This window comes from Papaver somniferum, unplaced genomic scaffold (assembly GCF_003573695.1).
Source record: "Papaver somniferum cultivar HN1 unplaced genomic scaffold, ASM357369v1 unplaced-scaffold_125, whole genome shotgun sequence".
Taxonomy (NCBI): Eukaryota; Viridiplantae; Streptophyta; class Magnoliopsida; order Ranunculales; family Papaveraceae; genus Papaver; species Papaver somniferum.
This window is the reverse complement of record NW_020621603.1, coordinates 17,467,445-17,539,533: the sequence shown is the minus strand read 5'-3', so window position 1 is coordinate 17,539,533 and position 72,089 is coordinate 17,467,445. Positions and strand designations below refer to the sequence as shown.

General features: G+C 36.9%; 2 protein-coding genes and 3 long non-coding RNA genes across 8 annotated transcripts; 3 read left to right on the top strand and 2 right to left on the bottom strand.

Moving 5' to 3' along the window:
• Positions 1-8,518: 8,518 nt before the first annotated feature.
• Positions 8,519-9,667, bottom strand: LOC113331176. Of its 2 annotated transcripts, none has more exons than XR_003350755.1 (6): positions 9,596-9,667; positions 9,352-9,387; positions 9,170-9,197; positions 8,900-8,976; positions 8,673-8,718; positions 8,519-8,566 (listed from the first exon to the last, which is right to left on the bottom strand). It is a non-coding gene; the product is annotated as an uncharacterized LOC113331176 (long non-coding RNA). The 2 variants fall into 2 exon arrangements; XR_003350756.1 differs by having other exon boundaries at positions 9,635-9,645.
• A 10,708-nt stretch (positions 9,668-20,375) lies between these two features.
• On the bottom strand, positions 20,376-21,110 carry LOC113331378. Its single transcript, XM_026578089.1, has one exon. The coding sequence runs from the start codon at positions 21,108-21,110 to the stop codon at positions 20,376-20,378; it is 735 nt and encodes a 244-aa protein (XP_026433874.1).
• A 22,608-nt stretch (positions 21,111-43,718) lies between these two features.
• LOC113331512 lies at positions 43,719-46,254 on the top strand. 2 transcript variants are annotated; one of them, XR_003350995.1, is made up of 3 exons: positions 43,719-43,887; positions 44,961-45,686; positions 45,988-46,254. XR_003350995.1 is itself a non-coding variant. In XM_026578223.1 (2 exons), the coding sequence occupies exons 1-2, from the start codon at positions 44,804-44,806 to the stop codon at positions 45,281-45,283; spliced, it is 390 nt and encodes a 129-aa protein (XP_026434008.1). In that variant the 5' UTR covers positions 43,915-44,803; the 3' UTR covers positions 45,284-46,254. The 2 variants fall into 2 exon arrangements, 1 of the variants encoding a protein (XP_026434008.1); XM_026578223.1 differs by lacking the exon at positions 43,719-43,887 and adding an exon at positions 43,915-44,870 and having other exon boundaries at positions 44,961-46,254.
• A 907-nt stretch (positions 46,255-47,161) lies between these two features.
• Positions 47,162-48,963, top strand: LOC113331214. The gene is made up of 6 exons (XR_003350805.1): positions 47,162-47,264; positions 47,378-47,466; positions 47,556-47,625; positions 47,709-47,844; positions 48,054-48,113; positions 48,668-48,963. It is a non-coding gene; the product is annotated as an uncharacterized LOC113331214 (long non-coding RNA).
• Positions 48,964-51,531: 2,568 nt separating this feature from the next.
• On the top strand, positions 51,532-57,365 carry LOC113331510. Of its 2 annotated transcripts, none has more exons than XR_003350993.1 (6): positions 51,532-51,784; positions 52,825-52,905; positions 53,461-54,301; positions 54,384-54,497; positions 55,097-55,357; positions 56,616-57,365. It is a non-coding gene; the product is annotated as an uncharacterized LOC113331510 (long non-coding RNA). The 2 variants fall into 2 exon arrangements; XR_003350992.1 differs by having other exon boundaries at positions 56,162-57,365.
• Positions 57,366-72,089: the final 14,724 nt, after the last annotated feature.

Genomic DNA, 72,089 nt, shown 5'->3' with positions numbered 1-72,089 from the left:
TTATGGGATAAAGTTGATTTCACAACATGATATTGCTTCAATGAATTAGTTTTGTCTCAATAATTTATTGTTTATGATTCATGGTTTATATTGTCATATGATTTGATTGTTTGTTTGGTTGAGTCCGGAATCAATCCGATTTGCATTCATTTCTAAAGCTATATTAGGGTTTTCAATACGAATAAGTTGTTTATCTCTCAGTCTAATAAGTAGCATAATTGTGGGTAGTGCTTGTAGTGATATATCCTACTAGTGACAAATGAATCATAACCTTGGTTAAATTGAATTAGTGATTTTACATGTTTGATTGCCTTGATTAGTCTTATTCCATAGAACTTAGTGCTTTTAGGGAGTTAAACTTAATTGTGCTTTTACACTTTAGGTTGTTTTCTAGGAAGAATTCACATATGCATCTTTTAATGTGGTTGTGATGAAATCAGGGAATTAGCGGGATATTTTGCGATCAAGGTATCCTAGGACTTTTAATAAATGAGAGATTAAAATATCAATTCTAGTCATTGATGAAAATACATGTTTATGAATGATACTTTCCCGTGACCAATATCTTCTTCTTAATGATTACTTTCATATTTTATTGCTTTCAATTTTTTTTATAACTTTGCTAAAACAAAAATCCCCCCGTGGTTACTTAAGAATCTTAAAATTGTATAACAAAAATTGCCTCTCTGTGCAAACGAACTCTTTCTTATCACATACTTCATTTATTTTAGTTAAGTAAGAAAGTGAAATTATTTTTGACACGTACGACTGCGATCAAACACCTTACTTTAGGAAAGACCCAACTGATTTCCTAAATCAGTTTGCAAGTTACTTTAGGAATTTGATTTCTTTTAGGATTTAGTTCTCTATTTAGGACTTCTATTTCTAGGTGGATTCTAGATTATTCATAGCTTTATAAATAGAGGCGTAACTCTTTGGTTATTGTATCTCAGCCTGAAATGTTAGAGGTGTGTGAAGAAATAATTTGTCTATTCTCTAAGTTTCAATAAGAATTATATTTGCCGCAGTGGAGTAGGAACATTGCCGAACCACTATAATTCTTTGTGTTCTTGTTTAAATTCCGCACTAGTTTTTTGTTTTCTGTGTGAAGATATTGGGGTGTTTAGGAAGTATGTAAGCATAAGCACAACAAGTATGCCCTATTAAGTATACGGTGAGGGAAGCACGGGAATTGGGGCGCACATGCATATTATGTTAAGTATGATATTGAATTTTTGGTAAAGCCGTATGATTCATGATAAGATCCTTATAAAAGGTATGTCTATAAACTTGAGAAAGATTTGTGTTTTTATCATTTGCTTAGAGTACTTACAACGATCCATGTACCTTGCTTATCGTTCATTTCTACCTAACTTGATTTGTGTTTAAGGTTCTTAAATGTTGAGGTTTGAAAATAGTAGTTCAGATGTTTGGACTTCATGGTACACATATCAAATATGCATACCATCATTTAAAATCAAAATCCAGGTATTTTAGTTCACAACCCCGTTTGCATACTTCTCTAGGTCACGAAATTTCGTTTGCAAACTGGCCCGTAGATATCGATTTTCGGTAAACTTGTTTTGGCCGTAACTTCTTCGTCCGAACTCGGAATGAACTCATTCTTTTTTCATTCTCTTCCTATTTGATTTATCTTAAAAATGGAGATGAAAATTACTGAATTTGGATGAGTTAAGATTGGTATTTGGAAAGACTCTTGTTTTTGAGTGTTTCGGTCCGTTTCTTCGCACTTGTTTCACTTCTCTTGGACTTGGGCACTTGGATTCTTGGAGTACTTATATTCTAAGCTCATTTGTAGTTTTTGGAAGATGATGTTTTTAGTATTAATCTTTATTGGTTTTATATATGCAAAAATTGTTATGGGATATGTGTGTTTACATTAGCGAACTATGATTGTCCCATATATGTCAAAAGTTAAGCCTATTGTGTCATTATGAAAATATTGATGGAAGATAGGATAAACTTTTGATTGCAAAGATTAAGTCTATTATATGTCTCTATGCAAATATTGATGAAAAATATAATGAATCTTTGAATATTCCGCAGTATGGATCTTTCTCTGATCCACTTCTATGTGAAAGTACTGTGTGTCTCCGTAAGTTCTTTTATGTTGAGCATTTCCGATTGAATTAATCATGGGTTATCTTGTGGTTAATTTAATTGAGTTTTCTGGATACAAATTCATGTTTCATGCAATTTTTTAATGTCCAAAGAAATCCTTCTTTTCTTGTAAAAGTAAGGTCGCTCTTGTTGTTCTTTCGAGAATGTCATTTTATGGTGGAGAGTTATTAATTGAACTTGTGCTTAATTGCAAAATCTTTGTGGGGAGTGCGGCTGTAGAATATTGTATGAGTTTTCTTGTATCTTTATTAAATCCTTGATGAATGCATTTATTTTCGATTTTTTGATTGCATCTAAACAAAGTTGATATCTTCTCTTTTAGTCATGAAGTATCTCTATGAGAATTTTATTATGATCCCACTAGTTTTCGTACCTTTGCCAATTTATATTGACAAAAAGGGGGAGACTTAATATGTAGTTCACACTACAAATACATATGGTTTACGGATCATTACGTAAAGGGGGAGTGATACATATCACCATAGTAATGTTGTCAAAGTTTTGATACAATTGGACTTTGATGTTGTGTAATAATACTATGACACTATATAACAATGATTGAGAGCTACTGTTTTCTCATTGTTATAGCTATGAGTCTTCAACAACTATGATGCTGAGTTGAACACGTTCAGAATCACTGGAGTACTTGGAAGTGATGAAGGTTTCGAGTAATGTTGAAGAACCAAGGAAATCAAGCATTTGGATGAGAAGCTACAAAGTTTATTTATATTTTGTAATCCATATGAATTGATAGTTTTGTCACTAAAATTGACAAACGGGAAAATAGTTAGAGCATTGCTCGGTCGAACTCGCAAGCGTTGCTATCTCAAGCTTGTTGTCAAGTTTAGTTGCCAAAACTATAATCCTTGATTTATAGTCTACTTTTAGCTAAGTCTCGGATTAGGATAGAAAGTGTAGTTGAGCAATAGACTTCACGATGTTCATCGATTGAATACGAAGAGCTACTAAGGGGAGCTTGTGGAACTTCATCAACAAAAAGGTATGTGGAGACTTGAACTCATCTATCACTCAAAAGTCTATCTATTCTATCTCCTATTTGAGACAAAAGGCGTATAACTATATAGACTTCGATTATACACATTTGATATTTCGAGCTGAGTTTAACTCGCTTACATATTTCTCGAAATATGTGTTGTTAAGCTTTCGTTTTAGCCAAGTTCATCTTATATTCTTGACGAAAGTCAAAAGATGATCATGTGAAAATCTTCTTGTAACATCTTACAAGATTTGTGTGAGACAGTCATTTGATGTAGACTCGGAATGTTTCGTATTAATCATTCGATCACTTGAAAATTGCTTTGAAGCTAATAGTTTGTGTGAGACATCTATTGTCGTCTTCTAAGAATATTCCAATGAATGAAATGAGAGTCTAGAACAAATAACCATGATTGGATATATCACAGTATGCGTATTTGTATGCTAATTGTTTCAAGTTATTCCATGTCCGGGAACCATAGTATGCATACCTGTATGCATACTGGTTGGTTAATGAAAGTCTTGGAACTTAGTATGCATATCGGTATACGTACTGGCGTGAGTTTCACTTTCCGGAATTCAACTGAGTTTTGGAAGGTATGCATACCCGTTCGCATACTGGCAAACCCAAACTTAGTCCGACCACTTAGGTATGCGTACCCGTTTGCTCACTTGAGTAGGTTATGTTCTAAAATCGTATTGTTCATGAACTAATACATTTATATATTAAGAAATGCAATCTTTTGAAAACCGTGGATATAATATTCATGAATTGATTCGAGTGAATCAAAATCGATTTTGCTTCAATTGTGTCTTGTATACTTCTATGAGAATATAAACAATTGAACAACTCTAGAACTAGTTTCATTTGAGTCATTTGAACTAGTTATGGTTAAGATGAATACGGTTGATATGAAAGTGTGCATATGGCTAACTTCGGTTAACTATCGTTGATCCAACAAGGTGTACACGTTTAGGTATGATTACTCGTATCCTAATGAAGTCACTTTCATTTTTGTGTAACAAGCTAAGTTCGATCTAATGGTTGGAAGATATTATACTGAGTCTAATCAGGTTTTCATGTAACGGTGAATATTGAATGCTTTGTTACCAAGGTAACATTGATTGCAAACCCAGATTTAAAAACTATATAAGGGAGGACTCTAGCAACTGGGAAACTTGATCCCCACAGCTCCTGTGTGATAGTAGTTGCGACTAGAGTCGATTCTCCTTTAACCTTAGGTTTTTTTTCCAAAACCATGTAGGTTAACGACTTGAAGACTTCATTGGGTTTGTGAAGCCAGACCCAACTATTTTCTCTGTAGTTGCGTGTTCTGATCTTGCTGTTTTATATCTTGATTGAGTATTATCTTCTATAAAATTTGCTCGAGATTTAATCTCCGATAGGCAAGATAAAAAGTAGTCACAAACATCTTCGTCTCATCGTTTGTGATTCCACAATATCTTGTTTCGCTACCATAGATTAAGATTATTGTGAGTTGATTGATATTTCTAGGTTGTTCTTCGGGAATATAAGTCTGGTATATTAATTGGTTCCTGTTCACCTTGATTTATCAAAAGACGGAACAAAAACTCATAGGTATATATGTGGGGGACAGATTTATCTATTCAATAGACTTTTCTGTGTGAGACAGATTGGTTTATCAAGTCTTCGACTTTGGGTCGTAGAAACTCTTAGTTATGGGTGAGATCAGCTAAGGGAATCAAGTGCGTAGATTCCTACTGGGATTCAGAGACGTAAGGAACGAGACTGTACCTTGATCAATGTGACATTTGTTAGGGCTCAACAACATTCCAGTCCAAAGTTAAGTTGGAGTAGGCTAGTGTCTGTAGCGGCTTAATACAGTGTGTTGTTCAAATGTGGGCTAGGTCCCGGGATTTTTCTACATTTGCGGTTACCTCGTTAACAAAATTTCTGGTCGTTGATTAAATTAATTGACACTTGGATATTAGTTTTTGATACCGTCCAAGTTATTTCTTATATTCAATTGGTCTCGCAAATTCCTATTTATGTTTGATTGCAGATTGAATTGAGAATAAAGATATAACTCTTTGATATACTTTTCTTAAGATTGAGTCTGACTATTTAGTTGATTCTCTTGAAAGTATATTGGAGTTAGTCCATACAGATTCCTAAGCGAAATATTGGGTGTGGGTTAGACCCCCACTTTTTCAATTGGTATCAGAGAAGACAAACACGTTCAAGACCTTATAAGTATGTGTTTGTAGTAGTTTGACTATATGGATGAGTTTATCTCTAAAAACGTACTAGTTCAGGAACTACCAGATGATTTTCAAAGCATGGATTCACCTGAGAGAACTGTCACATATCTATGTCAATATCTAAATATTCTCTTGATGTAGAAATTGTTGATAACTGGGAAACACGCCTAGAAGAACAGTTGGATGAACTTTTCTGATGAATGTGATTCAGATATTGATAGAGATATTGATGAGGAAGTCTCAGAGTATGGTAAGGTTTTGAATTCATTGTAAAAGATGAAGATGACAACTTCTCATGTCACACCTCTCCTGACTCCTCTATGTCGAGAAAACAAGAAATTGAAAAGGATTTACGGAGGTCATTATGTTTGGAATCGCTCTTGCAAATCGACCCTCAAAGACTCTGAAGAAAACTTGAGTACAAAATCAATTAAATGTGATAATCTTTATCAAAAATACTTCTTGTTGGAAGAGAAACTTGCAGAAACTGAAGCAACGATTAACTCTCAGTAAGCAAGTTTTGATGACAGAGAAAGCGCTTATCTCACTCGAGAAAACCGCCTCGAGGCTGATATAGCTGTTGCTGTTGATAAAATCAAGATGTTGGAAGATGACTTGAAAAGTTCAACACTAGTTCAAGCAAATTAACCACTATGCTAGGAGCAACTAAAAATCATCATGATACACGAGGATTAGGCTATAAGGGAATAAATGCTCCAAGTATTAGCAAAGATGTAAATTTTGTCAAGGCTAGTGATTCTTCTCAACAAAAAGTTTCCACTGATCGCAAAAGTGAATTACCTTCACCGGAAGTTAAGTTTCAAAAGAGCAAAGTATATCAACCTCCAAAACCAACACGCATGAATCCGGGTAATAACATTCATTATGTTTGCCACTATTTTGAAAATAAATGTCACCTGGAAAGGAGATGTCGTTTTCGTATAAGGAATGAGAAACTTCATGACGTTCTTGTTTGGGCATCACAAGAAGTTGTGAAACCAAGATCATATTAAGATTAATCCGGTTAACATTACAGGTTGTAACTGTCCAACCTTTAGGCAAAGGAATAAGTGATGTGATAAACCTAGATTTGCCTATAAAGGTCATAAGAATCCTTTTCACAATCGTAATGATTATCAAAAGGATAACTTTGTAAAGACAAAGACAAGATCTGATGCTCCCAATTGGACAAAGACTATATTGCAAAAGAACAGTCAATCCAATTCCCTTCCGAGAAATCTAGAATAGAGTAATAGGAAGAAGGTTCATATTGTTTCTAAACGCACTCAGAAGTGGGTACCAAAGAAATCCAATGATGCTTTGAGTGTGAAAAAGAATGATCTCCCAGAAAATTCCATGACTATGGAGAAGGCAGTATCCATGATGTTGGAATTTAAATGGTTCTTTGAAAAAATGGAGTTGGATGTGCAAGGTTCTATAAGTGATCTCTTTCATGATAATCCAAAAGTGAAACAGAATAAGCCAAAAACTATAGATGGTGAAAATCCATTGTTACGGAAAAGTCTGTTTCAGTCACTTGTGGTGAGGAATACATTGTTCACCTAACACAACGTGATTGTATTGTAAGTGCATCCTCACCAAGGAATGTCTTGTTAAGTATACGGTGAGGGAAGCACGAGAGGGGCACACATATTGTGTTAGGTATGATATTGAATTTTGGTAAAGCCGTATGACTCATGATAGGATCCTTCTAAAAGGTATGTCTATAAACTTGAGAAAGATTTGTGTTTTTATCATTTGCTTAGAGTACTTACAACGATCCATGTACCTTGATTATCGTTCATTTCTACCTAACTTTATTTGTGTTTAAGGTTCTTAAATGTTTAGGTTTGAAAATAGTAGTTCGGATGTTTGGACTTCATGGTACACATATCAGGTATGCATACCATCATTTAAAATCAAAATCCATAGATTTTAGTTCGCAAACCCGTTTGCATACTGCTCCAGGCCACGAAATTTCGTTTGCAAACCGGTAATTCACCTCTTGTAAGGGATTTTGGTTCCCAAGAGGGTTGGTCCATCTCTATGGCTGGAGAAAACCTCTGTTGGGTTACAAGCTTCTTAAGTTCTGAACAGAAAGTATTTAGGCCTTGCCACTAATGTGATTTACGTTCTGCACCGTGACTTGTTTAACATGCTACACTCATTTTGCAATGCAAAGACGAGTAGGAAGTTGTTGCCTGTTATTGACTATGAACTGGGGCACTGGAAACTCAATCTTAATACATTTATTGTTGTCTAGGTGTGCTTTGGTTTGAATCTTGAACTTAAGAAACATTTCCCAACTTAACTTTTGATGCATTAAATTAGTGTGTTGGAGAAGTGTCCTCGAATTCATATGCCAGGGTAAAGGAGGTACGTTTCTGAAGGTCTTGGCGAGCCAACGTTAAACCCCCATCCATTTACCTATGAAAATAGGGTCGTGATAGGCTTGGCGAGCCATCAATAGACTAATATAGGGCGAGAGCAGTAGTGCAGTACTAAGATGCACTAGTGGAAAACAGACATTCCGCGACCCTCAGAACAGGTCATATATAAGAGTTAAACGACCTATTCTAGGGTTCTCTGAATGGGTCTTTGATAAAGCGTTTTTTAATTGCACGACCCCTTACGCGTGGGTCTCTGAACAGAGACCGTTCTTACGGTAACTAGATGTTGACCCCGCACGCGTGGGTCGTGGATTTGAATTATAATATAAAAATATACAGACTCAGATCAGCTGAAATGCCTGAATCTGAATTAATCTGACTGACATTGAAGTCAAACTAAAGTCAAGTCAAACTAAAGTCAAACTGAAATTCAAATGCAACTTCAAACTAACTGAAATTCAAATACAACTTCAAATTTGACTGAAATTTATAATCAAACTGAGAATTTTAACATTCATTCATTTTATCCACTGGGTTTAAAATTACACAAAAAAGGAGGAAATTTTGAGTTCAGAACAATATATGTCCAAGCTAGCTAGTAAGTTCAAACAACAACATGCTAAACTAATTGATAAACCAATAGACGATGTTTCGACAACGTGTGACAGGCAAGAATTGAAATGTTAAAATGCAGAGCTGATGCCAAACCAAAACAAACATATAAAAAATGCTTTGAGACTATCATGCCTCTCACTAAGGTGTAAGCTCCAAAGTAATCAGGATATCAAGAGAACCTACATATCAAAACACAACAATTCAGAATCTGTTAAGGATACGTAACAGTCATGAATATTACAAGCTGCAAAGATGAACAACTTACTCTACAGTTAAGGAAACAACCTAACAACCCTTGTTACCACTTTCCATGACGAATCTTAGTACACCACTGCAGTCCCTAAGCACAGAAACTTCATTAGCGATGCATAAAGAGATGGGTCAGTTATTGCTATTTTTGGATTGATTGGCAAGACAAACTAAATGTAGATGGTTCCAGGGAAAATAAATCCAAATTTCGCACAAGAGATAAAGGTCAAGGAGAAACAAATGCGTCTATTTCTGAAACTTACATGCAGTAGAAGGGGAGGTGTTGCACTATAGATTTGGCCATTTGTCCAAAAGCAACCAAAAATAGTCATCTCGGCAGCTGTTACAAACACAACACAAATTTACGAACGCCCATACCTATAAGTACCGATACTTTCAAGGTTTGGATGGAACAATTAAGAATTGACAAAGGATTTATTGAAAGTTAAGATACACAATGAAATTACTGTGTATACTTCTTTACAGTAAGGGAAATTCGATACGAAAAAGGCTTCTAGGCCATTGAAACTAACCTTTATCAAGATCTGTAACTTCAAAAACCTATAATTGGAATTTTACCACCAATTTCCATAGAGAAAGGATGCTACACAGTCACATACCAAATGAGAAGTCTCAAAAAATATAAAAAAACTTAACATAATTCCAAGGTAAAGCTATAACATAACTTAACCAATTGAGATGCAGAGGCCATCACCTTAGAACCAGTTGCAGAACTTCTGATGAATGCAACCTGGTTAAGGGACGGATTATCTTAGTGATTATTCAATATGAAATCAATAATACCATAGATGCAGAGATAAAACATCAAATACTGATGAAGAACAAAACCTTCTTTTATTGTAGGACTCTAAAACAGGACAAAACCGAAAACAGGGAACTGAGACAAACTGATCCAAGCAGACATGGAATTTACCAAATGTTACACGCCCAAGACTTACCAAATGTTAAACGCTACAGGACAAGGACAAGATATTCACCTCTACCAATAATCATTATTGCAACCAATCTAACTACAGGTGTTATCTAAGAGGGATGAAGAACCTGTGATTCAATCACGAAGAACTAAGTAAGTAAGTTGCAATTAGATTATATACCAGCACAATATTTAGAAACGAATTTAATGTGTGCAGCGAAGAAAACCCCCATACTTGACTAAATCCCAGTATGATCTGCAAGCTTGCAGCTACAATCAGGACTCCTTGAGTTTCCATAATACTGTGTAAAAATCTCTGCAAGTAGAGAGTACATGTGCATAAAACTAGCTGAATCGTCAAAGTTAAGAAACATAAATGGAAAGAGGTGGACAAAGGGACTATTGATTCTTACAAAGGTACCACAAATCTTGACAAGCATCCAATGCTTAAGCGCATTGAGCCTTTTCAAATGCTTTTTTAACCCTCTTGCCTGTTACCACACCAAAATTAGTACACATGGATGAATGTCAAACTCAGGGAATCCAAAGATAGAGTCCTGGAATTTCATAAATATTCTATCCCTGGAAAGGAAACTCAAAAAAACAATATGAGCAAATCTCATAAGAAATTATCGCGGAACTTTTCCAAGGAGACTACATTAACTCAAGGTAATATATAGATAGCAATAATGTATGTAGTAGGTGTAAGTATAAACACTTATAATTTGGAGATTCATCAATTACAAAAAAATAAACCAGACCCAAGGATCAGAATACCGTTGAAAGTTGTCGAGTTCATCACTATGGAAGAAGTAAAGTATACGTACCTAGAAAGCTACACCCTACAGTGTCACTCTCTGGAGCGGCTTTAGCTGAACTCATGCCCCCACCTTGACATGGAATCAACTAACTACCCCAGCTAGGGGAGGGAAGTCATGGAACTCAGTGAGTCCTTTTTACAAACAATATATGAAAACTAATGGTAAAAACATGAAACCAAGGTGAAATATGTACATCAATTCAAAACTAAAATCCATATTTGAAAGACGGAACTCATTGGGTGATTTTAACAAGCATGTAATAGGCTATCTCAAAGTTCAATTCATTCATTTGTTTATGATGGAAAACTAAATTTGGATGGCTGCATTCAATCTTCACACAAAAACATTTATATATCCAAAAACCAAGTCTGATAAAAGCAAAGTAAGTGGTTGACATACTAACCATCCAGTAACACCTAAAAGTATATCAATGTCTCATCCAAAATGGCTTCAATGGACAGTCTCCTTTCATCTGCATCAACAAGTATTCGATAAAGCATCAATAGTCACCAGCAAATTCATCCAGCAGCATATGGAAACAGATTCTTAAGCGAAAGAAATATTTTTACTATGTAATGTAATTCAGACCTGGTAAAATACAACAGAGTTTAGCATAAGTCTCAAACTCATTCCTGTGATATTAGCAACAATTGAGAACCTAAGAAGCTCCCACAAAGGCACATGCTTGGATGTTGATAAGCCAGTTGATTTAAAAACCATACCATACCCACTAACGTAGTCACAATGAGGTGGAATCCGGTTAAAGTTGTTGCTAAAAAAGTAAACATATAAGAATTTAGCTCAAATGATCTTCAAAAATAAGAACAACAAAGAGATTTAAAAAAGAAACAAACAAACAAAACTAAACGCACCAACACGACATCACGATTTATGACATTTTGACTGAAATCAACTTCAAAGTTGGAAAGGGGAGTTTAGCATTAAATGAGTTAACTTTCTATAACAATCCATAGGGAAAACGAAGATAATAATAATGTAATAGGTAGAACTCAATACCTTAAAGCCTCTGTAGCTAAGATAACAGCAACCAAAAGATCTGCATAAAATTGATATCCACAGGTAGAAGTAAATACAATCCCTCTGCAAATCAAAAAAAAAAATCCACCATTAACTAAACAACAAAATCCTAATTCACAAAATCAAACTCTAACTTAAATAGTGAGATTAGGGAAAAATAAAATTCTAAAGCCTAATTACATCACCTGATATAGTTTGAAGAAATCAAATCCTAATTAAATGGCTTCGTTTGCAAAAAACCAGACACGACCCAGAATTTTTTTATACCAAATCAAAAGAAAACCCAATGAAAATTTCTACAAACACAATTTAGTGAAACCCTAACAAAACCCCCAAATCAAATCCTTAATTTTATTCCAAATCTGAGCAGAATTTCAGATCTACTGGTTTCCTTTGCAAATAAGCAAATAAGATAACTTATCAAATGAAATTAGAGTTTTGATTTTTTGGATTTAGATACGAATGATTGTTCCTGAAGTTTGGTAAACAAAACTAGAAAACGAACAAGAACAAGAAGAAGATCGGTGTTGTTAAATTTTGTTTACCAAACTGCAGGTTCTTGCAAAGGTACCTAGTTCTTGTTCGTTTATAAAAACCCTAACAAAAACATGAAAAGTTATATTTGTATAGATTGAAGAAATCGAAAAACATCTTAGAAGTTGTTAGAGATTTCGACAAAACCCCTAAAAATGAAAACAAAAAAACATGGATTCAATCGATAATGAATTGAAATTAAATTGAGATGGAGCAATGATGTAAATATATTTCCAGCAGGTTTGAGATCTAATTAGCGACATCTGGGGTTATTGATCAGAAGAAGAATCAAGAGAAGGGATTTCCATGGTGCTGGTTCTTTAGGTGAGAGATGGAGCCTGAGGGCAGAGGTGAGGTGAGAGGGAAATGATATGCGGTGAAAGAGAGGATTTTTTCTTTAGTAGTGAAACGATAAAAACGAGAGAGAGATTGTAATCATCCAGCCATTCTTTTAAGTTTAGCAAATCGTGACCACAAAAATTGTGGGGCCCAGAGTCATTCACCAGATCTGAATCGGAGTTTGAGGGTCGTTTAATCGGTAGTTCTATGATGGCAAAACGGTAAATAAAATTTCTAACTCAGAGACGGTTTATTAGGCTCACGGAATTTTTACATGTTTTTACAGAATCAGAGACCATTATCTTTGGTCAACGTATCGGCTACGGTGAATGAGGTTCTCTGATGTGGGTCATAAAAACCCCATTTTCCACTAGTGATGGGTGACCGTTTGGGAAGTCCTCATGTACTTTTAGGAAGGGCGGGAGTAGTACCAAGATGGTTGACTGCTTGGAAGTCCTTGTATCTTTCTAGCCTACCCCAAATTGTATGTTAACTTACAACACCATTATAATTATTAAAAAATATCCTACTATGGGTGTTTGAGGATGCATTAAAGTCTTCATTTGTTGTTCTTTTTAAATCTTTTCCTTTTGAGTTTAATTGGGATGACATTGTCACAAACTAAACAACTGCTACTTCAGTAACCTAGTTTCCTTATCAATTTATGTTTGTCAAAATGATCTTAAGATAGGTATCGTTTCTGTTAGTGCAAACATTCTGAATCATTCAAGAGGTGCATTAGCTTGGCCATCTTTATCTATGTGTACGTAACTTCAACTTGCCTGTATATATGATGCAGATTCTCACTTATTGCAATTTGGAGGTTATACTCTTTTAAATAACGCAAATGACCCATTTCAAAGCTCTGGGGTTTGACACACAGCCAATACTCATTGGTCTCATCCTCTTTCAGGTATTATTCTTTCAATGTCTGGTCATACAAGGGCAAACAGTAGTGTCTTTTACTGGTTATTGTAAAAAATCTTGTTAAACAAGGGTTTGTCCTCCTGCTATGATGTTAGAAGAACTCCCATTTTATGATATCATTCTTACGGCCTGCTCGCAAATGCAAGGGAATAATGCTAACTAGGTAGATCAAAACTCAGCTTATATAAAGACTACTCTCTTTATTATGTTTAGAAAATCACTCAAAACTAAACACAAAGCTATCAATCTTCCATATGATCATCCACAACATTGGAGATTCATATATAGAGCTTAGGATTTCCTTTTCCTAGCCACATTCCTTTTGTACATGTAATTCATTTTCTTAGAACAAGTTAGAACCTAATTCCCTTTAGGAATACATGCTAGACTTTCCTTAATCTGACCAAACTAGTTAGAGACTATCTCAGTCTCAATGTTGAAGTTAATCCAACATTCTCCCCCTTGAGCTTCAACTGTGCCTGTGAAAAATCTTGTACTCCTATTAATTTCCTCATCTCTTCAAACTTGATCCGAGCCAATGCCTTTGTTAATATATCTGCCTTATGCTCAGTTCCAGGTATGTGTTCTACGTTAATGACCTCCTTCTCGATGCATTCTCGTATGAAATGATACCTTTTGTGAATGTGTTTCGTCTTCCCATGAAACACTGGATTTTTAGTGAGTGCAATTGCAGACTTATTATCAATCTTGATGAGAACTTTTTCAGGTTCTCTTCCTTTGATTTCACCCAACAGTTCTTGAAGCCATATTGATTGTTTAGCTGATTCTGTTGCAGCCATAAACTCAGCTTCACAGGATGAGAGGGCTACAGTGTCTTGCTTCTGTGAGCACCATGTAATAGGTGCTTCTCCTAGATAAAATATATGACCAGTTGTACCTTTTCCATCATCTTGGTCAATATTATGACTGCTGTCACTATACCCAACAATTCCTTTTGATCCTCCTCGACCATACTTCAACCCACAGTTGATTGTTCCTCTTAGATATCTCAATATCTGCTTTATTACATCACCATGAGACTTGCATGGACTCTGCATATAACGGCTTGATACTCCCACAGAGAAAGCCAAATCTGGTCTTGTGTGTAATAAGTATCTAAGGCATCCAACATTTCTTCTATAACTCGTTGGATCAATCTCAGGCTCCTCTTGTGCTTTTGAAATTTTCAGTCCAAATTCCATTGGAATTCTTGTTGGATTACAAGTTTCAAGTCCTGCTTCCTGTAGAATTTTCTTTGCATAGCTTTCTTGTTTGATCTGAATTCCATTTATCCCTTGATGAACTTCTATGCCTAGATAATATGTGAGTTTCCCAAGATCAGACATCTCAAACTTAAATGACATATCTTTCTTGAACTCACAAATCACCTTGAGAGAATTTCCAGTCACAAATAGATCATCTACATAGACTGCAATTACTATTAGTGTCCCCTTTTCTTCTTTTCTGTATACAGAAGTTTCTTTAGAACACTTTATGAATCTCATTTCTCTTAAGATTTGATCTAACTTTGTATTCCAGGCTCGAGGAGCTTGTCTTAGACCATATAGAGCTTTTGATAACTTGTAAACCTTATGCTCTTTTCCTTTTACTTCAAAACCTTCTGGTTGTTCAACATACACATCTTCTCGCAATTCACCATGTAAGAATGTTGTCTTAACGTCTAAGTGGTGAATTTCCCATGAGTTTGATGCTGCCTCTGCAATTAATAAGTGTATTGTTTCAATTCTATCAACTGGTGCAAAAACTTCATCAAAATCTATGCCTGATTCTTGTACATATCCTTTAGCTACAAGCCTTGCTTTGTATTTATTGACAGTACCATCAGTATTCCGTTTTATTTTGAAGATCCACTTAAGACCAATCACTTTTACCCCACCTGGCTTATCAACTAGAAACCAAGTCTTGTTTCTGTTGATTGAAATAATTTCTTCTCTACATGCTTGTGTCCATTTAGTCGAGACCTTTGCTTCCTGAAAATTCCTTGGTTCATCATTAACCGAAAGTAGCATAATCTCACATTCTTCTGCAGCTTTAAGAACATAATCCTCCAGATACTGTGGCTTTTGTATCTGTCTTGTTGATTTTCCCAGTGGAATGGGTTGAGTTATTTCATCGATCTCCTCTTCTTCTTCTACTTCTTCGTTATTCTCAATGTTTTCATTATTCTCTTCTTCTTATTGATTAACATCATTGTTTCCATTGGTATTGATGATTATGGGTCCTTCGCCTTCATCAATTACTTGACCCCATCTCATGTGAAACATTCATGGATCCCTACTTGGTCCATCATTAGTTTCTTTCCAATTCCAGTTTGCTTTTTCATCGAATACCACATCTCGACTCATTATTGCTCTTTTCGTTGTTGGATTGAATAATCTGTAAGCTTTGGATCCAGGATCAATTCCTAAATGCACAAGAGTCTGAGATCGATCATCCAGTTTCTTAAGAGTTGCAGAATCAACTTTTGCGTATGCTTTGCAACCAAACACTCTTAAATGATCTATGTTTGGTTTTCTCTTTCGCAAACTTTCATATGGAGTCATGTCTTTCAGAGCTTTCGTAGTTATCCTGTTTATTAGGTATGTGGAGTGTCGTACAGCTTCTCCCCATAGATAAGTAGGTACCTGCATAGCCTTTAAAGAACTTCTTGTCGTGTCTATTAGAGTTCCGTTTTCTCCTCTCCACCACTCCGTTTTATTGTGGTGTATATGGTGCTGTGAGTTGCCTTTTGATTCCATTTTACTCACAGAACTTGTCGAACTCTAAGGAAGTGAACTCTCCTCCTCTATCAGTTTTAAGCATTCTGACCTCCTCTTTTAACTCTTTTTCTATCATATTTCTGAAAGCTTTGAATCTGTCAAATGCTTCACTCTTTTCTTTCATAAGAATAGACCACATATATCTTGAGAAGTCATCTATAATAAAAAATATGTATTTGTTATTTGCAAGGGTTTGTGGTGTAATAGGACCACATAAATCAGCATGAAGAAGCTCTAATGGCTTTGAGGCTCTGAATGTTGTTGCTTTTGGAAAACATTGACGCATTTGTTTCCCAACTAAACATGATTCACAGATTTTTGCTTCATCATTTATCTGTGGTAGTCCTCGAACCATCTTGTTCTGAGACATAGTTTTTAAGGTTCTGAAACTTATGTGTCCTAACCTTGCGTGCCACTTCTATGTCTGATCTTCAAGGCTCATGTGTAGACACATTGGTTTCCCAATTGTGAGACTTACTTTGTAGAGTCTATTATGTGACCTTGAGACTCTGACAAGAAGCCTTCCATTAGGATCATGAACTGTAAGAAATTCACGTTGCATTCTAACATCACATCCAACTTCTGTAGCTTGTCCCAGACTCAGGATGTTGCTCTGTAAGTTTGGAATGTAATAGATATTTGTGACGAGTTTCTCTTCTCCGGTCTTGCTCTGAAATAGAATTGATCATTTCCCTTCAATTTCTACAGAAGATCCATCCCCAAACTTCACTTGTCCTTTGATTTTCTCATTGAGTTCAGAAAAGTAGTGTCTCTTACCAGTCATGTGATTGTTGGCTCCATTATCTAAATACCAGATTCCTTCTTCTCCATCCTTTGATTCGTAGTTCTTAGGTATTAGTTTCCCTTCGTTTAAGAATACAACTTCGTCATGAAAAGAGTTGTATCTGCTTCCCTTGTTTCATTCTTGTTTGCTTCTTCCATCTTTTGTATTCTTTCAGGGCATACAGAGGAGAAGTGTCCTGGTTTATCACATCTGTAACAAATAATGTTTGATCTATCCTTCTTTTCTTTCCCTTGGTTTTGATCATTCTGACTTGTTGTTCTATCTTGTGAGTTAAACCTTCCTCCCCTTCCTAGGCCTCTGTTTACTCTACCACATCTTCCACGACCTCTTCCTCTTGTCGCAGAGTTTTGTTGGTAAGAGTTTGTGTACAAGAGTTTTCCTAGAGTTTTTCCATTGTTTTCTTCATCAAGGATTCTCTCTTCATATGCTTTCAATCTTCCAATTATATCTTCATAGCTAGTCTTCTTTAAATCTAAGACTTGTTCGAGAGAAGCTATGATATGAATATACTTGGATCTTGGTAAACTATTGAGAAACTTCTTTACCAGTTTATCTTCATCAATGGATTGTCCAAGTGACGCAGCTTTTGAGGCTATCTCTGATAGCTTTCCAGCAAGAGTATCAATGGTATCAGTTTCTTTCATCTTTAGTCTGTCAAATTCAGATATTAAGGTTTTCAGACGGGCTTCTTTAACTCGATCAGCTCCGAGATTACGTGCCTTTATTGCATCCCAAATTTTCTTTGAAGTTTCCTGTTCACCAACTTGTAGAACAAGACATTCTGGTATTGCTTGAAAGAGTAATCCAATGGCAACATTGTTTTTGTCTGGGTCCAATGTACCAGGATCAATTGTTTCCCAAACTTTGTAGATTTTCATCAGTACCATCATTCTCATGGCCCATACTGTGTAGTTTGTGGCGTTGAGGATTGGAACTTGTATTGATGGTGGCGTGAACTGTTTTGCACCCACAATGGTGATTTCGTTTTCCATGGCTCAGAAACAAGCTCTGATACCAATTAATGGTAACTAGGTAGATCAAAACTCAGCTTATATAAAGACTACTCTCTTTATTATGTTTAGAAAATCAGTCAAAACTAAACACAAAGCTATCAATCTTCCATATGATCATCCACAACATTGGAGATTCATATATAGAGCTTAGGATTTCCTTTTCCTAGCCACATTCCTTTTGTACATGTAATTTCTTTTCTTAGAACAAGTTAGAACCTAATTCCCTTTAGGAATACATGCTAGAGTTTCCTTAATCTGACCAAACTAGTTAGAGACTATCTCAGTCTCAATGTTGAAGTTAATCCAACAGGGAATACTGTCTGGCTGTATTTAATTTATTTCAGTTAGGGTCACTAATATGACTTTTTCCTTGCTGCCCCTTACAGTTATTCCCATTCAAATCCTTGTCAGCTCAGACCTAAATCTTGCAGGCAGAGCTTTTGAATTTCAAGTATGGATCTGTAATTTCGTTGACATTCTTCTTGTGCTTGCTTTTAACTTGTCTGTCTCCTTTCTCAATGATAATTGGTTTCTGTTTTTTGTCATTATAATTTGCCTCTTCCCAGGCGGATGCATTTGCAAAGAAGCTTGTGTTATACGCAGGCACTCCGAGGGGATCTTTTTAAGCTGCAGGTACGATTGTCACCCAGTTTCTGACTACATGATGATCGGTCTAATTTGAACCCATGGTTTGCAAGATATGCTTTTACTGGTACATGTTTACTGATTTTGGGGTCTGGTGTTTTTATCAGGAAGAAAATCTACCGGCAAGGAACACAGATCCATGGTATTCTTCCAACTGGTACTCGCATTCCCCACGTTTTGAGAGGTTGGTAGCGCTGGATGAGACAATAAGAAAAAGAAATGACTAGAAGGACAAGAGAACTTTCTAGCACCTCTTTGTAAGACAGCTTGAGTAATCTTACTTCACCAGATTTAATTTGTTTTGTTCCTCCCTCTTACCGATCACATGGGAAAGTGTAACTATCAAATACAGAATTTACACAAGTAGCATAATGGTTTACTTTTGTGTAAGTGGAAGGAATTTAGTATCACCAGCAGCAATGTAAGAAATTCTAGCTAGCTTAGACATGGTTTCCAAAACTCTCTAATAACTATTAGGTACTGCTCCAGCAAAATCTCCTAGTTTGTCCAGTAGCCGTTGGGTCTTTGAGTCAGTTCATTCCTGTCGGAGCCGCTTTCTAGCTCTAGGCCCAATGAACACTAATAGGATTGACATTCCTAACGAATGCAAATTCACGTTTCAATCCAGTTCTTGGACTCGATGATAACATCTTTGACAGAATATGAACCTTTTGCCATTCGAGAAGCAAATTGTCAACCGAATCAGCAATTCACAATGAATTTATCAATAACCAAAATCTGTAACAAATAACCGGGTTCCTCGATTCCAAATTCAAGGTGAAATGCATATGTTCAAGGCTCACTACTTAGTATCTAGATAGTAAATTTTAAGATTAAATTAACAGCATATCATCATCAAATATCCTTCCAAAATCATAAGTGCACAACTGGAGATTTGTTTTCCTTTTTTTTTTGGCTTTCAAATAGTAAAGTTTGATATTTTTCTTACAGGATTGGTGTTGGTTATTGGTATTGCAGTGTATATATACAAAGCTAAAGGGGACATGAGGAATCCCATTAAGGCTATCAAACTTCATTCAGGTTAGCATGTGGTGGAACTACTGCAATAACTATTTACCATGTCTGCTGGTTGTTCATGTTAACGGTGACAAAAGAAATGCGTATAAAATTTCAAATGCTGAATGAAGAGCAGTTTTTTGTTTTATTAGCATCTCTAGTATCTGTCTCCCTTTGTCATTACTTAAATCTATACATGCGCGTGTACATGAAATATGCATGTGTGCTCGAGTGGCGCTGTTTGTGCATCTACCGTTTCGTGCCTGTCTTTAAGAACCTTAAGCATTGACATTGCAGAACAAGATTTTGTATGATTCCTTTTGCCACCTCTCTTTAAAATTCAAGATATGTAGAATCCTACCAGCTGGAACTTAATTAGTTGTCAGAGCTCTATTTAAGATCACGAATGCAATTTCCAATATTGTATGCTAACAATCAGCACGATTCGTGGTGTAATATGCATAAAGATAGGTCGCACACACGGTTTGGTATCAAAGATGTAAGTTTACGAACATATGGAATCTAGACAGCTTCTAGTTCTGTGCATATGTTCCCTTGTTAGTTCTGACAATTAGTATCTTCACATGCTCATTAGATATAATAATCAAATGTCAATGCTTCCTTAATCATTCTGGATCTTAATTGAGTACGTAGTTCATGTGCTGTAATGATGGAACATATCATTACCAAATGTAAATTTGCAGAAACACCAGAAAAGACGATAAAAAAAATAATGAACAATTATTTCGAGTAAAGTGTTTCTTGTATTAATATACTTTGTTTTTTTTCTTTTTCATTTTTATACAGTATGTACAGTAAAAATTCCATGAGGCATTTCCTAATAAAAGGCGGAAAATACCAATGGGAGGTGAATATATCTATGGATCTATTGGTTGAGGATGTTAAGAAGTGAAACTCGGTTCTTGATCAGACACCGAAAGACAGATTCCAGTCCATCTTCAAGCTCTTGGAGGTTCATTTCAAGGGAAGCCAATGACTTCTGCACTTCTTTTACTTCAATGACTTTGGATTTCAAAGCGACATCGATCTTGGTTACTTCATTGACAACTTGTTGGGTTGCACTTTTGGTGGTCAACTTTGAGACTAGTGACCTTTGCTTTGGTGTAGATAGGAAAGACAGGATAGATTCAAAAACTGCAAGAGTAGTTGCTTCAACTTCTGTTAGGACATCGATAACGAGGTCATTGTTCTTGTTGGTGTTTTTCTTAAGATCTGAAAGGCATTTTTGGATGACCTTGCAGACTTTCGTTCTTGAGGTCATGTACGCGTCAAACTCATTTGATTGCCTTCGGATAGATGATTGAAGATCTTGGGCAGATTGCTTCATTTGAGATGAAACATCCTTAATAGTTCCACAGACATCCAACAACATGACAGATCTGTCCAAGACTGCGTCTAAGCATTTCCCATCTTCGGTAGAAAAGAAATCCTCAACACATTCATACAAGTCCTTTAGAGCAAACAAGTTGTTGGAGATGGATGAGGTGAGGACTGAAGATCTCAATTTGCAGAGTTGTTCCTCAACTGCAGCAGCGAGGGGGTTGGATCTGATGGGCAAACTGATTGAACGAGCATGGAAAGTTTTGTTTGAGGAAGACATTTTCGCCTTATTTTGAAGAGGAAGAAGGTCTTAGCTAGAGATAGAAGTTAATGTAGAAAATGATGTTTTGATGATGGCTATTGGTTCTACCTAGTGCTCCTTTTGTAGTCAGGACTCAGGCTACAGCAAGATGTATTCATGTGGTGGAACTTCCTCTATATGTGCCACTGTCTCTGCATTGCTCCCTCCATGAATGACAAATAGTTTGTCCCCTTACCAGACTGGCCTGTAGATAATTAACCAGATGTGTAATTAATACATGTACGTGCATGAATGGATCATTAGTACCTATAAATATCTGTAATGATATATACGCTTGTAAACAGCTGGTATAAGATTATATTCGAACTTGCCAACAGTGTGGGCGCGTTTGATCATCTCTGTCTAGGGAACACGGAGAACCGAATTAATGACTCCTATTTATCCTTCTTTTGTGTTTGATTTTTTTGCATCCTATTGCCAAATTTTGTTCCTGTCACATAAAAATTTCTTGTAGCATATCAGGATAACAGCTAACGAACTATGTATCCAAGTTGCAAGGTACAGTACAATCAATTAAGCAAGACAAATACATGCAACACGCGTCCGCTATCTAGGATAGCCTTTTTATAAAGAGTATCTAGTTAAGTTCAACCGATCGAGTATCCACTCAGTTTGGAGATCTCATATGATACTCCTCTTATGTGTATCTAGTTAAGTTCTTAATGTATCTTCTTTCCCATCAAAAAAAAATTTTAAGCAAGACAAATACTAGCGCCTTAAAGAGTCATGCATGCAGAAGTGCTGCTAGTAACACGAGTTTAGTGATAAGCATGATAGCACGATACTTCCATTCACTAATAAAACAAATTGCTTCACAATGATTCTTTTTGCTTCTGATCCCAGAAGTGGTTTTGAAATTTGGTTCCTTGATGGTGGTGTTTGGTTACTACATGACAGATAACTTTTCAACCTAATTAACACGATAAGTCAAAAATTAGTTTGAAAATATCAAAATGACAGTATTTTTCTTTTGATTTTTAAGAATAACTAACTTTTAACTTTCGCGACTTAATTAAGTTGTAATTCACACCCGTGATATCCAAGCACCCTTTCCAAATTTGCAAACACTTGTATAGTTTGTGCCCTCCAAAATTGATCAAATCAAATAACAACTGTACTCTCTCTTCCATTTCTTCAAACCCTAGTTTTTTCACAAGATTTTTGATGGAGCTCCCAGACGGCCACCGAATCATTTTTAGAATCCGATATGCAAAACTTGGAGACCATATATCCCTCTCTAATTCTTCAGCTGATGATTCAGGTAACTTGGGTTTTTCTTTTAAAGGATCAACTTAACCCCTGAATTTGTTTTTTTCTTCTGCTGATCTTGTGAGTTAGCTTAATGCATTGATTGATCTATCTGTCTTAATATTGTGCGAACAAACGAATAAGGATATAAATTGCATTAGTATTATATTGGGTTTTCCTTGGGAGAGTATCGTACAATTCGTAACCATCTTATTCCTTCTTTGCATGCTTGGAACAACTAACAATCAAAGATTACGAAAATGCAATATGATATGATATCCGTAATTGTGCATGAATGTGATCAGTTTTCAGACCCCCAATATGATAGATAGAGAATAGGCTACACAAGTAGAATAAAAGAACTAACAAATTGCAATAGAAACGTTTTATCTTTATTGCTTGTTTTGAGAGAACAATACAATGTTTTCCTTTAAGCTATTTTCTTCCCTAAGAATTGTACCCTTGTTCTTCTTTTGCTCTAGAATTTTCTTACTAGTATTTTCTCTAGTAATCTCTAGTTTTCTCCCCTCCCTACAGGTTCTAAACTGCACCTTATTTATAGGTTGAGTTACTTCTAAATATTAGTCTTTCTATGAAGGGAAACTGCCCTATGTTTGTAATCTTCTAAAAATAGGTCTCATTCTAGGATTAAGAAACTACTTCTAGAATTACTAGGACTTCTCTTGTATATAAACTTGGGTATAGGGTCTTTTGACGGGCCTATACCTAAAAAAACGGATCAGAATGTGATAGTAAGTACCAAGAAAATCTATAAACACACATTGCCAGAACTTAAAAGCCTTGAGCTCTATTTAAAAATGAGTATCCATGTCTGATAATTGGTTAGCAATTAGAATCTGACTACCTGTTGGTTTCCTGCTCTACACCATTGAATAGTCTCAGACATTAGGAATCTTGACAACCTTTAACTTGTTATTATCAATGTGATGCAAACGTGTTATGCTGAATGATTCATTCGTATCTCTCGCTGATCAGCCTACTTATATGTTGCCTTGTTTCTCTAACAATTAGAATCTTGATCACCTCGCATTTGATACAATCAATGTGATGCAGACGTGTTATCCTGAATGATTCTTTCGTATCACCCGCTGAACGGCCTGTTCCCTTGTTTATCTAACGTTTAGAATCTTCACATGTTCAGATCATATATTAAAAAAATAAAATGTCAATGCTTCCTTAATCAGTTAAACAAATACAGGTAGAACAAGGGCTTAATTAATTACCAAGTAATTAGTTTGCGTTATTGATGGATCGTGTAATACTGAACAAAAACAAATAAAAAAGATAATTTGCAAAAATTGTTTCTAGTAAAGTGATTTCTTGTATTAATATACTTCGTTTCTCATTTGTATACAGTATGTACAGTAAAAAACTCCATTAGGCATTTCCTAATAAAATGCGGAAATACCAATGGGAGGTGAATATATCTATGGATCTATTGGTTTAGGATGTTAAGAAGTGAAACTCGGTTCTTGATCAGACACCTAAAGACAGATTCTAGTCCATCTTCAAGTTCTTGAAGGTTCATCTCAAGGGCAGCCAATGGCTTTTGCACTTCTTTAGCTTCAATGACTTTGGATTTCAATGCGGCATCGACCTTGGTTACTTCATTGACAACTTGTTGGGTTGCACTTTTGGAGGTCAACTTTGAGACTAGTGACCTTTGCTTTGGTGCAGCTAGGAAAGACAGGATAGATTCAAAAACTGCAAGAGTAGTTGCTTCAACTTCTGTTAGGACATCGGCAACGAGTTCATTGTTCTTGTTGGTGTTTTTCTTAATATCTGAAAGGCATTTTTGGATGACTTTGCAGGCCTTATTTCTTGAGGTCATGTATGCGTCAAACTCATTTGATTGCCTTCGGATAGATGATTGAAGATCTTGGGCAGATTGCTTCATTTGAGATAAAACATCCTTAATGGTTCCACAGACATCCAACAATATGACAGATCTGTCCAAGACTGCGTCTAGGCATTTTCCATTTTCGGTAGAGAGGAAATCCTCAACACATTCGTACAAGTCCTTTAGAGCAACCAAGTTGTTGGAGATGGATGAGGTGAGGACTGAAGATCTCAATTTGCAGAGATGTTCCTCAACTGCAGCAGCGAGTGGGTTGGATCTGGTGGGCAAACTGATTGAACGAGCATGGAAAGTTTTGTTTGAGGAAGATATTTTCGCCTTATTTAGAAGAAAATTAAGAACGTTTTGGATTAAATATACAAGTTATGTAGAAGATGATATTTCGATGATGGTTATTGGTTCTCACCTAGTGCTCCTTTTATAGTCGGGACTCAAGCTACAATGTACAGCAAGGGGATGTATTCATGTGGTGAAACTTCCTCTATACGCGCCATTGTCTCTGCATTGTTCCCTCCGTAAATAACAAACAATGTGTCCCCTACCGGACTGTTTTTTTTAATCAACACCGATCAACAATAATGTCTCCTACCAGACTGTGTAGCATCGATCAGTATACGAAAAAAATAAATACAAAAAACTAAAGCCTAAAGGTAAACAGATGTGTAATGTATCTACGTGCATGTGTGGATTACTACCTAGAAAGATCTGTAATGATACACACGCTTGGTTGTTTGTGCTGTTAGTTAGTGATCAATATCTACGTTTTCCAACCATTAGAATATCGACAGCCTTGCGTTTTGATTTGATGTTCACTTTCGCGACCAACAAGCATATAAACAGATGGTGTAAGATGATATTTTAACTTACCAACAGTGTGCGCGCACTTAAACATCTCTGTCCAGGGAAATGAGCAATCGAATTAACGACTCATTTCTATCCTTCTCTTGCGTTCGGTTTTGTTGTTACAGGAACTTCTGTTTGCATTGCCAAATTCTGTTCCTATCAATGCTGTCACATAATAATTACGTGTAGCATAAGATAAATAACTAACGAACTATGCGTCAAGTTGCAAGTTGCAAGGTACGACACTAGTGCCATAAGACTTATGCATTGATGTGTGTGTCAGGTATTGCATGCAGTATGGGTGAGTCCAGAATCAGGATGCATGATCCAGTGACATATATATAAGAGTTACCTTGATGGGAAAGTGACATACACATAAGAGTTGGCTTTGATGAGAAACTTATACTAGTAGTAATAATTCTGGCTTGATTGGGGTATACCCAGATCAATTGGGGTATACCTAATGAGACAAAATCCAAGACATTTTAGAAATAAAATAGGGCGCCCCTTAACATTGTATTTTCTAAATGGCTAAAATGTTCGTGTTTAATTAACACTAAAAATTCTGATTACGTTAATTAATTGATTTTAGATTAAAATTTTGAAATTATGAATTTAGTAGATTAACCCTTTAATCCGTCTTATGAGTTCGATTTCGATCAAAAAATTTGGTTTTGAAAATGTGAAAAGTCGGCAAGGTCGACGTTTGAATAAAGTGTCGGCTATGTTTCGCCGGCATGGTCGACGTTTTAATAAGATGTCGACCAAGTATAGCCGGCGTGGTCCTTGGATGAAGAAAATGTCGACCCTTTTTAGGACGGAATGGTCTTTGAATGAAGATTACACCGACTATCTTGGGCCAGCAATCTTACAGTCGGCATGTAAATATTTCCTACAATGCTGGCTATCATATAGTCGGCATGCACATAATTTATAACACTGTCGGCTGACATGTAGTAGACGTGCTAAGGATTTCTAACCTTGCCGACCTGTACTTATACCAAACAGAAAACAGAATATGGGAAGATGTAATTCACTTTATTCATGCAATTTTGGTTACTACATTGATTGAAACATAAAACCTAACTCCTTGTCGACGGAAAAACGAATGTACTTAGCATGTGCATCAAGCCTTTGAACCCCTGGGCGACCCTAGTGGACGAGTTATAGTCCCGTGAGGGTTTACATAGAGATCTACCCATAAAACCTACACTAAAACCATCAATCTTCGTTGGAGGAATCTCATTCATCTCCGGGATGCATGAAGTCCGGGGAATACTCCGGGATTTTGGAGACCATGAATTCATAGCTTGCATCGAATGTGAATGCTTCCCCCTTTGCCTCCAAGTAACGCGCTTTCACGGCTTTATGCTACAAAAACTAAACACAAACTTAATTTGTTAGTGGTGTTTAGTAGGAAGATCAAACAACATGGATACGTAAAATAAACCGACAAGTTGAAGTTGATAGCGTTGAAAATCCGGGGTTGGTGAGCTAAAAAAGCGAGTATCGCATTTTCAATGACTAAGTGTCTATCATGCACCTGTTCAACATTTATTCCATTGGGATTCTCAAACTCTTTCCCAAATTTGTCGTCTACCCTAGCCCAAAAGGTTACGGCATCCACCCTTACGGAAGACTCATGTCGAACTCGAGTTTCCGCGTACCACGCTTTGGTGATTGCCAAATCATTTGAATCAAATGAAGCCATTGTTGTATGTAGAGAGCTATTGAGTGAGTTAGATGGAGTGTATGATGATATGAGCTTTGGAGAGTATATGCAAATAGGTGTGTGTTGTTTTGTAGAGATAAATAGTGTATTTATAGGATGGTGACAAAATTTGGTCGTTATAGTGCATAAGTACAAGTCAATCAATGCAATTGTACTTTCAAAAATTTGAATTTTGAATTCGCCGGCGAGGTTTTAATTTCCCCAGTATGCCGACTAAGACAGGTCGGCAAGGTCGAAATTTTGTTACCATGCCGACGATATGCTGATTTTAGGCATCAGGAGAACATTTTCTTTTGTGTATCCGCCGGAAATGTATTTGGTCATTAGCATGCCGGTGATGATATATCCGGCAAGGTCGAAATTTTCTTACCATGCCGACCTTATGAATTTTAGGCATCAGGAGTTCATTTTTTTTTTGTTTATCCGTCAGAACCGTATTTGGTCACTAGCGTGTCGGTTATGATATGGTCGGAAAGGAACATAATTTACAACCATGCCGACCTTATGATGATTTTAGGCACTAGGAGAAGGTATTTTCTGCAACACATAGACGACAGAGTCGATAACATAATACCTTGCCGGCGGTACAACATCCGGCTAGGTATTAATCTGCTTACCTTGCCGACCCTGGTAACTACACCAATTCAGCTGTCAGGGCCAGCAGTCTGACAATTCACAACCTTGCCGGCCCTGGTTTAGTCGGCAATGTAACTTAAAATAAAGCATGCCGGAATAAGTATTGAAACTTTAAGTAGCTAAAAAAACCATTCATTCAACAACTAGAAATCCAACACTTTTTGTCCAAAATACAAAAACATGTCCCATAAACCTTTAAAAAAACATTTGTCCAACAGTTAACCTTAACATTTTTCTACCACAACATAAAGAAATAAACTGTGAATGCATTCATTCACCACCACGACCACGACCCCGTTTAGGAGCACCACCACTACTACTACCTTCACCACCACGACCACTACGAGCCCTCCTATTGTCAGCATTCATCTTGGCTTGTGTTTCCCTCCTGGATTTGTCTTCCCTCTTAACTTCAACATCATCTTGCTTAAATAATTCATAGGAATCCTCATTGTCAATATTGCAAGCATAGTCAATGTGCTTGCTTTTCTCTTCAATCGACAAAGGCTCTCCTATGTCTTTCGCGCAACACAACACCTTCACAAAGCTATTCAAATGCTCCTTTTAGTGTCAATTAAACAACAAACAATTAATAGAATAATTCGATAATGTAATTTTAAAACAGTAAGAGCAACTCTAAAATACTTACAAAGAGCTTAAGACTTGTTGTTGGGTCTTTCGATACCATCTTCCTCTTACGAGCCAATTCTTCAGCGGTCATTTCCCTAATCACAGTAGGACGAGCCCAACCCAAGTACCACGACATGTATCTCTCATGAGCTTCATGACCTTCTGTCACCTCGTCCAAAAGACTCGTATCGACTTTACAGTCACGTCTTCCGTTCCAATGATCTTTAACTGGAGCTGGAACGTAAGCGACGTTAATTATTTTTTGGAACATGGTGCAGTCCTCCCTTGGCACTATAATGGACGGATCAGCATCGAAATGGGGTTCTTCTTGGACGTAACCCAATTGTCGCATTACCCGATGTGGATCGTACATTGAATATCCATAGGTGCACAACAAGGGACCGTAGTATAATGCAACATCATCACTCCTTTGGATTAAACCTTGATTTCTAGAATCTCGATAAGGATCAAATTTTACCTCATCCGCAGTCAATTTTTCAAAGGCGATTCGCAGTTTGATAAGCTGCTGCGGCATATCGTTATCCTGACCACCCTTAAAACTGTATCTTTTCCCTCTTGGCTTATCAAGCGCAACATTCTCATCCACTTTGATGTAGGAGTTGTCTTTCACCAAAGTAGTGAAGTGCTCATATATCCAAACCCTTTGTCAACTCATTGTTCAAGAAGGCGACCTCAGCAGTACCCAAGAATACTCATGCACCTTATCTATGGGATCCAATAGTCGCATATAAATCGAGTCGACCAAGCTTCCGGAACTGTCGGGGAAGATACATTTGCCCAGGACGTATAGCAAATAAGCTGACCCGGTAGCATTCATTCGCACCGAGTTCACCCTTCCTTCCTTATCAAATATTTTCTTGGTGTCACATAATGTGTCCCTCAACTGCTTCAGATTGAACTTCTTGCTTAGACGACCATTCTTCTTCACAAGCATAGACTCCTCTCAGTCTGATCCTAACCGAACAATTTTTTGCTCAATTTGTAATTCTTCTCCCAAGAAATCTTAGTATCGAAGCCCTCATTGATTGCTTTTCCCTCAACCTCGAGGCCTAGAATTTGATGAGCATCATCGGCAGTTATCACCATCTCACCGAATGGGAATAACATTGTATCAGTCTCTCCGTAGAACCTCTCGCAGAATGCAAATACGGCAACTCTATCATGCTCAATATTCGAACTCTCCACCGCAGGCCACAACCCGGAGTTCTTGATAATCACTTTCACCTACTCACATTTATCCTCAAGATCCCAATTCTTAGTCACTGAACATGAAGCTTGGCGGCGCCTCATGAGACGGATAGCATGCTTGTGATCCTAAATACTAAAAAAACAAAATGCAAAAAAAATACAAACACTTGACGCAAATTTAAGATAGATACACACTTAAATAAAAAACAAAGACAGATTAAGATTACTTACCATAGTATTATGGATCGTACATGCCCATGAGTCTTTGTATCCAACAAGAACATTTTCACCATCTTTTGGGGTCCCCTTTGGAGGCTCACCTGCTTTCAGTGTAACCATCAAGTGAGGGGGATGCATGTGGGAATCAGCTGGTTTAGTAATAACCCTCTTCCTTTTTCCGGTTTCATTTGAAGTGGAAGATTCGGTTTGTTGAAAAATAGCTTGAGTTTGTTCTCCATCTCCTTCTTCTTATTCTTCCACTGCCTCTTCAACAATTTCATCTTCGATATCCTTATCTTTATCTCCATTACCATCATCATCATCATCATCATTACCTCTTCCAACATTAGGCATGTCCTGATCACCATCATCATCATCATTGTTACCTCCTCCAGCAGCCAGAGTGCTTTCATCAACATCATCATCATCACCTCTTCTACCAGATGGAATTGATTGGTCTTCATCTGAATCACTGGGTTCCGATGGTGGTTCAGAATTATTCGGTACACGGATCTTGAGCGATCCCGGCACAACGTATGCCCCTCGATGTGTTGAAGTCAAGAGTTTTTCACCAACACGAGGAGGTCTTGAAGGAGGACTAAGAGATTTCTTCTTTGCCTTTTGCAACCTGAACAAGAACAATTAAGAAAAAAATTATAAGTCGGCAAGGTCGACAAATATAACATTGTCGGCTACACAACAGTTGGAAGGGTCGACTAAATAATGCATGCAGGCTAACAAGCATCCAGCAGGGTATTATTCACATAACCTGCCGGTTTATAACAAATATGAACACAGTAGATACAAGGATTTTCCACAAAACCAGTCTGCAAGGTCCATTACCCACACATTATCGACAAATAAACAGCCGGCATGGTTTTATCCAAATAACATTCGGACTTTTAAAATTCAAGGCATCAGGAGACACAAAAAACTTGAAATACATCCGGCAAGGTAAAAATTTATAACCAACCCGGCTAACAAAAAAACTTCCACCGACAGAATCCTAGGTTGAATACCTTGACGACCCTGTAAGCAGCAGTTACAGATATTAAGTTCAACACTGGACAGAAACCAAGTTTCACATAATCAGGAAGATCCAGGATATGACATGTCCTTCAGATGAGCGTGGATCCACACTGAAAATATGGGTACTTACAGAGCGCCTTTAGTTACACGTCTCTCCAACGAAGAAAGTTCTGATCCAGAAGATTTGACAGACATTCCATCATCAGAGTACTTGGAGGAATTTCAAACTTTGACGAGGTTGAAGAAAGAACCTGCAAAAGATGCATATACATCCATTAAGAGGTTCCGCACTTAGGCAAGTCTCATCCCATGTCTATGTCATTTATTTCCTCACATGCTATCCTAGCATGGGGACTCAATTCTGCTAGCAACTCTGTAAGACGTTATGAATGGTAGCTTCACAACATTAGTATTTTACCAAGTGGTTGAATCTGATGCTCCTCCAAATCAAGCACTGAAACATTCATTACCGAGATGATGTCCAAACATGGCAAAGAACACTTTGGGTGTTTCTCCTGCTAGTCCATGTGTTCCACAAAATCAGAAAGCTCTAATGTCTGCACAAGTGTCGAATCCCGCTACTGCAACGAAAGGGATGCTGAATCAACAGAAGATACTCCAGGGCCAAGACGATCAAACCCCTAAGATATTCGATGCTTAAGGAATATACGCTTCAGCACTCAAGCATCTAAAAAAGCTATCAAATTGTACTCCCAATCAAAGAGTACAGCTTCAGCACAAATATCTCGATGATGACACATTGATTCAACACCAGCACGATCAAAGTGTAACTAAACAATAAGTCTTCATTATCCCATGATAGAACTTATGAAGCATATGCAACGTCATTCATACATGGATGGCACTAACTCCTTCAATATATACTGGGAAACCTTAGGTGATTCCGTGAAACTTCATCAACGGGTTTTCTCTACATCACGCCCCTGCATGATTGAGGAACTTTCTCTCTTCACCAATCACATCCAGTATGAAAACTGCTGATGCTATCTACCGCAAAAATGTTGACTCACTGACAAAGCCAAATCGTGGTAAAGTTATGCTTTCAGGAGCATTCAGGTTGAACTCTCAGTACACCTTCATCTTACGGACGCTCAACTCATCAACTATTTCATGGATGTAAAAGGCTCATTGGATGAAGGAGCAAAGTTTATATCTACAATCATGGTTCTAGCCTTTTCGGTCTTTGGAGCAACTTCAACCATGGTATCAGCATCAACAATAATCTCTAGAGGAACACCATCCATGATCTCAGCATCGACAAGGATCTCTGGAGCGTAATCATTCATGGTTTCAGCACCAACAACGGTCTCAGGAGCAACATCCTCAGGGTTCATCCACTAATCATTCTCGGAAGTGTTACACATGAAGCGGACTTCTCTAAGACCAATGATTCATATCAATATGTGCGGACCTGATAACATGCTCACATGAAAGTATTCCCAAAGCTGGCACGACTGGTGGGCATAATCCAAAGTCTTCTACAAGATGTTCTCATCACCTCTATAAATGAGATACAACACACTCCAGGCCATGGGTTTGCATAAACGTACTAATGGGTGAGGAATGGGACAATGCTTCCTCAACAAAAGATGTTTGTCTATGTCTCTTCTACAACATATCAAAAGGGCGCATCAATAGGACATACGAGCTGAAAGATACGGCATTTACTGTCAGGTCTATGAAATCTGAAAAATTTGCACGGGATTACAAGTTATGAAAGTGCATACTTTATTGATTGCCCTAGACATCTCCAAACTTAAGCATTCTGGTTAATTATGATTCCTTCGTCTCTTAGCTTCGAAAGTTGGGGTCAATCGTCAGATTCTGACGTCGTATGAGGTTCCTACAGCTTCCTGATCGTACAACATGCAAACAACAATTTTTAGACGGGATTCATAACTTCCACAGTCGATCGGTGTCCACCAGGTCCTTCCGCTAAATCCTTCATCAAGGTACCTCCAAATTCGACCACCTAGGTCTTTACTTCAATTTTTCTACCTGGGTCCTCTATGTAGGTCTCACCAGAAGAAGGGAAAACGAAAGGGAGAGACTTAACAAAATACTGGGGACTGACGGTCCACTTGTCAAGACGATCGATTTCACAATCCAAAAACGATCAAGAAATCAAGACCAGAATAAAACCTCACATCTCTCAGAAGTCCAAGGTTCAAGATATCATGGTAAGAAAACTAAAGAAAGTCAGCAAAATAAGATTTCTGCTTTTCTTCATCCATCTTATTCAACACGGCATCACTGGTGGTGAAAGAAGTGTCACCTTCAACCGCTTTCCTTATAGCATCAATCTTTTAACGAAGCCACATCAGATTGAAGCCAAATTCTTCAGCTTTCTTCAAGTTGTACTCGCAATCAAAGAGTACATACCGTTTGACATTATTTCCAGTTGTGATGCGGATATCATTTATAACACGCAATATGGCTTATACTTGCCTCGTCAAGAAATAAATATGCTCTGGATCCTTGGTAACGACGATGTGCCCATACATCTTCCACGGTTCTTGTACAAGCCTGCATATCCAATGGGAACGCTGAATCCGCCAACTAGTTCATGATACGGGAGTGAAGCATCGAACGGAGGATCAAAAGAAACTCCTGCACTTGGATATTCATGCACCACTATACGGTTCTCAATTACTGGAGCAGCCTCCAGGGAAACAGTTTCTTCAGTATTCTCTACTGGTGTTTCGGTTTCTTCTATCACTGAAGCAGCAACAATCTGAGTTTCCAAGACTTCAGTGACAACCTTCTCATGGCCTTGAAGTGCAGAGATGGTTGTTTCTTCATCAATAACTCCAGGGAAGTTTGAGTTGTCCTCATTGGTTTCAATATCCTCAACTTCGGTATTTGGCACCTAATACGAAGATTACATGAGGATTAGACTCATTTAATCTTGAAACCAAATGAGATCATAAAATACATCATACAATCAATCCAACATTATCAATATTAATCATTATATACTCAAGGAACGAGCAAATAGCATGAAAGTCATGAAAATACGTTTTACGGTAACCTCGTCTGAAGAAACTATACTCTGCCCTGTACTAAAAGACAAACTGGGAGCAATATACGAGGAATCTGAAGATGGGTTATATACCATTATCTTCTTATGATGTCCTCTACAACGTCTCAAAATTTCATGACAATCCGATGAACGAGCAAAGAGATGTGGCTAAAACATGGAGCAACATGCCATCTGAAAAAGTTCTGAAGGTCTCCTGGAAGTTCACTATTTCGCCTTTTCCAGGCCCTAAACATGCTCAAACTTCAAATAGCTTCTTTGTGAAAGCTTGGAAATTTCCTGGGCTTAAAGATACATATGAAAACCGCGAAAATCCGACTTCGGACGAAGATTCTACAGTGTTTCTAGTAAAATATGAAGTCTGAAATTTTCCGGTGACGTATTTCGGCAAAGTTATCCATAAATTCACATGGATTTTCATTCATTCATTCACGAATCAGCAATATTATACTTCTTTGAAGAAATTACAGGAGATATACTTACTAAGGGAGTCTCTAAATCATTTGAAGGCTCGACGATGCCAGAATCTCCGTTGACAACACCGCTATCTCCATTCGGTTCGGGAATTCTCCATATTCCCATCTCCCAAATAAGAGTGCACTTCATCAACATGATTCTTATCTACAATGATTTCTTTCTGGATTCATCAACAAAAATTATTATTATTTCATTCAAGGAGATGCCGCGATCACCTGCACGAAAGAGATATTTACATCGACTTCTTCATCAGTACTGGATTCCTGAATTGTTCGCCTGGGAACAAGTTGAAGACCGTCAATCGATGGAGAAAAGGTCTGAAAAGAAATAACAAAACCTTGGTCTCGTGATCCTAATTGCATGGGCAGGAAAAAGTCATGACACAAGGAGCGCTAACAACTCACCAAAGAAACGGCTGGGGACTGCACGTCATTTGCTAACATCATGTAGTCCTTACTTCTGGGTGCTCCGCCCCGAAGACTTTCTTCCATTTCCTAGGACTCTACACTGATCTGAAACCTCACTACATGATCATCTTGTGGTATATTTGATGAAATAACCAGGAGTACAACTCAGTATGAAGGATCTCTCACCATCACTCAGAGGTCCCAGAAGTACCATTTCTTGAAGTTACACCCGCGGAGATGTCATCCCTGGAAACATCGTCTTTGAAAGTTTCATCATGGGAGTCATTCATTCTTGCAAAGTGGTTGTGACAAATGCATAACATTCAGCGCATCATTTATACAAAGCGCAAGATCCAGCAAAACAACGAATCATGGAATAAAGATGCTCACATCAGCGTCTGCAAAAATGGTAACTTTCAACTCTTACCTGTTTATGATTCCACTAACAGCACATGAGTTAATACTTCAAATCTTGCTCGTTCCTTCAAACCTGCTAAGACGAGCAAAATTCTGACATGATTTTCACAAAACCGTGAACAACCCACGTAAATTTTACAATGTGAACATTCACTGGTTTCTCAAAATCTGGACAGACGTCCATTCTACGATTGTGAAAACTCACATATAGACATTCTTTCACCATGTATGGTTTTCTACTTTCAACAATTGTTCAAAATCAAAACATTGATTTTACAAAATATATTTTAACGTGAAACTCAAATATATATCTATATATTTTTGCTCCCTCGCACGAGCATCTGTCTTTGAAGCGAGAGTATATTTTCAAAGATTTCCGAAAGCTCGAAGATAAAAAATTTCATGAAGGCTCATAAACAAATTTTTATTACTAACAGATGCACGTCTATCAAAAAAAAATATCTCGTACGAGCATCCACCTTTGAAACGAGAGTTTATTCCACTTTGTGAAATCTCACATATTTAAAATATAAAATTCCGGTTTTCGTGAAAGCTCATAGACAAATTTTATATCATTAGACTCAGGTTTATTTTGTTTGTCCCTTAAACTAACGAACTAACGAGCGTCTATTCATAAAACAAGGATTTGTTTTCATGGGCCCGTCCCGAGAATCCTGACCAACCACGGACTCGTCGTCCTAACCAGCACCAATTTATGCTCATCAAACAACACTTCAATCATGACATTGAAGTCTTCATCAAGTCGTGGTTTGCTCATGCTCTCTAAATCCGGTAACGTCTCAACTTACGACTAAGTTCAATTACTGGTATTGTTATTTATGGCCGGAAAATAACCATTTAATGCTGACTGAGGAACACAGCTTTCCTCAGTAAGCAGGGGACTTAATGTAGATGGTGGATTTTCGACAAGGGCTAAAATCGTGAACTCATAATTATACGAAGCTCTGATCCAGCAATCAGACGTGAGTATTGAGACACGGGTCTCTCATCGAATTCTGAACGGAGAGTACTTTCTCTCAGAGTACATGTAGATATGTAGTCCCACGACTGGACAACGACAGATCTCATGAACACTGAACACTTTCAGTGATTATTTCTATATAGTATCACGAGATGGACGGCTCCTAGACAGCTTGCTCTGCTAGTATAGAGCGATAACGTCTTCAGGAACAAACAACGAGTTTACCCTGACTATATAAAGGATATGACTTACCGACAAGCTCATATCGGGATAATTAATGCTCCTAGACAGCTTGCTCTGCTAGTATAGAGCCACAAAGTTAATTATTCCTAATTAAGATTAATTCTGCCGTGACATTCACTACTGAATTCCCAGAATAATCTATTATTGCTCCTATTCCATGGTCGAATCCACGACTGGTCCCATGGAATGGCAATAACAATTGCTCCTATTCCATGGTCGAATCCACGACTGGTCCCATGGAATGGCAATAAACAATTGTTCTGATTCTATGATCGAATCCACGGCTTGATCTCATAGAATAGCAATAACTATATTATCTCATCTACTCCGATTTCATGATCGAATCCACAACTGGTCTCATAAATGGTAATAGATAAATCTTAATTACTCTGATTCTATGGTCGAATCTACGATCCCATGGAATGGTAATGCTCACTTTATTATTCTGAATTCGTAGTCGAATCCTCAGCTGATCCTATGAATTAATAATAAACATCTTATTACTCAGTTTTGTGAATTATTCTCCACTGAATTCCACAATTAGTAATAAATAATCAACAACCGGGCGTCTGAGCTACCTCTAAGTAAGCCCCGATTCAAATGGTGAAAGTGTGTTCAACGACGATGCACTAACAGTCACCGCACGAACGAGTATTTCAAAATACAACGAAACGATGAACCTATGCAAAATAGGGAAGAAATAATAAATAATTAAAAATATTGACCAGGTGCTGGGAGCACGGACACACGACACCGACCGTGTCGTGGTCAATCCACGCCAGTTTTATATTTTTAATGCATTTTTATTATTTTCCATGATTTGATGAAAATTCTCTCATTTTATCAAATCTCCTTCGTCTCGAGGAAACTCCTCGGTTTCATGGTACTTCCATAAATCCATAAAAAATAATATAAAATTAAGGAAAGAAGTGTGGGGCGTGACCGTTGGCCAACCGGCCATGCCTTCGTCCCAACCGGCCCCACACCCCACGGTTCCTCATTATTTTATTATTATTATTAGTTCTCTAATTTCATGAAAAAACTCCTTGATTTCATGGTATTTTGCACAAATCATCAAATAATAAATAAAATTATGAAAACTTGTGGGATCGGACAACTAGCCGCCCGGCCATGCCCTAGCCGGTCCCACACACCCCTTTTTTATTATATTATTTTATTTTCCCTTGAATTCATCAAATTCCTTGATTTAATGGTATTTCTCTCAAATTAGGAAAAATTCCCTCAAATCATGAAAAATACTTAAAAAATATAAAAATTATGAAAACTCATGGGACCGGGTCCACGGTCCCACACGCCTGTGTTTTTATTATTTTAATATTTTTTGCTTCCTTGAACTCATGAAAACTCCTTCAATTCATGGAAACTCCATAAATTCATCAAATTTCTCAAGATTCATGAATTTTTCATAAAATCATCAAAATATTATAAAATTAAGGAAAAGGCACCACGGGACCGTGGCCATGACCGGCCGACCATGCCTTGGCCTCGGCGGTCCCACGCCTCCTTATTCCTTATTTTATAATTATTTTCCATCATCTCATGGTGTTTTCCTCAGTTTCGTCGAAACCCTAATTTTGGCATATTTTCTCGAATGGATGCTCAATTGCACGCCAGAAAATATCAAAATTCTTAGGACTGGGACGCGGACGCCTTGGGGACACGAGCGTGCTATCTTGACCAACCAAGATTGGCTCTTTGGCTGACAAAAGCCGGTCCCATCAAGTTTCACAGTTTTGATCTAATTTGCACAATTGCACGTATTAGGTCCAAGACTCTTCCAAACACTTTGGATTTTCATGAAGTGATCATCAGTCGGTCAGGTGACTACCCAGGACCGGTTTCATGACCCTATGGTCGGTCCCTCACTCCGTCATAATTAATTAGGTTTTCTCACCTAAGGCTCAGACGAGCATTTTCGAATATATGATTAAACCAGCATTTAATCATTCTTTCACCAACAAATCGTCAACTCTTCAGGAGTTCTTTGTATTTTCTCATGTGAGCATATGGACACTACATGGTTGATCCACGGTCCCATGTAGTCGCTCCCTCCTTCGTCCCATGGTTAAACTTATGACGAACCATGAATTGATCATCAATTGATCAAATTAGGGTTTCTGAATCCAAGGATCATCATTCCAGATTCCAACCTTAATAATTTTACGACGACCTCATGGTCATTAATTTTATTAATTATGCTCGGTTCAACGACCAGTATTCTAATTAATATTTTTGGTACGCTGCCAATAATCCATCATATGAGCAACACATGCTCAGACGATCAAATATTCAACAATTCATCACATGATAAACACTTGCTCAGATGATAAATATTTGCTCAAACCGAGGAATATTGGTTCAACAATCAATATTCAACGATCCATCGAATGAGCAATACTTTCTCACTTCATCGTAAGAACTATACCTCTGTATCATGACATGTTCAATTAATGAGTTTCAGAACATCATGTTCAACTCAGCAACTACATGGACTTATCGTCCCATCAAACCACGAAGTCATCAATTGACTAACATACCACGAGACGTCAATCGTGTCACGTTGGGGGGATATCACTTAGGGTTTTGGTCTGGCGGTCTACGGCACGTGTGTTCAAATACACGATGGAATGTGAGCAAGTCGTGCAATCATTGAAGGAATTCACGAGGTAGTGGGTGGAAAATCGACCAAGTATCCACACGTTGAGAAATTGGTTTCAAACACGATCTCCACTTCCCCACTCCTTGATTCCATCAACTGTCACACTTCATGGGATCATAGTGTCTAAAATTCCAGCAATATAAATAAGTCTCTGAATCATGATTGAATCATGAACATCAACAGTATCATCAATCTCACGTCTCATCGACAACACGAGATCATCAACTCATCAATTGAGCAATTTCAATCATTCAGAGCTTATCATATTCAGAATTCACACACCCACAATCTTTGATTACCAATGATTCCACACATTTCCCAGCTTCCCTTCTACAGATCAACCCATTCTCTCTTGTGACCGAATTTACTTTGGACGGTCATTGTCTTGATTTAGGCCGGAGTACTACAGATTGATCTCTCGAATCTAAAGCACCCCCTTTACAGCGGTGCATCTGTGTGAGGTTTAACATTTCGCTCGGTTCGAGGAGTTCCCTCCGTACGGTTGTCTCCTCAATTCCTTAAAAACCAGCAAATCGTTTTTCTCCATCTACAATTACAAACAAAGTGCAACGCATTGAGAGCCGAATTGAATAGATATCTTTCACATGTTAGGCCCTACTTCCGAAACATACCTACGGGGATGACTGAGGCGGATTATGTAAGTACCTCAAAAAAAATTTAATGTTTTCTTTCTTCCATTTTGATCTCTTTCTTTCTTTCTCTAAATTTTTACTTTCATTTTTTTCCCAGTATCGTCGTGGAAAAGAGAATTATGAAGCAGAGTTTGGTAGACTTTGGAAGCACGAATCGGTTTTCCAGATCCTGAAGACCTATCAACCTGATTACAACCATGTGGTGAATAATGATGACGGAGTCGGTACTTCCACTCAACCTACTCAACAGACTCAAGCTACTCAAGAAAATGAAGATGATAATATGGATGAAGATTTGGAAAATATGGCAAGCTACTCACAATTCTGAAACCTTGGACATATCAAAGAGAAGACGCTATTTCGAAAAAACAGATGACATTAGCAGTGAAGGGAGAGATCAAGCAAAGAAAAGGGCTCGTAAAGTTAAATCATCGCAGAAATCAGATGAAAACATGGATAAACTCATCGAACTTCTTGAAAATGCACAAGCACAAAGAGTGGCCAAGTATGAAACAGAGGAAGAGTATCTGAAGAACAACATGGAAAACTCTTCAATCTTGGCACAAACGCAGCAAAGAGAATTGGACATGAAGATCCTACGAAAACCCTTGGATGAATTACAGGAATGGGAGAAATCCGGCTACAAAATATGGAAGAACGAGATTTTAGCCCGTCATGGATTGGACCTTATCCCCTAAACTAAAGTGATATATTAGTAATAATTTAAATTATTTAGAAGTAGGATTTCAATTTCAATCTACTTTTTTTTTTTATGTTTTAAGTTATTTAGAAGTAGGATTTCAATTTCAATGTACTTTTTTTATGTTTTAAGTTATTTTAATTTTAATGTATTTTTTTAATTACTTCAAAAAACATTGTAACCTTGTTTTGCAATGTAATTAAAATTTTCCTTTACTTTGGTAAATTCTCAAATTTGAAACAAACAACCATTGGAACAAGTTGGCAAACATCTAGAAAATGAAATTCTGGAAAAAATAGCCTTGGAGGAAAAAAAGAGTCAAGCGCTGAATGGTGCAGCGTCGGCTGCTAACACTGAATGGAACAGCGTCCGTGGGAGCTGAATTGTTCAGCGTTGATTCCCTGAAATATTCGCATACCACTGAATAATTCAGCGTTTGGACCATTTTTTCAGCGTTGAACAGTTCAGCGTTTCAATCTCGCTGCTAGTTGAACTGCGATCAAATGCTAGGAGAGAGAAGTATCCAGAAATAGTGTTAACTTTTTTCCCACACTTTTTTCTTGATTTGCAACACTTTTTGGCCAATCTAGCAGTTCAATCTAGCCCACATGGGTTAGCCTAAGGAATAAAAGTCTAGCAAGGTTCCCTTTGGTTAATTGATTTCTTTTTCTCACTTAAGACTGAGACGTGGAATTCATATATCCAAATCACCAAGCTAGCTCACTGTAACAACTCAGAGTGCGAGTAAAGCGCGATGCGCCTAGCGCGATGCGCCTAGCGCGACCGATTAATTATATGTAGATGCCATCCTTATTTCCATTAAAAAAAAGTTACCAATGTCTTCAAACCACTCTCACACTTTTTATATTTTGGGTCCAAAAGTGGCCCCCTACTACCTCTAAAAGGTTCGGACCCTGCCCTCATATGAGAGGACAGTTTTCTTGTGGTTCATTTCAGGCGGTTCATATATAACCACTAAATGCCTATTATCTCCATCACTAATAGCTTGTTTCACAATTTGAAGTAGGAGTTTGGTTTTGAGAAGCAAGAACTAAATTTATTAAAATAATATGCTTCACAAAAGTGATATTTTTTACTTTAAAATAATATTCTTCACAAAAATGATATTTTTTACTTCTAGAAGTGATCCTCAAATTAGGTTACTACAGGCTGTTAGTATACCACATGAAAAACAAACTTAATTGACACGAGAAGCCAAAAAGTTAGTTTGGAAACCAAATATCATAATGACTTACAGAAGCAACAAAATATGCATGATCTTTTTTCTTTTGGTGTTTAAGAGCGATTTCTGTTTCTGGTTGCCAAACAAGCTACTAAGAGCGATTTCTACTTTTCTAGATGTAGAATTCAGAAGCAAAATGTGTTTTTTAACCCCTGACTTCCTTCCTACTAGAATGGATAGGGTACCATTGAGCTATGTTCTTGGACTCATAAGCAAAATGCTTTTGCTTCTAAAAGTCATTCTGGAATTGTATACTCGACCTAACTTCCGACTTTTTTACCTCGAAAACTTAATAAACAACTTTTAAAGTGGTATCAACCAGGCAAGTAACCTTAAAAAGTAACTTTTTTAACTTAACTACTACAACCGTTACCACGGTAGAAGGGCCGACCGAAGATTGCGGAACTAAATTCTGTCCAAATTTGGTCGCCGGAAATCTGGTGGAGATGCCGAAAACTCATCAGAATAGTCACTGCCGACAACCTGAATATACTATGGTTGCCTGAGTCAATCTAACGGTCGTCACCAGTCACTGTTATCTTTAACAATCTTTCCAACGACTCCCATATATCTGGATAAGTGAGTTGATACACCTGATTTGGTTTCAGGCAGAGTTCTGGCTGCAATCTGAGTGTTTCCAGGCCAACTTCCAGCCTATTCATAACTCCTTCCTTCCTTGCAGTGACATTCATTCATATAATCCCTAACATTCATCTAAAACCCTTGGAGCTCATTAGTTTCCTCACCACAACAACCGATTCATCTCCTTTCGCTGCAACATCTCATCAATCCTAGCATTCACAGATTCAAACCAAAGCTCATTGTATCAACTGCATTATTCACACCAACATTCCATCTGCAACCCTTCCAATCTGCTTACCCATTGCCACCATCTGTAGCTCGCACCATTTAAACATTTCATTCCCTGGAAGCAGCAATTGATGGCATCATCTCATACCACCAAGTCCATCCATATGCAGCTGCAATTATTCTGTAGCCATTGACCTGTAGCAACATCATCTTCTTGTCTTCCTTGTGTTAATTCATCAAGCAATCAACTCCAACTGCAGCTTGTTCTTCCTGTTGCAATATCAACTTCTAACACCTACTAATTGCACAACGTACTCAAGGCAATCATTGCATTTTAGTTCAAAGCAACAACACCACCACTTCCTGAAATTCTACCAGACCCATCTCAATTTGCTGACACAAAGTCATTCTTGCTTTCTTGTTCAGAACCAATACCATGGCAGGCTTAGTTTCATCTCCAACTGCAAAACACCCACACTCCAGTCCATCCACCAATTCACTCTACCTAATACATTCATCTAGTTTATGTAACCTACAATCACCTTCAGTTCATTGGGTGTAACTCCAATTTCCTTTCATCAAGATCAATTCTGCTCCAAACCCTTGTTGTGAATCTACACCACCAACCTCAGACTAGTCTTCTCTCGACCTAACCATCGACCCATTTAATCTCCATTTCAGCTTCAATTCAACCATCACCTTATCAATTTACGGTAACCACCACCCATTTCTCCGATCTGCTCAATTCAACAGCAAAAACTCACTACACCATTTTAAGGGATTCGTAACTAGGATTTGCAACGGCAGTAGGTCGGTTGCAAAATTTCTGTTGCGAATCCTAGTTGCTAATTTTTTGCAACAGGGATATGGCGTTGCGCATTTTGCAACCTCACAGGCAAGGTTGCGAATTGCAACTGCCCTCAGTTCAAGTGTGCGAACCACTTGCTTGGTCGGAACACTAGAGCTGATAAACACGCCCCAGTCAAACTTCGATCAAGACCTCTTTTTTTTTCCACCCTTAATCCATGTCTAGGGTATATCCTTCCAAGTAGGCCTGTCAATATTTGTCCGATATCCGGTATCCGTTTCCGAGTATTCGAGATCCTATAGGATTTTATCCGTTTTATTGGATATCGGATATCAGATCGAATATTTTATCGGATATTTCTTCCTTAACATATCGAAAACGGATTAGACCCCATCTGAAATGTTAATATCCGATAGTATATGAACTTATTTGTAATTTATCCTAATTTCGAGTCTAGTATCGGATATTGTCGGATAAATATCCGATAAGTATCAATTATGAAAATGTTTTACAAAGGTTTTTAAGCCTTTTTGTTATCACCGGATACTATCGGATATCCGACAGCTTAGTCTATCGGAATCGATATCTGATTTTGATATCCTATAAGATCTTATCGGATTTCTAAATATCCGACGAATATTCTACCATTGACAGGCCTACTTCCAAGAGTCGACTACCCTCTTCATTTTTCTCCGCCAAAACCAGAGACTCAGACTCTCCTCCTTCTCCTCTCGTCTCCATCTCCATTTCTATCACGATGTGCTCTTCTAGCTGTTTTTTCCCTCTCAATCTCTAAGATCTGTCATCGTGTAGAACTGTATATCATCAGGTATAATTTTTGAAATAGTTTTTAGGGTTTATAGATTTCGATTTCTAGGGTTTCAGTTTTGATTTCTATGGTTCAGAGATTTGATTTATAGGATTTAGAGATTTTGATTTAAGTTTATCGAATCCTAAGGTTCCATTTAAGTTTTTCGTTTTTAGGGTTTAATGTTTGATTTCAGTTTAGTTTCATTTGTGAATCTGTTTTTGTACGATTGTAGTTTTTCAATTTCTTCTTTCACTTTCAGTTTTACAACGTTGAAATATAAGCAAAGGACGATTGATATTGGGTATTTGGTGTCTGTATTATTGTTCTTTCAGCTCTAAAACCAACAGCCCTGGCAGATTGAGATTTAATTGTCATTTGGATCCAAGTATTGATGTTGGGTATTTGGTTTCTGTATTAATGTTCTTGGTTACAGGCTACAAGCTGATTTTTTCAGTATAGGTGTATTAGTAGCAAATGAATTTTTGCTATAATTGATGTTAAATTCACGCAGCCAATTGGGCATTGAGAAATTACAGTTCCTTTCGTCATTTCCTCATTGCATAACAGAGTGATAATGCTCAATATAGTTTTTGAATCATTAATGTTGGTACTGGGTGTGTCGAGATAGCAGGACATGGTGTAGTGCTGTAGCGTGTAGTACTCTCTTCTTCCTCTTTTGATTGTTGTATGAGTTATTAATACTTCGATCTAGTCTAAAGGCGTAGATGGAATTCCCGGGGAGTTATTATTGATGAGAAGGGAAAGTTAGGACCTAGGTACAGCACCTACACTATGATGAATGTGAAGCTCTTAGGATGTTATTTGGATGTGAATCTGATGCTGTTTTGTGCTTACAGTGACTATGGTTTGCTGATGGTTAGCAGATTGGTTTTGCATATTCTTGCGCTTGAACTTTGAGCATGCTTTACTTGACATGGTGTTTGATTTCATTCCTGACTCGCTAGAGTTTTATGTGACTTTTGGTCTCAATTCTTCTTCGTGTAGGTTTTAATTCTTTTTTTGAATGCATGTCACAAGTTTTCCGTTTCAGTGGTTGTTCGATATTTACTTGTCTGTTGCAACTTTTGTAGTTTACCTGTTTGTGAGGTCAGTACAAAAGAAAAGACTGGTTGCAGAGGACGATGAAGTTGCCGTTTCTCCCCCCTCCAGTGCAACTACAACTAAAACTGCTCCAATTTCTGAACAAACCGTCACCGAGCTTGTGAAGCCCATTGCACACCTAGTGAAGCCGGAGACTCCCATCCCCCCTGAACAGCAGCTTGGGCTCTACAAATGGATTTTGGAAGAGAAGAGAAAAGTCAAACCCATAAGTGCAGAAGAGAAGAAAAAGCTTGATGAAGAGAAAGCAATACTCGAAGCGTTCATTCAGTCAAAATCCGTTCCAAGCATTTAAAGATTGAAATTGGATAGATCTTGTTCCACTAACTCGGAGATTACTTCATTTTAAAATTGCCATTTTCATTTTAAAATCATTCACTGACTTTTTTCACTTGTTAGTTTTTTCTTCGTTTCAGTTCTCTTTGTTTCTTTTGTTTTCAGATGCCAGGAACAATTCAAGTTTCAGATACTGCTAGTGCAACTGATTTTCATTTTACTTTGCATTCTTAACAGATTTCTAAGAAGGATGCAACTCATTAAGTTCTTTTTTAATGAGTTTTGTTCTGTTCTCTGTACAGAATTACGCAAAAGAAGCCAAACATACAACTATTGGCAAAGCTTCTCACAGGCTCTCTAGAGGAATTCGCGACAAGGTACTTGTTGGGGTGAGGAGGGGTTCAGTATGCAAGCAGATAATGGTAAGAACTTTCTGATAGGGCATTTCCAACGACTTCTCTTTTCTGCTTTTGGCTGTGTATGTTTTACTCATGATCTGTGATTCATAGTTTATCACTTTCCCTATCGATAGCACAGATAAGTAAATATATTATTCTAATTATTGAATGTGGCTTTGATGCTGTTGTTGTAGTGATTCATAGTTTATCACTTTCTCTATCGATAGCACAGATAAGTAAATATATTATTTTAATTATTGAATGTGGCTTTGATGCTGTTGTTGTACGTTCCTTGGTCATTTTTTGAGCTTCTTTTTACTTGCAGGACAAAGATCAAGAAACTAAGCAATTTCTCCCGTGGAAGTGTTCCATTTAGTTAAGGTCACCATCCCTTATACGAGGATGTATTGTTGACATTATATGTAAAAGGTGTGTGGGTGGGTAGGTAGGTATAGTTGGTTACTCGTTAAGGGGTGATGTAGACCCCTTTATCAGCGTCTAAGAATTAGGTTTTTCGACTACGTTGTGGAGAGAGTACTCGAGAACCTCGTAAAGTCAGATCTTATTAATGAGCATGTGTTGTTTTTTAAGATTTCTTTTTGTCCTGTTTTTGCTTCTTAGGAAATTTTTCATATAATGTTTTAACATCACCCGTGTCTAGGAATATGTTAGGTTATTTAAAAAGAGATTTACCTGTGAAAGAAACCTTTCCTTGCTCAATTTTATATCACGTTACTATGTGTAAACTCTCTAGGAAAGTATTTTTGGATCTTTTAACTCACACTTGATTGGTGCAACCCCTAGTTAGTAAGTTCGCGAATGATTCGCGAATCATTCGCGAATTTTTCCGTATCACGAATTTTACCGTCTTATTCGCGTACGTTTGCAACTCCGAATCCAAGTCGCGTATTATGTGGCATTCCCGGTTTATTCGCGAATCGTTCACGAATTTTACGTATCCCGAATGATACGTCCGCTTAATTCGCCATAAATTCTTTAGCTTTTACTTTTCAAAGACTCCACTTTTTGGGCTTTACTGTCTCCCGAGCATACACGACCGAATATTAAACGTGTTGTAATTTTTATGAAACAAAAACGACTGAAGAGATTTGAAGGTGAAGGTGAGAGAGATCTCAAACTCACTAACCAAGCATCTAAACCACCATACGACGTCCTCTTGGATAACTAATGTTGTATATATTATTAATATCATCATATTGAGTTTATTTTTTCCTTAAATAATTCACACATATGCATAAAAATTGGTCTATGACCTTATAAATACAAATTATTTGTTATATATAGATACCGAATTTTCAGAGCCGAACTCACATTTATAAATCGAATTATACACGTACGTATGCCGTTCTGAATTAATGACGAATCACGTCCCGTTGACCGAATTTTGGACCGAATCTGATTTTTACAAAACCGTATAATACTCGTACGTTTGCCGTTCCGTACGTTTGCCGAATCCCGAATTACTAACTAGGGTGCAACCCAGCTGCTGGAGCTGGACTTTCAGGGGTCAAAATGGCTAATAGGACTGGAAGCGTTGATGAATTTGAAATTAAACCCGTTGGAGACAATCATAATCAAGGAGTAAGTTGTCTAGTTTTTCCAACTTTTTGGAGTCTATACCTGACATCATTGATCAAGATCTTTCTGTTCTTTCGGTAATTTTATTGAGATCTTTTCTCGAAAACTTTTTCCAGCGGTTGGCAGTTGGCATCTTGGTCGCTGGATTTGTTTTCGAGGAGGAAGATTTTATGAAACCATGGGAAGAAAAGGGTAACTTAGAGAGGTGCAACTCTCACGCTTGTTAATATAAAATAAATGAGACAACAATTTTATTTTGTATGTTATTTTGACACTTGTGTATTAATTATTCAGGTATGCATTACAGTGGGATCCAAAAATTTGATTGCACTCAGCACTGCGATTCAGGACTGCTTAACTTCAAGTAAGTGGTTTTGGTTGGTCATCGTGTTGAACTTGTTCTGTGAAGGTGCAACCGGCATTTACATTGCTTTTGTTATGTTGTAGGAATTGCGTTCGAGTTGATGAAACAAGGTGCTACGATGACTGTGTTAAGCACGCTTTTGGCAGCATTAGCTTGGCCAGCTACATTACTTACCGCTACTGATCTTATAGACAGCAAGTGGTCGATTGCAGTGGACAGGTTTATTTCTCACCTGTGTTTTTGGCATCTACTTTGTGTACAAGCCCAGCCAGGATAGATCATATTTAAGTGATCTCGCTCACTGCAAGATTGTCCTTCTGTTCTTTAACATTTCTTGTAGTACTAGTGCAAACAATTTTGACCTTGAATTGTAGAATATACAGTTTAAGTTAACAACCTAACCACTGTCTGTTCCCTAATCCTTGCAGCTTTGCACTTAACCAAGTATTACATCCAAGATCTAAAGCTGCTATCTCTGTATGGATCTGGTATTTACTCATACCCTCACTCATTGGTAGCAAGAGTAACAGAACCATATAAGTAGTGATAGGGATGTTTGTGGGTTAGTAGATTTTATATCACAGTTGTTCTTCTTATGCTTAATTGAATAGAGATGGTTTGATTTGTGCACTGCAAAACACAACTTTCACCTTGTATGTCTTGCATCCTAGGTTGTTAGAAGAATTGTGATTTGTTGCATTAACTCTTATGAAACTGAATAATTTAATCTGTGATTAGATCTACCGTAGCAAGACAACTAATTCTAGGGATTAATACCTTAGTTGTGTAATTGTTTCTTTTGTCACATCTTACTGATTTCAGCTCAAGTATTGTATATATGCGTTTAGTCTTCTATTTTCTTGCTGTTGTTATAACTTAGTTGTTTATCTCCATCTCATGCTTTAGCTTAGTAGCATATTCAGTTTGTAGTTCACTTGCATCTGTAACTTTGTTGTTGTATTGTAGTTAATCCATTTGTTTATATATCTTGCATCCTTGTATTAGCTTCTGATTAGAAGAATTTGTGATGCTTTGTTCGCAGGTTAATTGAATGATGCTCATGAGATCAGAAAGGTTGGAGAACAAAGCAGCAAAGCAGCAGCCATTAGGTCCCTTAGCAGCTGCAAGATTTGTAAGTTATAATGTAGTATCTCCTTATAGAGATTTAAGTTAGAAGAACTTAGGATTTTCAGAACTTAGGAATTTCAGAACTTTCTACAAACTGAACTTAGGAATTAAGTATGTTTCTGTGTATTATGTCCGTTAAATGAATGACATAGTTTGTATCAAATACTCATACTTGTTGTTAACTTCAATTGAAGAATTCTTTTTTCATAATGGTGAATGTGGAAACGAAAGTGAATGAATGTGTCATGGTTTGTATATCTGTGGAATGCTGAATATGGGGAACTGGTTAACTGCAGGGGGGAATGGATTTTGACCAGGTCAATGAAGACTTGACCTTTTCTTTTGCTGTTGCAAACAATTAGCAACTTCTGAATTCTGTTGCTAAGTTAGAACCAGAACCAGAACCAATAATATTTTAGTTCCGGGTAGGGGTATTACTTAATTAGAAACAGGTTAGCAACGGCAGTCTTGGTTGCGAATAAACAGGGTCGCAAGGCAGAGAGCGTTGCGAATCCTGTTGCCGACCAAGAGTCGCAACGGAGCTTATGCCGTTGCGAAATAATGCGACACCGTGTTTTGAAACGTCAGTTTGCCGTTCGAGACCGTTCAGCAACGGCATATCCGTTGCGAATCCTTAAAAATGGTGTAGTGACTGCTAATTACTAACCATGGATTCAATTCCAAAAATTATCGGATCCAACATCAGCTTGAACACCAATACGAAAATTTCATATACGTTTAAAATACAATAAGAGACCTTAATTTCAATTACCTGATTTATCCTTTTCCCTAGCTTGAATCGATTCCTTCAATCAATACCACTACCAACAATCATTACATGATCCTTTCTCTCAATTTTCATCATCTCCCCTCTAGATCGAACCACGAAGGAGAAGAAACAACGAAGTTTCTTTGTTGTGGTTGGGGGGACTACGAAGAGAAAACAACGAAGGAGAAGGAAAAGGAAGAAGAAGAAAGACGAAAAAAAAGAGGTGGTCGGGATTCGAACAGGCAACCTTTAGGTCACTTTACCCTAAACAAATAAACCATTTCCAACCTCCGTGTCAACCTTTTTTCTGCCCAAGAAATTTACGCCATTACCCTTCATTTTGTGTCGTATTTACGGTAATTTTAGTGAGAAATGAAAACATGGAGGGGCTCTTTTGGAATTTCATTGTTGATCACTTTGGGACAATTTGGGACACCAAAATCCAATCTTTTTATGTCAGTTGATCACTTACTATTTACAAAAACGTGACCATATAAAGGTCCTCCCTTGCTTCGCTCGGTCGGCCCAATTAGGTAGAAAAATAAATTCATGATGACCTTTAGAAGCCTGGCGAGATTGGGGTATACCCATATTAATTGGGGTATACATTTTGTTCCCATCCAAGGTTGTGTGCTAAGGGGTGTCTAAAAGATTCTAAAAGACCAAATTACCCTTACTATTAATACCCTGCCGACTGATCACCCAAATAATTTTCAAAATCTATCTTCAAAAGTCTAACCCAATGTGATGAAATCAAAAATCAAAACGAAACTAAAATAAAATAAAAATTGTGTCTACTGGATTTGAGATTGGATATGATTGTGTACCCAATCTCGAACTGAGTACAAATAATTTATACGCGGTTTAACATTGGATACAAAATTATACGCAATCTCAAATCCCATATTTTTATCAAAAGTCGGCAAGGTATCTTTTTGTCGACCTTCCTGACTAGTATTAGTCGTTATCTTCCTAGGTTGAATATCGTGACGACTTTTCATCTCTGAAATTAGCATTTACAGGGTCGTCACGGTATTCATCCTTATACCTTGACGACTATATTTTTGTCGGTAGGTTATGGAATTAATACCTTGCCATGCTTTTGTAACACCTTTCTCTGTATGTCAAAAATCCTATAGTCAGCAGGGTATTTTTTGTCGACCTTGCCGACTATAAGTTAGCCGGCGAGGTAAGAAATCACAAAAGATGCCGACTACTGAAGCATTTACAACAGTCTCATGTGTGTCAAAAATAATAAAGTCTGCATTGTTATTTAGAAATAAGCATGCCGTCCAAAGTTAGTCGGCATCTTCTTCATTCGTCGACTTTGCCGACTTTTCGAATTGAAAGTGTTGATTTCTTCTTTAATTTTGAGTATGATTTCATACAACAGCTTTGCAATCCCCTTTTTAGAAGTGTTTGGGTAGTGTGCTTTCATTTCTGTTGCAAAGATATTTTCAAAACAATTTTTTTTCTTCAGGAATCTTCCCACAAAAGTTCAATTCAAAAACAAAATTTCATAACTTAAATTCATAAGTTTAATCTACTCAATTATTAATCTAAACTCAATTAACAAATCTAATTAGACTTGTTTAGTGTTAATTAAACAAGGATATATTAGCCATTTAAAAAATACACGGTTAAAGGATGTCCTGTTTTACTTCAAAATAACCTAGGTTTTGTCTCATTAGATATAGCCCAATTAATCTGGATATACCTCAATCTCGTCAGGTTTAAAAGCAATAGGATGGAGTATTGTTGGGAAGAACCATTTGTGCATAAATGTTTCGAATTCTGCCAAACAACTTGTAAACCAACTTTTAACTTTTCGATTTTTGTTTTTTTGATCGGTAAAGAGAAAATCGGTGGTAGCGAGATTACTGGTATCATCAACCAATGACTTTTAACTTTTGGATTTAATTAATTTTTTAACATTTTTCGAATTCCGGTCGCTAAACAGCTTATAAACAAATTTTTAATTTTTCAACTTATCCAAACACCCTTTCAAAACACTTGTGCAGTTTTGTTAGAACAACTTTACTCTCTCTCCATTTCTTCGAACGGTAGTTGTTTTTTTTTCTGTTTCTCACAGTAAATCTTTCACAAAGATTTTTGATGGAGCTCCCAGACGACATCACATAAGACATCTTAACTAGTTTTGCCCTCCGAATCAGTTTAGAATCCCAAATTGGAGAGATCATCATCCATCCATCCATCCATCCTTCTCTCAAAACCATCTCTATTCTTCAGCAAATGATTCAGGTAACTTGTACTATTTTTTGATTAATATAATGAGACACCCATTATTAGCACTAGAAGGATCAATTTAACCCCTGAATTAGATTTTATTTTTCTTATACTGATATTGTGAGTTCATGTACTGGATTGAACTGTCTAAATGTGCAAACAACCTAATTTTAACGATAGAAATGTGACACAGATTGGACTAAATCTGATTATGCTTTCAACATCCTCCACTGCTAGTAAGACATCTATTAATTAGTTTTCAGAGCATACCTAGTCTAGCAATTTCAAATGTCAAGTTAAACTTGATTGCTCGTATGTTGGTGCTAATTTTGGCCGCCAGCAGCCATGGTTTGACTTCACCTGAACTTCTCTTTATAATAACTTTCCTGATTACAAGACTAATATAGTATATTGCACGCCTTAAGAGAATATTGATACCCATCTTATGCTTTCTATATATGCTTGGAACAACTAACAACCAAAGATTACGATGGTGCAATACGATATGATGAATGGGATAATAAGTACCAAAAAAATATTGATATCGATAAACACACACATTGCCAGAACTTAAGAGCCTTGAGCTCTATTTAAAAATGAGTATGTATGTCTGGTAATTGGTTAACAATTAGAATCTGATTACCTGCTGTTGGTTTCCTACACCATTGCCATATTTTTTTTATAATTTAATTGATTAAGGTCAAAGTTGTTAAGATTAGGATAAGTAGTAAATTAGAGTTCAGTAATAGTTACCGGTTGTATCATGGTAGAGCAAAAACAATGGAGATAGTAAATCCATGCTTTTATAGTGCAAGTAAACCGATAAATTACAAAATTTCTTCTTCAAGCATATGATGAGAACACATATTTGGAGTCAAATGATTGTACCATTGTTATCTTTCTTTTCATTTACAACATTTATGTGTATACAAAATTGCATTGACATTTTCCTGAATAAAATTGCGGATAAATGACTCCTGAGTGTTGAAGGCATTTATTTCTACTACTTCCAACGGATTTTTAATTTGGTGCCCTTCACCTTTGGTGGACATCAGTTTAGAGATCAAAGACTTGTTCTGAAGATCTTAGTCGGCACCAATACACGTACGTATAAAGGAAGGAAAATCACTTTGCAGGTTAGTATCTTCAAACTTGTCGCTTTGTCACAACTAGGAACCATCAACCATTATGGCTGTAAATGCATGCATAACATAATTGTGCACAAGTGGCTACTCTTTTGGTTGACTAGTCTCGGCATTAGGAATCTTGACAGCCTTGAACTTGATATTATCAATGCGATGCAACCATGTTATCCTGATGATTCATTCGTATCTCTCGCTGATCAGCCTATATATATGATCCCTTGTTTCTCTAACATTTAGAATCTTGACAACCTTGAATTTGATACAATCAAGGTGATGCAGACCTGTTATCCTGAATGATTCTTTCGTATCACCCGCTGAACGGCCTATGCATGTGTTCCCTTGTGTCTCTAACATTTAGAATCTTCACATGTTCATTTAAACAAAGATAGGTAGAACTAGCCCTTTGTTAATTACCGAGTAATTCGTTTGCTTTAATGATGGATCGTGTAATTACTCAAACAAACAAACAAACAAAAAAATTGCAAAAATTGTTTCGAGTAAAGTGATTTCTTGTATTAATATACTTTGTTTTTCATTTGTATACAGTATGTACAGTAAGAATTCCATGAGGCATTTCCTAATAAAAGGCGGAAAATACCAATGGGAGGTGAATATATGTACAGATCTATTGGTTGAGGATGTTAAGAAGTGAAACTCGGTTCTTGATCAGACACCTAAAGACAGATTCTACTCCATCTTCAAGTTCTTGAAGGTTCATTTCAAGGGCAGCCAATGACTTCTGCACTTCTTTTGCTTCAATGACTTTGGATTTCAATGCGACATCGACCTTGGTTACTTCATTGACAACTTGTTGGGTTGCGCTTTGGGTGGTCAACTTTGAGACTAGTGACCTTTGCTTTGGTGCAGATAGGAAAGACAAGATAGATTCAAAAACTGCAAGAGTAGTTGCTTCAACTTCTGTTAGGACATCAGTAACGAGGTCATTATTTTTGTTGGTGTTTTTCTTAAGATCTGAAAGGCATTTTTGGATGACTTTGCAGACTTTCTTTCTTGAGGTCATGTATGCGTCAAACTCATTTGATTTCCTTCGGATAGATGATTGAAGATCTTGAGCAGATTGCTTCATTTGAGATGAAACATCCTTAATAGTTCCACAGACATCCAACAACATGACAGATCTGTCCAAGACTGCGTCTAGGCATTTTCCATCTTCAATAGAGAGGAAATCCTCAACACATTCATACAAGTCCTTAAGAGCAACCAAGTTGTTGGAGATGGATGAGGTGAGAAGGGGAGATCTCAATTTACATAATAGTTCCTCAACTGCAGCAGCGAGTGGGTTTGATCTGGTGGGCAAACTGATTGAACGAGCATGAAAAGTTTTGTTTGAGGAAGACATTTTTGCCTTATTTTGAAGAGGAAGAAGGTATTAGCTAGAGATAAAAGTTGATGTAGAAAATGATGTTTTGATGATGGCTATTGGTTCTCACCTGGTGATCCTTTTATAGTCAGGACTCGGGCTACAATGTGCAGCAATGGGACGTAATCATGTGGTGGATGTGGTGGAACTTCCTCTATACGCGCCATTATCTCTGCATTGTTTCCTCCATCAATGACAAATAGTATGTCCCCTACTGACTCTATAGCATCAATTAATATATGAATTTTATTTTATTAAAAACGAATCCTGTAGAATTAGCCAAATGTGCGAGTACGTGCGTTACTAGTTACTAATGATACACATCGTGATCGCTATATCCTTATCCCAACCATTGGAATCTTGACAGCCTTGCGTTTTATCATAAATGTCCAAACTTAGGAACCAAAAAGCATGTAAACAGATAGTGTACGATGATACTTCGACTTACAAACAGTGTGCAATTTATTAATTATCTGTCTCAGAAACAAAATGAATCAAATGGCTCCTCCTGTTGTCTTTGTTCATTTGGTTGTTATGCGGATTTTCTATCCGTTCCTGTTATCCAGTAACATGTAGCGTATCAAGATATATAGTAACTAAAGAACTATATATCCAATTAAGCTGCAAGGGACAGTCAATTGAACAGTGAAAAAAATCAACCGTTAGGCCGCAGAATATTAGAAAGTTGTTCGAATTTTTCTGGATATCCTGGCCCTTCAAGGAAAAAAAAACAGAATTTGCAACCTCTATATTAAGACTTTTCCGCAAACTCTAATCTCAAAATTGTTTGAATGCTTTCAGCGATTTGTACTTTAAGATTGGTTACCAGCAACCAGTGCCTACAACAAGATAGGAAAGGGAATGCAAAAGGCTTGGGATTATTGTAGAAGCATCTTATATATGCAGGCAGGATGTAATCAAGATGGTTGCATGTTGCATTACCTTTGCCTTGGAGGCAATGCACTTCTAATTGGACAAATTTGGAAGAAATGTGTAGAAGATTTAGTGTGGCCAACTCCTATGGGCGCTGCTTATTTGGATGCACTCCACATAAAAAATCAGGTAAGCATTGATGTTCTTGATTGATGCAGATTTAGTCATTTTAGTTGTTTATTTATAGTTGTCTCTTGATTGAACTAAGAGGATTACGACATATAGTAAATTGCACGCCTTCAGAGGATAGTGATACCCATTATGCCTTCTTACATGCGTAGAACAACCAACAACCAACGGTAACAATGGTACGTACAATATAATATGATATCCGGATGTGTGCATGAATGGGATACTAAGTACCAAGAAAATATTGACATTGATAAACACACATATTGCCAGAACTGAAAAGCTTTGAGCTCTATTTAAAAATGAGTATCCATGTCTGGTAATTCGTTAGCAATTAGAATCTGACAGTGTTGAATTTGTTATAATCAATCTGATGTGATGCTAACGCGTTATCCTGAATAATTTTTTGTATCTCTAGCTGATCATCCTATACATAAGTTCCCTTGTTTCTCTAACATTTAGAATCTTGACAGCCTTGAGTTTAATACAATATGTGACACAGACATGTCATCCCGAATGATTCTTTCGTATCTCTCGCTGAACAGCCTATGCATATGCCCCTTGTTTCTCTAACATTTAGAATGTTCACATGTTCATCTCATATATTAAAAAACAATGTCAATGCTTCCTTAATCATTTAAACAAAGACAGGTAGAACAAGGCCTTAATTAAGTACCGAGTAATTAGTTTGCGTTATTGGTGGATCGTGTAATACTGAAGAACAAAAAAATAATAATTTGTAAAAATTGTTTCGAGTAAAGTGATTTCTTGTATTAATATACTTTGTTTCTCATTCGTATACAGTATGTACAGTAAAAATTCCATTAGGCATTTCCTAATAAAAGGCGGAAAATACCAACAGGAGGTGAAATATCTATGGGTCTATTGGTTTAGGATGTTAAGAAGTGAAACTCGGTTCTTGATCAGACACCTAAAGACAGATTCTAGTCCATCTTCAAGTTCTTGAAGGTTCATTTCAAGAGTAGCCAATGACTTCTGCACTTCTTTTGCTTCAATGACTTTGGATTTCAAAGCGGCATCAATCTTGGTTACTTCATTGACAACTTGTTGGATTGCACTTTTGTTGGTCAACTTTGAGACTAGGGACCTTTGCTTTGGTGCAGATAGGAAAGACAGGATAGATTCAAAAACTGCAAGAGTGGTTGCTTCAACTTCTGTTATGACATCGGTAACGAGGTCATTGTTCTTGTTGGTGTTTTTCTTAATATCTGAAAGGTATTTTTGGATGACTTTGCAGACTTTCTTTCTTGAGGTCATGTATGCGTCAAACTCAATTGATTGCCTTCGGATAGATGATTGAAGATCTTGGGCAGATTGCTTCATTGAGATGAAACATCCTTAATAGTTCCACAGACATCCAACAACATGACAGATCTGTCCAAGACACTGCGTCTTGGCATTTTCCATCTTCGGTAGAGAGGAAATCCTCAACACATTCATACAAGTCCTTTAGAGCAACCAAGTTGTTGGAGATGGATGAGGTGAGAAGTGAAGATCTCAATTTGCAGAGTTGTTCCTCAACTGCAGCAGCGAGTGGGTTGGATCTGGTGGGAAAACTGATTGAACGAGCATGGAAAGTTTTGTTTGAAGAAACATTTTGGCCTTATTTTAAAGAGGAAGAAGGTAGTAGCTAATGAAGAAAATGATTTTTTTGATGATGGCTATTGGTTCTCCTTTTATAGTCAGGACTCAGGCTGCAATGTACAACAAGGAGATGTATTCATGCGGTGGAACTTCCTCTATATGCGCCACTGTCTCTGCATTGTTCCCTCTATCAATGACAAATGGTGTGTCCCCCTACCAGACTGTATAGTATCGATCAACATTGGGGAAAAAAAGACTATAAAAAAAAAAGCCTGTAGATAATTAATCAGATGTGTAATGTATGTAGTGCATGAATGGATCATTACTACCTATAAACAGACGGTGTAAGGTTATATTTGAACTTGACAACAGTATGCGCGCGCTTGATCATCTCTTGGGAACACGGAGAACCGAACTAATGACTCCTCTCCATCCTTCTCTTGTGTTTGGTTTTTGCATCCCATTGCCAAATTTTGTTCCCGTCAAATAAAAATTTCATGTAGCATATGAGGATACCAGCTAAGGAACTATGTATCCAAGTTGCTAGGTACAGTACAATCAATTAAGCATGACAAATACATGCAACACGCGTCCGCTATCTAGGATAGCCTTTGTATATATAAGAAGGTTATTATTGGGGCGTCACATTTCATTAGAGGGCGTCATCTAATAAGACAAAAACGGGTCATCCGTAAGTAATTTCAAAAACCCCTTATCTCAAATAATTGTGTAATGACCAAACAACCCTTATTTATTTATTTAGTTAATTTTAATTATTATCTAATTAAATTAAGAAGATGAACTTTGATATATATTTGTAAAGTCTGAGATAAAAGTTGTGGGAAAAAAAACTAGAGAGGAGGAAAAAGAAAAAATTGGAGATTTTTTTTCAAAACCTAGATTGTTTGATTTACTCAACAAAAATGGATGAAACAAGTTACAAATTCGAGGTGGGTGAATCTTTGTATGATAGAGAAAACAAATTTTACATTCCTCATGTTGGAGACCAAGAGATTGATGATTTGTTAGATGGTAGAGAAGGTTTAACACAAAGTGATGATGAATCTCCACCAATTGAAGAAATAAATCAACAAAGTGAAGAACCAATGGTTGAAAATCAACGGGTACACCTCTAAATTATCTCCTATGGGTTCAATTTCGCTCAAAACTAGCTTAAGTACGTAAAAAAATTCAGATTTTTAGACTTTCATGGCAGATTACGTCTGGGTTGGGCTTGGTTTCCAACCGTAAGCTAGTTTTACGCCTGAGTTTGGAAGAGGGTTTGGTCTTCATTTCCAACCGTAAGTTGGGTTTACGCCTAGGTTTGGGATAAATCCAAGCGTAACTGGTTTCCAATAGGACAAAACTTGATAATTACGCCTAGGTTAGATTCATCCAAAACACAGACGTAAATAGTTTTTGCATGGGTATTTATTACTTGTTTTACGTCTTGGTTAGGATTTTGGATTCCCAAATGTAAGTGAGAACGTCTAGGTTATATTTTCATTGTTTCCAACCGTAATTGAAAACGTCTAGGTTAGGGTTGAATTTGTCAACCGTAGCCCTTCCTATGCCTAAAACGTCTGGGTCCGTGTACCTTATAACCTGGACGTAATTCTAGAATTCTTTCTTTTTTTTTTGACTAATATTGTGATATTTTGATTGATTGATTGTGCTTCCACCTAGCCCAATGCCTTCTCAACCTAATGCAAACGAAATTCTAACCAAAGATTCATCTCATCACTATTTGAATGACTTGGTAAGTGTTTTTTTTCTATTTTGAAACTAATGGAAAGATATGTTGCTCATTCACTATGTTTTTGTTTTTTTACTAACTTTGAATTTTTGGAACATGTAGAGATGGAAAGATAAAGAAGATGCAATGAAATGGGCTAGAGAACGTGGCAAGTCAATTATGTGTGTTATAGTTTGTAATGGATCAACAAATGACCGCCACTTTCAAATGGTTTGCGAGCGTAGTGGAGAAAGTAAAAGTCATGTGAAAAAGGGTACCGTATATGAACCAAAGAAGAATAGGAAGAATACTGCTTTCACTAAGAAGACTAAATCCCCGTTCAAGCTTCAATTCAAGCACAACAAGAAAAGTGTGAAAAGTGAGGAGTGGTATTGGTATTTGGAGAAAGTTGTATGCGGTTGTCATAACCATCCCATACCGGATACTTTGCTATCCCATCCTTATGCGGCGCGGCTTAATGATGAAGAAAAACTCATTATAAGTTCCATGACGGAAAACCGTATGAAACCTCTTGATATACTTGGTCATATAAAACTCGTAAACCCAAAGAATGTTTCTACTTTGCCAACCATCTACAATGCCAAAACAAAATTGAAAAATCAACAATGGGAAAATAGAAATCAAATGCAACAATTAAGGCATTTGGGGGAGAAGTATAATTACTCGGTTTTCCATAATGAAGATGAGGATGAACAAATAAAAAATCTCATATTGGCTCATCCCGAGTTTATACAATTGGCGCGGTGCTCCAATCAAGTACTTTTAATGGATTGCACGTACAAGACCAACAAGTATGAGATGTCGGTGTTGAACATTGTTGGACAAACTTCCACCAACTCTCCGTTCAGTGTCGCGTTTTGCTTCTTGGAAAATGAGCTTGAAGAGAGTTATGTGTGGGCACTAAAACAAGTGAAGTTATTCTATGTGGAGGGATATACTCCAAAGGTGATTGTCACCGACAAGGAACAAGCATTGTTGAATGCAATAGAGAGGGTTTTCCCGGATGCTCATCACCTTCTTTGCAATAGAGAGACTAAATGTAAGACCATCATTCGTCCAACAAAGAAAAGTCAAATGGAAAGAATAAAGAAACTACCAGTTGATCAACAAAAGGAAGCCAAAGAGAAATTTAAGAAGGATGATGGGTTGGCGGAACTAAGATGGACTAGTTTCCAAAAGGATTGGGAAGCCATGGCATATTCTCTCACCGTGGAAGACAATGAACAACGATCTCGTATGGTATTGGCTAGTTTGAGAAGTTATCAACTATGGTGAAATACTTGGTGGACAATTGGTTGGATCCGCACAAAGAGAAGTTCATCGCCGCAAACCAATATAGACACTTCGACAACCAAGCTACAAGTACGGTGGAATCGTATCACAACCAGTTGAAGAAGAAGCTTCATAGTGGTGATGGTGGATTTGTTACGGTATTCCAAGCCATGCACGCCTATTTCCTCCGTGATCTCGATAGAGTTGGGGAGTTTTTTGAAAAAAACCGATCTAGTAGACACAATAAATGGAAAGACAATGCTTGGCTTCATGGAATTAATCATAATGTTGAGATGAGGTAAGTATTGGAAATTTGACCTTTTCCACCTTTTCCATACCTTAATAGCACACTCTAAAACTTCAGAGTTACTTTCACCTCTAAGTCGTATTTGACCAATAATACAAACTAATTCCATAAATTCTTTAACTTGATCCCTTATCGTTCCGTACCGACAATACAACTTAATTCCATCACGGTTATTAGGGTTACCGTTTTCAGAGCAAAAGTTTTCGTAAATGGTTCTCCAATAACTTGTACTCACAAAACCACCTTGACGTCGTTCTTCTCCTCTTTTTGGATAGCATAGTACATAGTTGCGGCAAATGCACAAATCTTCATCCAAAGTAAAACCAGGTTCATCCATAATCTAGTATATTTATTTCTATAATAGAGTAAGATTTTAGGTGGAGATGGTTAATGTTGAAGATGGAATGTCTAGATAAGCAAAAAATAAGATGGTTGGACATGTATGTTCAACTTATATATAAAACCAAGATGTGTAACGGCTCTATTTTCAGGTAGTACAAGTTCCCAACGGCTCTATTTTCAAAATTCAGGTAGTACAAGTTCCCAACGGCTCTATTTTCAAACCAAATAGGGACAAAAAAACAGCAAACTCACTTTAAAAACGACGTAAGCCTAGGTTTTAGAGAACACGAACCTAGACGTAAGCATATGAGCCAAGCAAAGAAGGCTTCTGCCATGGTTACGTCCAGGTTGGATAGAAAATAAACCAGAGCGTAACTCTGAGAAACACTTTCTGTCAGGCTTACGCCTAGGTTTTTTCTACCATGAACCTGGGCGTAAACCTGCAAAAATGCCAAAGCCGGTTGTGTTCAGTCTTACGCCTCGTTTTTGCCTACCCAAAACCTTGGGGTAAATGTTCCTGAGTACCTAATTTTGATTTTGCATTTCACTTTAAAACTAGCAGCACAAATCCAATTTTTGGACTTATTCATTCATTCTAGCTAATACTAAGCCAAATTTGTGCATTCACTCAAACATAAAGATACGTAAATAGAATTCATTCTAGCTAATACAAATCAAAGGAAAATTTCATTCTTGAAAAGAAAACTTGTTCATAACAACCAAAGAAAACTAAATAGTCTTCTACACCAAAGGAAACTTGTTCATAACAACCAAAGAAACAACCAAAAGAAACTAAATAGTCTTCTGCAATTATGACATTGATAGAGTTTAAGGACAATTACGACCACGATCTATTTTGTTGCTTTTGTTACCACCTCGAGTACGAGGACCGTCACGACCACCATGACCACGACCCCGACCATGAGCATGCATATCCTCTTCATTGGTTTCAGAACTACTAGGTGATGGCCGACGTTGACTAGTACCCACATCTCTACTCCTCTTCGTGCCCCTCTCTAAGTTCTCGTAATCCTTGTTTGGATCCGGCAAGTCTTTGATTTGTTGTTGGAAAACCTTTACTTGTGCACTTGTGAGGCCCTCACCTTTTTGGACGCATGGAGTCAATGTTTGTGCCAAGTGAAGGAATTTCTTTTTCTATTTTACATATCAAAATGAAACGTATTAGTACAAACAAATATAGTGTTATGAAATGGCGTCATGAAAAATAACAACTTTACTTACCATCTTGAAATATAGCGCCTTCCAATCCGTATCAAATATACTTCTCTTTTCGGATTCACGCTTCTTCTTTTCTTGAGCCTTTTTGATATATGTTGCCGCTTCCGGATCATTATTAATCACATGAGGATGACCAAAATGGTAATACCATTCCAAATAACCTTCTTCGGCTTCCTTTTTTCCTAGAATAGGAATGAGCTCCTTCATGCTGACTTGGTATAGTATTGCGGTCATTCCAAACATCAATACTTGGATCTGGGTTGTAGTTGAGCACGACATTGGCACTTTTTATGGAAGAAGTATTAGCCAACAATTTGAACGATTCATGAGTGACTTTTTCTTGCACATAACCATATTGGCGGAGAACTCGACGTGGATTGGCCATTACGTACCCATGAGGATGAAACAAAGGCCCGTTGTAAGATTCCAAACTTGAAAAAACACTATGATCAATCTCTTCCCAAACTTATCTTCCTTTAGATCTATGTAAGGATCAAATATCACATCTTCAACAGTGAGAGAATCCATTTTCAACCTTAAATCAGCTATCTTCTCTTCTTTGTGCTTTATTTGGGTACCAGTGAATACAAACTTCTTTCCTATAGGACGACCAATCTCATCGTCTGACCAAGATGTAGAAGGTCTCATGGTCGAAAAGTGGTCATATACCCATGCCTAACAAATTATATATAACCATAAAAACTATATACATAAAACCAATAAAAAAAGAAATGATAAATATAACAAAATCGAAACTATATAAATTACCTGAAAAAGACCAACATTACCAGCAAGTTCAGTGGCTCCAACCCTCGAAGCTTTTCGAAAACTATCAAGTAAAAAAGCGAGGGTGGCAGTGCCCCAAGCATACTTTTTGGTCTCCTAGAAATTTTTCAACCATTGTAGATAGTGAGCATTAACTCGATTCCCCGAGTTCTCAGGAAAGAATATGGTACCAAGGGAATGCAATAGGAATGCGGTGGTTGTACGACGAGCTCTTGTTTTATCTATTACCTCATGACGTTCTACTACAACCTTTTGTGTTCCTCCAAACATATCTTTCAGATTCTTCAACAGTATCTTTTTGACAGGTAATCAAACATCAAAACCCAATAGTGCAAAAAAAAAAAAGGAAAACAAAATTGTTTCCATGGGAGCAAAAAAAACCTAAAACCTAAACCCTAACTCTTTTGTTTATGTCTCATTGATTCTCTAAATCTAAACCAGGTTTTTGTTCTGCAGAAAATCATGGAACTTCATCATCAAATCCCAGAAGTAACCAAGGAGATCACCAAGTATTTGGAGAGAAAACTAGCAAATCCAGACGTATTATCATGGTTAGTATTTTGTAGTATGAGTTTTGATTAAATTAAGTTGATTTTTTTTTCTTTTCTTTTTAAGACTTAATTACTTATTGAATAGTTTTGTGATCAGAACATTGAGCTTTCACATGATCTGATTTGCATGAAGCACTCTGTGAACTTCAACATTAGGTGATTTGTAATTTTATATAGCTTTCATGGTTTTTCTAAGTTCACTATTGCATTCCTTTGAAGAGGGAAGTGATTGTAATGTCTAGCATGTTGCTCTGACTTTGAAATATATCCGTAGAAATATATAGCGCTTATTGGCTTCATTAACATACCCTATCTTGCTTCATATGTCAGTTTCGAATTTGTCTAATAGAATTTTTCGGGCTTGGATTCAGGTACTCACTCTTGATGCTTACTTTCCAGTATGAGTTAGATCTCTTATCAAAGTCAGTTGTATTTCTTAAAACTGTAATAACATTTCTTGCAGATTCATTTGGTTGTACTAAAGTAAGTTTGGTTTGTAAAACTAGAAGTCAGAATAAAAAAGAAAAAAGTTATAGGAGTATTTCTAAACCATCAACTGAGCTTTTACTTCATACAGTGTCTACCTATATGATTTATATTGAAATCTAACTAATTGGGATATTCTGGACGCCACCATTATGACACGTCATTTCGTATCTCATCTTTGTTTTCTATTAAATGTGCATAATATTCTTTACCGACACAACATTGAGAAAAGATAATTAGCTAGGTAGCTGACTGATTGAATTAGGCATGGGACATGAATAACTTTTATAGATGTTGGTGATTTTTGTTTGCTCTATGCTAATGTCATCTAAGTGTTATCGTTGTAGGTAGTTTTTTTTCTTAATCAACTGTAGCCTATGCAAATTAATCCAGTGTCATATCTATTTCCTAGGGCCTCCAAGTTGGGGATTCATATCTAATTATTTAGATGCTCAGCACCAAAAATATCTTGCCAGTGCGTGTTCAGCTGTAAACCAGACAAATACTAGCTCATTATGAGAAATGGTATGTGTTGACAAGTTATGTGTGGACTGCAGAGAATTCCAAGGATCCGTAAATAATGCAAGTACTAACTCAGACGGCATAGCAGTGACTTATGGAGTCAATGATTATGTAGTTTTTATTTTATTATGCAAGATAATGATTTTTTTTAGAAAGGGAATTTGATTCCTTTATAAATGTTTGCTGCCTTTAGCAACAATCGAGGTTGAATTGTAGCTGAGATCGTGAACAAATCATCTTGACTTTGAGTTGAATATAGCTTTTAGCCAAGTTACCAGGTACGTTTTCGACTGACATCATCTTTCGTGATTTTTTTTTCTGTAGGTTTTTATTGCATGTTGAGGTTAATATCTCTTCCTTCCGCAAAGTTTTTTTTTCTACTTCTTTTTGTAGGTTTTCGTGATTGGACATCATTAATATTTTTGGTTTGACATATTGTCTTATCTAACTGCTACTTTGATGACGTGGTTTATCCTAATGCCTCTTTGTTCATGTTTTCTCAGACGTGGTTGGTATCCTAAGATGCATGACGAAGGTGCAAGATCTTATACCAAAGCCCTACTTTTTTTCTTCAGATCTTATACCAAACTCAGTCGGTTTATTCAATTGTTTGTATGTAGTTTGTAATCTGGGTTGCCTACTTTGATGGCAAGATTAAAGGCTTTCATATTCATTCTATAAAACCCTTTTTTATTTGAGGGAATGCCTGCTTTGATAGATTTAGAGTTGATTTGTATATCGTTTGCACTTATATTGCTTTGTTTGATGTTAGTTGATTGTATCAACGAGTGTTACTATATTGTTGTTGTTCTAAACTTGGATTTCTTTTCTTTCTTTCTGTTGGCAGCTAATTGAGCGGGTGTCAGAAACTCAGGAAAATTTTCTTCTATTAGCCAATAATTGCGACCTTCATCTACTTAAGGATATAAGATAACTTGGATGCTTATTAAAGGTGTTTTATTTTTGCCTCATCCTTTTTAGATCTTCTTAAAATGGGTTTTATAAGTTATGATCGTTCAAAAAAAAAAAAGGTTGAGTTAGTGATTCTTGATAGATTAAATGTGTCACACCAGTTAAGACCACAGTGAACCAAACTTCATTTTCTCCAAACACTAGACAAGCAAGCTTGGTCGTACTACACTTAAATTTCATATCAAACTATACTATGGTAAAACAGAACTATTGACATAATTAGGGTATTGAGAATAAAATATCATGGTCTTAATTTTGATCATTGGGTGAAGTTAATGTGTGTTTTATGTTTTATGTTTTTATTTTTGTTTTTGGTCTTAACTCCTTTAAAATCCTAAGCACATAAGGCTCCACGTTCAACGGTGACCCTCACCCACCCTTTAAAATTGCTTCATTCCACTTTCCTCAAAAAAGAGACAAATGAGGCATTTTTTTTGCTAATTTTTTTTTTATATTTATCATGCCGGAAACCAAAAGAAAAACAAAATGCTAGGAATAAACATAGGTTTTCTTCTCTACAAAACAAATCCTAACCAACTATTAATGGTTGCAAAAACATAATGATTGATGAACAAAAAAAGCAAGTCCAGAAAAAGATGGCAGATGAGATGTTACAAGCTTCGTCTGCATATATTTTCGGACTAATCCCTTGCAAAAACCCTACTTCCCTCCTTTTTTTTCTCCTGCCGCATCTCTACTATCTTTCTTTCTTTCTTTTATTCACTGTTTCATTTAGATTTAGTGATTAATGATTAATGATTTTTTTGATTGTTCACTGTTTTTCTTATTTTACAGGTACAGTTTCTTATTTCAGTTTTTTTTTTTTATCAGAGTATGATAGCAATGAAAACTTGCGTTTCGTTCAATTGTTAACATACAAGTAATCAAACAGAAAAACCCAATAGAGCAAAAAAAAAAAAAGGAAAACAAAATTGTTTCCACGGGAGAAAAAAAAACCTAAACCCTAACTCTTTTATTTATGTCTCATTGATTCTCTAAATCTAAACCAGATTTTTCTTCTGCAGAAAATCATGGAACTTCATCATCACATCCCAGAAGAAACCAAGGAGATCACCAAGTATTTGGAGAGAAAACTAGCAAATCCAGACGTATTATCATGGTTAGTATTTTGTAGTATGAGTTTTGATTAAATTAAGTTGATTTTTTTTCTTTTCTTTTTAAGCCTTAATTACTTATTGAATCGTTTTGTGATCAGAACATTGAGCTTTCACATGATCTGATTTGCATGAAGCACTCTGTGAACTTCAACATTAGGTGATTTGTAATTTTTTATAGCTTTCATGGTTTTTCTAAGTTCACTATTGCATTCCTTTGGAGAGGGAAGTGATTGTAATGTCTAGCATGTTGCTTTGACTTTGAAATATATCCCTAGAAATATATAGCGTTTATTGGCTTCATTAACATACCCTCTCTCGCAAAACTTTTCATTTCCAAAATCCACCTACCATAACGGAAACAACAATGCATCCACTAAAGGAGCCAACAGGAAATAATTCATTATTTTGTCGTTGGATCCCATGACCGCCATGTCCTAAAATGACGAGACCCCACCAACTGATGGTGCTAAATTTGCACATTTCTACTCTATGTATGGGCCAGCGTTCAGTTCTATGAAGATAACAGAGGATCTGGAAGTTTGTTGAGAAGCATGGCTACGGGGATAAAGATTATATTTAATAATTACCGATACATTTTGATTCTATGGTCTTTTTCCTTAGTGTAATATGAGATGTCGTCATAATATTAATCCATCACTCTAAAAAATTATATTTAATCAATTACATTGTTATCGACTTTTGTGTGGATTCATTCATCCGGTAATTACAATAATTAGGCAATGTCGATCAAATTTTTTTTGCCGCAACAAGTGATACCGTTTCACCATTTAGGACCTTTTTGTATATTCTCCACGGTTTTTTTGTTCTGAATTTAGCTAAGTTGGTATTATCATTTTTTTTTTGTTCCTAAACAAATTAAGTTCCTTATTTTGGGATAATTTGGTTTGTTCTAAATCAAATCGGGAAGAGGCGAAATCAAAACCGAGCTTTACCAAATCAAAAATATGGTTGGACGAGGCATTGATGAGCCACACTAAATCAAATCGGGACGGGGCGAGGCGAGGCGAAGTCGAAGCCGAGCTTTACCAAATTCAAAATATGGTTGGGGGAGGCGTAACCGAGCCATACCAAATCAAATCGGGACAGGGCGAGGCGAAGTTAACGGAACTTTACCAAATCAAAAATAATTTTATGGATGGATATCTGTATATTTTCCATTTTTTTTGTTGCGAATCTAGCTAAGCAGGTATTTTCATTTCTTTTGTTCCTAAACAAATTAAGCCCCTTATTTTGGGATGATTTAGCTAATTTAGTTTGTTCCACATCAAATCAGGACGGGGCGAGGAGAGGCACAGTCGAAGCCAAGCTTTACCAAATAAAAAATATGATTAAAAAAAAAAGATGCCCGGACGTAGCACGGGCACAAAATCTAGTTTCACATTAGAAACCCTAGCTAGCTATTTAGAAATGCGATATTCACATTAGAAAACCCTAGCTCGCTATTTAACAAGAGATGATGATCAGTTCGTCGAGAAGATAGAAACCGCAGCCGTCCCTGTACTGATGGAGAACTTGAGTTTTGATATAGTATTAGAAATACGTTCTCGATTGCCTATCATATCCATCTTGCAATGCAGAAGAGTATGCAAACTCTGGCGAAGTCTCTTTGAGAAACTCAAGCCAGGTATGCTTTTCACAAAATTCTCGACCAATCTCGTTGGTCATATCCAAAATATGTTCTCGTTGAGAAATTTCGTTGGCTCTATCCAACTTTACTATAGAGCACAATCTTCTGCTCCTCCGAAGGTAAGCTTAAACTTGACCGGAGAACAGCAGAATTTTCACATAACAGTTACAAAATTAGGCGATATAAGTATTATTGTTAGATCTTACATGTTAATTAGTTCTTGCAATGGTTTGGTGTGTTACAAAACTTATCAGCCTTTACTCGCTGGTATGGATGAGTCTAAATTCGGTGATTTTATATACGTTTTCAATCCCATCACTGGTGAACGTGTTCGTCTTTGCAAGTTGGCGCAGGTAGACTTCTTTACTCGTCTTGGATTCGGTTACTGCAGTTCCACCGATGTGTTCAAGGCTGTTCACATTCGTCCCATGATAATTTCCCGCATCCTAGTCCAAGTCTACACTATTGGTGATGGCTGCGGTTGAACAAAACAAGAATTTACATATGCTCCTTACAGGTTAACAGGTGCTGGAGTTTTTGCTAACGGGGGTTTCTTCACTGGTTAAATATAACATCAAAATGGGATATTGTAGCCTTTGATTTGACAGATGAAACGTTTCGAACTCTCCCATCCCCACCTTGTCGTATTCATTCAGGTTATTCCGGTTTCTATGATAAACTTCGTCTCGGGTCGCTTGGTGGGAATCTTTGTCTTTGTTTAAATCGTGGTGGACGGATGGATATATGGGCATTCAAGAAGAAGAAAAATATGAACGTCTCTCTACGAAGTAGTCGTTTGAAAGAGAATACCAACTCGAACTCTTTTAGTTGGATCAAGGTGTTCACTAAAAAATGGGATTCAAAATTTGACTTAAAGTGTCGACTGTCTTTAACAAAAGGTGAAATGTTGTTATGGCAGAATGACGTTTTCTCTTGTTATGACCTTACAACCACTCCTCCTGAGAAACTATGGTATGTTCAAGCAATTCCTCATACTCCTAGCCTTGTTTCGTTGAAAGATATCGGAGAGGAGCTAGTTGATTGTTAACTTGTGCGTCCGGAAAGTTAACTGGCTTGCACATTAGGATGCATGAGTGCTTCAACTCGAATGGAGATGTCTTTCATACTCCCTCGGTTTCTTTATAATAGGCTGGTTTTGTTTCTAGAGAAAATTAAGGAAATTAAGAGAACTAATCATTGAAAGTGGTCCTCATGACACTTGTCAATAAAAGAAGTGAAGTGAAATGGTCCCCATGACACTTGTCAGCAAAAGAAGTAAAGTGAAATGGTCCACATGACACTTGTCATCAAAAGAAGTTAAGAGAAAAGTGGTCCCAGAAAAACTAAAGTAACATTTGACTTTTTCAATTAAGAAACCAACCTATTTTTTGAAACATCTATTTATAAAAACCATCCTATTAAAAAGGAACGAATGGAGTATTATTTATTTATTTTAATTAATTAATTCTTGCATTTTTTGTAGATTTTCTTTTTTCTTGTCTTTTCCATTTCTAAAGATTTGGATGCATGTCTGTGATGCCATTGTGATAGCTGATTTCTCTCGGGTGACTGGGGGACCTGAAGCTGGAGATTGTAGATCATGCTAACCTGATCGAGCAATGTTTCTTTTGAACTTTTAAAAATAACTTTAGATTCGTGAGATTACCTTCTTGATTGGATAATATGGGGATGCACGCAGTTCTTGCTTGCGTACTGTGATTAGATTCCTATATAAAAACTTAATCTAAAATGAATGGCATCAGAGAATTAATTCAACTTCCTACTATCTAATTCCTTCAAAATCCTAAGCTCCTTAGGCTCCACGTTGAACGGTGACTGTCACCTTCTCACAGAATTGTTCCGTTTCACTTTTCGTCAAAGGAGAGAAAAATAAGGCTTCTCCTCACAAAATAAAGAAATATTTTTATTTTTATTATATCCCGAAAAGAAAAACAAAAAAAAAACGGAAAAAACCTAGGAATCAACCCTAGGAATAAACGTAGGTTTTCTTCCCTCCGATCAAAGTACCAGTAATGGCAAACCTAGGTTATCGTGATTGATTCTGTTTTATTTATGTCTTTTTATTTAATAGGGTTTTTTTTCTTCAGGAGATGCCGAAATTGTTCGATGCATGGACTGTTTACTTCGGGAGAGAATGGAAACGTAACTGGTATATGGAGCAGCCATTGATTGCTTAGATTAGGGTTTATGAACAATGGTGGGAACTTTGGACCATAGGTGTTGTTCACGGTGGTTTTGAGAATCTTCAGTACCGCACGCTTCATGGGAAGCAAATGGCTAAGGTATAAATTTTTTTTTGGGAACCCTAATTTCTATTCGTTTTTTCCTTTACCGCCTCATATTCTCACTTTTGTTTCACGGGCTCACAACCCTTATTCTGCTCTTTTGATAAGAACAGTGGAATTAAGCATAAACAACCTTCATGCTTTTATTGATTCATGGGCTAGGGTTTTACTGAGCAAGATGTTTTTTTATTGATTCATCGTTTTGTAGGGTTTCACAGGCCCAACCAATGGAATAAGGTAATTACTGATTACTTCGTCGTCCTTTTGGATCTTGAACTGTTGCATTTAGAAGTGCTTGATTTTGAATTTTTATGAATTGAGTTATATTGGGTTTTTAAGTTTAGACTGCATTGCTAGGGTTTTGAATTTATTTTACAACAAACGCATACCTTTGTTGAAGAATCAGACGGAAGAGAAGTCTCGGAATCAGACTTTTCCGTTTTCTACATTTTGAGTTATACTTATACCTTAATTCTAGGATTAAGGTAAACCCAATTTTAGGACTGGGGAAATCAAACTATCTTCCAAGTTTGGAGCTATTTACAAGTTAGGATCATGGATTCTGTACATAGTTAACTTAGATTGATTTTATATGTCAAATGTTTACTTTGGTTTTTGCAGTTTCTGAATCGGCTTTTCAATTTATTGCTTTTGTCATTCCAACATGCGCATGGTCTGTTGTGTGTAGGGTTCCAATTTTTCTGGAACCGTAAACATCGAAGGAAAGAGAAGGTTGGAGATCAAGCTTTTCTCATAGGTTATTTTGACTTATGAGATGTGTGTGCAGCTCAACATAGTAACTTGAAGCGCTTGGTACATATCTGCATAAACTGGGAGGTACATTATCAGATTCAGAATGGACATCAATGTACCAAACATTGTCACTGTACTTGAAGTGCTTTCTATATATCTTGCAGGGTTATCCTCTGATGTGAGTAGATCCATGATTTTCTTTTTATGTAAAGTGCATTATGCTCTACATATATCTTCTTTTTCTATCATTTTTGTTAGCGACTAAGTAAAACTTCAGTATTCAGGAGACAATTGTATAGTAACAATGCACCATTACAACAAGCTTTGACCAAATGAGAAGTATGAAATTCCCAGGTCTGTCAATGTTGACATCTCTGATTTGTGATGCTACTGGTGAATGGTTGAATGTGGAAAGGAGAAGTTCAGTATTGAAGTGTAATATGCTCTAATTTCTTCTTTCCTTCGCGTCCAAGCAAGTTTTTATACTAGAATAATGACATTACTTTCATATCTCACATAATTTTCTTAAAACAGAATATGGTGGGTACAGATTGTAGCAGCGGTGGAGAAGTTCTGCCAGTAATCATAAACAGAAACAACTGTATACTTTCTGGAGAAAATGTATGTTGATGTTCAAGTACGTTACACACTATCTATTAAATTGGGTTTCTTTTGTGCAGGTGTTAATGTATTGAAGATGTTGCAGGGTGCTAATTCAACCTATAGGTCTTATACAATTTTATCATTGCCAGTATGAATTAGATTTTTTGTTGCTAAGAACACGTATGATGTTTATGATTTTTTCTTGGGTTTTAATTGCTACAAGGTTGTTGTAATCCTAAAACCCACCTCTTACATATATAATTATAATGTTTTGATTCTGCTATTTAAAAGTTGAATCCTCTTTTCTTCTTTGTTTTGTTTTCAGGTCCAAAAGCTGCACTAGAGTCGCAGAATCTTCAAGGTGTTAGGGTGGGAGATTACAAGTTCGTATAAAAAGTCATCAGAAGTACATTAACCTGATGCATATTTGGTACTGAAATCTGGATGGTGGGTGTGGTGAATGATG

What these genes read in the sequence shown, in the direction of transcription:
- LOC113331378 (XM_026578089.1), bottom strand. Translation starts at nt 21,110, where the DNA reads ATGTCTTCCTCAAACAAAACTTTCCATGCTCGTTCAATCAGTTTGCCC.
- LOC113331512 (XM_026578223.1), top strand. Translation starts at nt 44,804, where the DNA reads ATGGTGTTTGATTTCATTCCTGACTCGCTAGAGTTTTATGTGACTTTT. An exon ending in TGGTCTCAATTCTTCTTCGT is followed by an intron (nt 44,871 to 44,960) that starts GTAGGTTTTAAT and finishes CAACTTTTGTAG; the next exon opens with TTTACCTGTTTGTGAGGTCA.